Raw genomic sequence first — 69,654 nt, forward strand, 5'->3', positions numbered from 1 at the left:
AGTCCATGTTTGGATGAATCCGCTCACAGCCACACATCGGTTTAGTGTCGCAGTTAACGAGTCCCTGAAGGTCACACCGATGATTCTACGTCTGTTCTCACAACGCTCTCCTTCACGGTTCATCGTAACATCAGATCATAGGAGGAAAACGAGACCTCCTGATTGGTCATGCAAAAATCTGTCTCAGCGTACAGGTTACATACACACTCATAATAATGTAGTTATGACCACCACCAGTAACCACGACAGCTGTCCTGGTCTGAACTGGTGTTGGCTCTCTCTTTCTTTGTTGCATTGATGAAGTGATTTTAATGGTTTCTGTTTGTTTTTGAAGACTTGAGACGGTTTTATTGAAGCTGACAGGTAAATAAAGAAAGTTAAAGGATATTAAACGTTTTATAGTTATGTTCCTCATTTCCATCAGTGAGAGCAAGAATAAGTCTGGAGGGACTGTAAGGAGGTGGAAGCAGCAGCATGTCAGTCAGTAAACTAAGATTTATCTGAACAACAGTCTTTATTTCTTCCTCGAAATAACTTGTTCTGATGGGTTTGTTGCTGATCCTGGTTCTGACCTCTCACTCGTTTTTAACAGTTGTCACAGCTTGGAGAGATTGTACTCTGCACAATATTGTAGAGTTCTGCTGAAAGGACTTTAATGTGTTAAGTGCCATGAAATAACCCGTGTTGTGATTTGGCGCTATAAAAATAAAATTGAATTGAATTGAACCAGATGTTTTAAAAACCCAATGATAACCAGATGTTTTAAAAACCTGATGATAACCAGATGTTATAAAAATCCGATGATAACCAGTTGTTATAAAAAACCAGATGATAACCAGATGTTATAAAAACCCGATAACCAGATGTTTTAAAGACCCGATAATAAAAACCAGGTGATAACCAGGTATTTTAAAAACCCAATGATAAGCAGATGTTTTAAAAACCCAATGATAAGCAGATGTTTTAAAAACCCAATGATAACCAGATGTTTTAAAAACCCGATGATAACCAGTTGTTATAAAAACCAGATGATAACCAGATGTTATAAAATCCAGACGATAACCAGATGTTTTAAAAACCCGATAATAAAAACCCGATGATAACCAAGTGTTTCAAAAACCCGATGATAACCAGATGTTTTAAAAACCCGATGATAACCAGATGTTTTAAAAACCCGATAACCAGATGTTTTAAAAACCTGATGATAACCAGATGTTATAAAAACCCGATGATAACCAAGTGTTTTAAAAACCCGATGATAACTAGATGTTTTAAAAACCGATGATAACCAAGTGTTTTAAAAACCCGATGATAACCAGGTATTTAAAAACCCGATGATAAGCAGATGTTTTAAAAACCCGATAACCAGATGTTTTAAAAACCCAATGATAACCAGATGTTTTAAAAACCAGATGATAACCAGATGTTATAAAATCCGGATGATAACCAAATGTTATAAAAACCCGACGATAACCAGATGTTTTAAAACCCGACGATAACCAGTTGTTATAAAAACCCGATGATAACCAGATGTTTTAAAAACCCGATGATAACAAGGTGTTTTAAAAACCTGATGATAACCAGATGTTTTAAAAACCGGATGATAACCAGTTGTTTTAAAAACCGGATGATAACCAGTTGTTTTAAAAACCCGATAACCAGATGTTTTAAAAACCTGATGGTAACCAGATGTTATAAAAACCCGATGATAACCAAGTGTTTTAAAAACCCGATGATAACTAGATGTTTTAAAAACCCGATAATAGAAACCGGATGATAACCAGATGTTTTAAAAACCCGATGATAACCGATTGTTATAAAAACTCAATGATAACCAGATGTTTTAAAAACCCGATGATAGCCAGGTGTTTTAAAAACCTGATGATAACCAGATGTTTTAAAAACCCGATAATAGAAACCGGATGATAACCAGGTGTTATAAAAACCGGATGATAACCAGGTGTTTTAAAAACCCGATGATAACCAGATGTTGGTGTGAAGGTGAACATAAACTGTGTTATCATCACTGATCGTCACATGTTGGTCAAACCGTGTTGAGTTGAACCGAAACAAAAGATCTAAACTGGAGGTTTCATCCTCCATCAGACAGGAATAGATCCATTCAGGACACGGAGACAGACAGAAACAGAAAGAGAAACAGACAGACAGACAGACAGACAGACAGACAGAGAGAGAGAGAGAGAGAGAGAGAGAGAGAGAGAGAGAGAGAGAGAGAGAGAGAGAGAGAGAGACAGACAGACTGAGACAGTGCACGTCTTTATTTCAGAGGAAACGTTGAACATCATCTGAATGTTCCTGAATCAACACCACATATGATCACATGACTGCAGGCCACAGGGACAGAGACACTTCAGTCTCTCTTATTTACACATTTCAGCTTCACTTCCTCTCTGCATGTGCTGTTCATTGTTAGGCTCCTCCCCCAAAGTCCAACTGGATGTCCCAGGACGCCTGGTGAGGACGGACACAAAGCCTTGTTTCTTCTTTGTAGTCTGCTGTAGGAAGGGTTCATGTTGGTCAGCAGGAAACAGCAGCTGGACAGGAACACGGAGGACAGACCAGGGTCTGTGAGGACACAATAGAGTCTGTGAGGACAGAACAAGGTCTGTGAGGACAGAACAGAGTCTGTGAGGATTGTGTCCTTGTGGCAGCGTCTCTTGTGTCTCCTGGTGTGCAGAGCGTGTCCCACATGTCCTGGAATGAGAATTTATTATAAGACAGGAAGTGCGCTGGCGACATCTCCTGGTGTCTCTGAGCTGTCTTTGTGTCAGGGGTCCAGGAGGAGGACAAAGGTGGGAGGACGAAGACTGAGGGACACAGCAGGAAATGAAGGGGTCTAGACTGTCCTCTGACACGCATCTTCCTCTCTGAAGGACGTCTCCGTGGCGTCCTCATCACTGTCCCAGCCGCTGCTGACAGGCACCGTACCGCTGCAGGGCCCCCAAAAAGGCCTCATAGGACACATCTCTGTGGGACGGCAGGGAGCTGAGGACGCACAGCGGGATAAACACAAGACATGTCAAACTGTGCACAACACATCCAGAGACAAAAACACAATCAACAGTGCCCTCTGCTGGTCAACCTGAACTCTAAGACAGACAGATGTGAGACATCTCAGAGACAGACAGACAGACAGACAGACAGACAGACAGACAGACGTGAGACATGCCGGAGACAGACAGCAACTTACATAAACTCGGTGAGTCGGATGTGCCAGGGGAGGAAGCCCAGCGTGCTGTTCACCGGACCGAACTTCACCACCAGCTCAGGGTCCGGGACGTTCTTCGACTCTGAACGCAGCACAAAGACACGCACGTCTTCATGTGTCCAAACTGGGACACGCACGCTTTCACTGGGACACACACATGATGAAACATGTCTCCCGCTCAGACAGACATGGATGAGGACATACCTCTCAGGAGGACATCCAGCATGGACACACTGATGTCTTTGGAGCTCCTCTCCTTGTTCTCCACAGAGCGACACAGCTGCTGAGCGGCCTGGACGATGCTCTGCTTCCCGTCCTCTGGACACAATACCTTCAGGGTCGGTCTGCAGGACACAACTGACAGAGACACAGAGACAGACAGACAGACAGACAGAGAGAAAGAGAGTTGATTTATGTATCCTACATTTCTTACAACAACAACAACAAAAGCAGCAGCAGCAGCAGAGAGACGTGATGACATTACAGCCGGTCCAGCTGCAGGTGATAAAGATGATGTCATCTTCACAGTAAAAGCTGTGGGCGGGGCCAGGGCAGGAAGGACACCGAACAGCTGAGGTTTGCGTTGTCACAGGTGGAATACTGAAACCACTCAGCTGTCTCCATGGCACCCGCCGCTGTGTGAGCAGGTACGGGTGTGTCCCTTGGCATCACCGCTACCCCCTTTTGGGTCCTAACAACGATGACATGTAGGAGGTCCAACCTTCTGTTCATGAATGTCTAACTCTGTCAGTCGTGAATGTTGGAGATGGGGCTCCATGGATGGAGCTGGAGGATTCAGGTTCCTCCTTCACAGGACATTCAGCAGATGAGTTGACCAGAGAGCGTCGGCTGTTCCACTCATTGAAAACAATCAGAGAGAAGGCGGCGGTCTCACCGTTGTGCTGCTGGTTGCCGGTGCCGTTGCTCAGGACCTCCACCCTGTACGTGGACCCGTCTCCACCCAGCAGGTCCTGCTGCTGCCTCACGATCTCCTCCAGCAGGCGAGAGTTATTCTTACGGAAAATACCTGCAGAGGAGGAGCACACAGTTCAGAGGGAATCAATACAAATAGACAGACCGTCTTTGTTGATTGCACAGAAAAGATGGTGGAAAGTTAGTGGAAGCTGAGACAGCTGTTACCTGGATGGAGAACATATATGTTACATATGTTGTAACAGAGAACATGTATGTTACATATGTTGTAACAGTTCCCTTTCATGTATGTAGGTGCTGATTAAAATGCTCAGCTGTCCTCAACCATCAACCATCAGTGACATCATTGTTGGTTTGTAAACGTTATGAAGCCTCCAGTTCAGATTCTGTCCGTCACCATCTTGCTAGTTCCAGTTTGGCGCAGGAAGTGACCATATTTGGACGAGGTGGGGGGAGGAGCCAGCGGTGGATCCGACTGATCTGATTGGAAACCTGAGCCAGTAATACAATCAGTAACTCCGTCAGTCCGTAACAAAGTCAGTCCGTAACTTAGTCAGTCCGTAACTCAGTCAGTCCGTAACAGTCAGTAACTCCGTCAGCCAGTAACTCAGTCAGTCCGTAAATCCGTCAGCCAATAACTCAGTCAGTCCGTAACAGTCAGTAACTCAGTCAGTCCGTAACTCCATCAGCCAGTAACTCTGTCAGTCCATAACACAGTCCGTCAGTAACAGTCAGTCCGTAACTCCGTCAGCCAGTAACTCCGTCAGTCCGTGTCAGCCAGTAACTCCGTCAGTCCATAACTTCGTCCGTCAGTAACTCCGTCAGTCCGTAACTCCGTCCGTCAGTAACAGTCAGTCCATAACTCAGTCAGTCCGTAACACAGTCAATAACTCAGTCAGTCCGTAACACAGTCAGTAACTCAGTCAGCCAGTAACTCCGTCAGCCAGTAACTCCATCAGTCCGTAACTCCGTCAGCCAGTAACTGTCAGCCAGTAACAGTCAGTAACTCAGTCAGTCTGTAACTGAGTCTGTCACTAAGTCTGTAACCGACATCCTCTCATCATGCTGTGGAACAAATTGCTTGAACCCATCATCACAGTCACATGACTGAGAGGCTCAGAGGAGGAACTCTAATCATACCGAGTCTGACCGGGGAGGGAGAGTCCGGTGACCGGGGAGAGAGAGAGAGCCCGGTGACCGGTGAAAGAGAGCCCGGTGACCAGAGAGAGAGAGAGAGAGAGAGAGAGAGAGAGAGAGAGAGAGCCCGGTGACCGAGACCGACAGCAGCCATGATTACCGTGATTATCGTAGACGCTGACGTAGGATATCCCCACAGCCATGCACCAAACCACCAGGTTTGCAATGTCCGTGTAACTCGGCTCTTCCTCGGCCACCAGCAGGCCGATGTGCACCGGCAGCTTTTCCAGAGACTTGCCGTCAGACAGCCACCGGGACCGGCGATTGTTGGTGCGGCTTCCGGCTGCAGGGTTAGCGTTAGCATCGGGGTTCTGATTTAACTTCTTCTGGTGGTCGGGGAAGCCGGCCAGGGCCACCGGCAGCAGCAGGGCGGCCACTGCCCGCTCCCACAGCCGGCCCTTCCAGCCGCGGACACGGACACGGAGCCAGGACAGCAGCGCTCTGTTGACGTGGACCAGCAGCAGTAAGAGCCGCCATAACAAGCCGTAGAGCAGCGCCATGAGTTCGGTTGTTCTTCGGAACAGAGTCGAAGGACCGCGGTCAGGAGGGGCCGGACAGCCGCTTCTTTCCAGAGTTTATCTGCCGCCAAGTCCGCCTCAGCGCCGACGTGAGCTCCGTCCGCCTGCCGCCATCTTCCCTTTTCCTGGCAACCCCTGACCTCTGAACCCCGGCCTCATACACGGAGCTCTCCGATTGGACAAAATGTGTGACGTAACACTACTAGTCTGACTGACTGAACAGGTGTCACAGATGATCACAGCAGCGGATTATCATCATCATCATCATCATCATCATCTTCTTCTTCTTCTTCGATTTGATTGGCAGATCGCAACCACCTTGAACAAGTGTATACCGCCACCTACCGTGCAGGAGTTTGAAGTTTCAGGTTGATCCTTTCATAACTTTAAATTATGATGATAAAAAATATATATTTTTTAAATAAAGAAATATATAAATATTTTTTTAAATAAAAAACCCTTAAATACACTACTCAAAAAAAATAAATAAAGGGAACACTTCAACACATCCTAGATCTCAATGAATGAAATATTCCAGTTGAAAATCTTTATTCATTACATAGTGGAATGTGTTGAGAACAAAATAACATAAGAATGATCAATGGAAATCAAAATCATTATCCCATGGAGGTCTGGATTCAGAATCATACTCAAAATAAAAGTGGAAAAATCAGATCACAGGCTGATCCAACTTCTGTGGAAATTTCTCAAGACAAGTCCAAATGAGGCTCAGTAGTGTGTGTGGCCTCCACATGCCTGTATGCACTCCCTACAATGCCTGGGCATGCTCCTGATGAGACGACGGATATTCTCCTGAGGGATCTCCTCCCAGACTCCTGGACAGTCTGTGGTGGACGGAATGAGACACGATGTCCCAGATGTGCTGGATTGGATTCAGGTCTGGGGAACGGGCAGGCCGGTCCATAGCATCAATGCCTTCATCATGCAGGAACTGCTGACACACTCCAGCCACATGAGGCCTAGCATTGTCATGCATCAGAAGGAACCCAGGGCCCACTGCACCAGCATCTGGTCTTACAATGGGTCTGAGGATCTCATCCCGGGACCTAATGGCAGTCAGGGTACCTCTGGCTAGCACATGGAGGGCTGTGCGGCCCTCCAAAAAAATGCCTCCCCAGACCATCGCTGACCCACCGCCAAACCGGTCACGCTGGAGGATGTTGCAGGCAGCAGAACGTTCTCCATGGCATCTCCAGACTCTGTCACGTCTGTCACATGTGCTCAGTGTGAACCTGCTCTCATCCGTGAAGACCACAGGGCGCCGATGGAGAAGCTGCCGATCTTGGTGTTCTCCGGCAAATGCCGGTCGCCCTGCATGGTGTTGGGCTGTAAGCACAGACCCCACTTGTGGACGTCAGGCCCTTGTACCACCCTCATGGATGGCAAAATGCAAAAGTGACCTAAAATCAGCCAGAAAGGATGAGGACAGAGAAATGGTCTGTGGTCACCACCTGCAGAACCGTTCCTTTATAGGGGTTGTCTTGCTAATTGCCTCATTTCCACCTGTTGTCTGTTCCATTTGCACAACAGCAGGTGAAATTGGTTCACAATCAGTGTTGCTTCCTAACTGGACAGGTTGATTTCCCAGAAGTATGATTGACTTGGAGTTACATTGTGTTGTTTAAGTGTTCCCTTTTTTTTTTTAGCAGTGTATATCTATATACATACACTATGTGTATACATATATGCACATATTAACAATCAACCTATATGTATAATTAATAACAATCCCTGATAATCATCTCTAACAGACACCTGATACTTTATGATGTTTCCTTGAGGTCAGTGGACATTTTCAGCCCCGTTTTGTCTGCAGGCTTCCCCACAAAAAGAGCTCCACCCCCATTCGCATCTCAAAGTCTCCACATCAAAGGTTAAAGACTAGAGGTTGTTTTACAAAACATCAAACTGATGTTAATACTTTGTTGCGGTCTTGTTCAGTCAGCTGAATAAGAACATGTGATTTCACCACGAGACCTGAAACATCAGATTTTGGGGCTCAGGACTAATTTCAGCGTGTGGTCAGTTTCAAGTCCGTCCTTGGTGCCGTGACCGCTGAACGTTCTCCAGCGGCTCTGGGCTCTATCACAACACTCACACGCTCAGTATAAATAATCTTTTATTGGTTTTAATGCGTCATTACAAAAGAGGCCATGAAGCCCGTCATGGTGTAGTGTTACATCCAATGGGTGCTGCTTGTGCGTCCATCCTGTTAAACAACCTACAGGAAGAGATTTAAGGCTTCATCTTATCAAAAATATCAACGCACTACCTGGAATGTCGTTACAGGCACTTCTTCAGAAAAACAAAAAACACATCATCATCATGACTAAAAGTGCTGGTACGTCTGTGTATGATGCCGTGCAACAGGCATGATTTACCCTTTCAAAATAAGAGTATAGGATACTTTGACACGGTAAAACTGATGGGAGCGAGACTTGATCCCAGTGAAAGACAGACAGGACTGCACACTGCAGCAGAGGCACTGGGAGGATGTCAGGGTGGAGAAGGTGGAGGTGAGATGGGCTTCCTACAAACTACAAATTCTCAGGATTTAGATGTTCTGCTGTCATCAGTGTCCGAGGAGGACCAAATCTGAGAGCACCGAACGATCTGCTCTCTTCGTCTGGAACTACCGACCGACCGTCTGTAGCTCCTCCGACCGACCGTAGCTCCTCCAACCAACCGACCGTAGCTCCTCCAACCGACCGACCGACCGTAGCTCCTCCAACCAACCGACCGACCAACCGTAGCTCCTCCAACCAACCGACCGACCGTCCGTAGCTCCTCCAACCAACCAACCGACCGACCATAGCTCCTCCAACCAACCGACCGACCATAGCTCCTCCAACCAACCGACCGACCGACCGTAGCTCCTCCAACCAACCGACCGACCGACCGTAGCTCCTCCAACCAACCGACCGACCGTAGCTCCTCCAACCAACCGACCGACCGTAGCTCCTCCAACCAACCGACCGACCGTAGCTCCTCCAACCAACCGACCGACCGTAGCTCCTCCAACCAACCGACCGTCTGTAGCTCCTTCAACCAACCGACCGTCTGTAGCTCCTCCAACCAACTGTCTGTAGCTCCTCCAACCAACTAACCAATCAATCGATCGATCAACCAACCAACCGTCCGTAGTCCTGACGGAGCTCCTGCTGTGTGCTGCGAGTCGTGAGGAGCCGTTAATCAGCCCCACCTGCACCCTGACTGTATTTCTAATCAGTCCATCAGACGATTCACCTGTCTGACACCTGGTCAGTCTGTCAGTACTGAGAGCATCATGTGACCTGGACTGAGGGACACTGATGTCCTCAGACTGAGAGAGAGCAGCCTGCAGTCCACATGAGGGACGAGCAAATAAATACAAACACTAAACCTTTGAGTTTTAAATTAACTTTCATAATAAATCACTGTTACAAAACAGTCTCTGGACTATAATATATTAACTGTGAAAAAAACAAGAACAGGTCATCCTGTGATTAATACGGAAGATCATAATTTAACAAAAGAAAATATATCATTCCATTCAGGAGATAAATAGAAAATAAAATGTTTAAGATTAGCAATAAATACATTTAGATAAAAAGCAGTGAGTGCCAAAGCTCTTATTGTGAAGGCTTCGGGAAATAAACTGGACAACATAAGAAAATGAATCATAATGAACTCGGTGGAATGAACAGCAGACACACACTGACCCACTGCTACTATATTAAAGTGATCTGGAGCTACTGGAGAGTTCATCTGGGAGCCATGTTGGACTTCACCCACTGAACACACCTGGTGTGGGGGCAGGGCCCTGAGATGTTAGACTCCTCCCACTGAGCACACCTGATACAGGGGAGGGGCCCTGAGCTGTTGGATTCCTCCCACTGAAGACACCTGATATGGGGAGGGGCCCTGAACTGTTGGACTCCTCCCACTGAACACACCCGATGTGGGGGAGGGGCCCTAAGCTGATAGACTTATCCCACTGAACACACCTGGTGTGGGGCAGGGCCCTGAGATGTTGGACTCCTCCCACTAAACACACCTGGTGTGGGGGCAAGGCCCTAAAGGTGAAACACAATCCTCAAAGTAAAGAAGGCATCTGGTGTTCTGATGAGTCGCCCCCCCCCCCCACATAAACTTTAATCATCAGAGATTGAGAGCGTGCTGAAGATGGGGAGGCGGTGGGAGGCGTCCAGAGGGGGCGACTCAGAGCCGCTCTGACTGCCAAGGCTGCTCTCCTGGTCAGAATCAGAACCTGGTGGGCTGGGGGGGCCCTCTGATGTCATGGGGGGAGGAGCCAGACCCTGAGGCTCAGGTACAGGTGGGGGGCCCGGGCTGGGGCTGAATGGGCCGGCCAGCTCTTGACTCTGACAGGTGGAGGTGTTCTGCAGCTGCATCAGGTCCTCCACAGAAAACATGGGTGGCGGTGTGACAGAGGAGGGGCTGTCCCGCGGACCACCCCGGCTGGGGAATCCGGCGAAGCTGAAGCTGTGCTGCAGCCGAGGACGCTCCTTGTTGAAGGCCGAGAGGGGTGGGGGCCCGCGGCGCTCCTCTGCGTTGTGAATGAAGTGGCAGCGCGGGCCGTACGGACAGAACCCGACGCTGTGGAAGGTCCGGCACAGCTCCGTCTTGTACTTCGGGTGGCGGCTCAGGCTGCGCAGCTCCACCACACCGTGTGCGAACTGGCACTTATCTCCGTACTTACAGGATCCGCTCTCCTTGAAGGGCCGGCACAGCTCCGTCTTATAGCGGCTCGAGTTCACCTGGATGCTTCCTCCCACACACACCTGGCTGCAGGGGCGGAGCTGGTCGCCCAGCTCCGAGTAGGAGCGCTTACGGAAGCGGTTCTCCTTGTCGCTGCCCCCCACTACCCCCGATGACTCCGCTTTAAGGCTGAGGATGAACTTATCGGTGGGGAGGCTGACCGAGTAGCTCCGCTGGAACAGGCCTGCAGCAGAGGGCCCCCCCCCCACCTTCCTGTCCAGCAGGGCTCCAGTGGGGGTGCAGGAGGAGCAGGGGACAGATGTCAGCTGGTGTCCACCAGGACCGCTGCTGTCCAACATCTTGGTGTCCTGTGAAGAGAAACACTGACAGTTAGTTTAAGAATCAAGATCAGTTTACAGTCACAGTTCACCCAGCTGGACTCTGATCAGCACACAGATCGCTGTCCACCCCCTCACTCCCTTCCTCCCAGAGTGATTTAAAGTGAACTTCAGAGGCTAAAGTTCCTCCAACTGAAGTGATTTACTCCAATCAAACAACAATCTATTCGGGTGAGGTCAGGAAATGTTTTAAATGATCACTTGGGGGTTGGACCAGTCGACCACAGGGACTTTTCAGAGGGAACACTGTCCCTGTTCATCAGCTTGTTGTCCACTAGTCAGGGAACAATCTAATTCCAGCTGGTGTTCCTACAGGCCACAGTGTGTACTGAGATAATGATGAATGACTCTGGGGAAAAAAGTTCAAACTGAACATCTTTACGGATCCTGTTGTCTTGATCTTAAGCTGTGTCCTGCGCACACGGTTAGAACCGGGCTCCCTGGGATCCAAGCAGACCTGTGGGACAGCAGGGACGCCTGCAGCTCTCTGGATCCTCACATTCAAACGGATCTGCTGGCTTCATTAAACTGCAGCAGCCGAAATTTTACTGCTTTATAACTTCTGACCTACTTCACATAATAAAGTTTTCACTGAGCCCGCAGAAGAGTGGACAGACCGCCGTCCACAGGAACATTATGAAGCGGCACATGGAGCTCCTCATTTCGGTGTGAAGTTAACCATAACACCGGGGAGTGTGAGGTTAACCATAACAATGTAGCTCATTTCACCCGGTTTACCGCCGAGTCAGAGAGACATGCGCAGTGGCGAGTCAACAGGTGTGTGAGTATGCAGGTGATTCACCTTAAAACTTGACATCAAACTGCAGTAAGAAAAGTTAGTTGAAAGCTAGGCTAATGTTAGCATGTTTTCTCCAGAGGCGTCTTCCCGCGCTTCACTGGGTCACTTACCGCGGCAGAGACGGCTCTGTATTCCAAGAAAGGAGAAAAGGCAGAGGCAGTCATGTTAGTTGTTAAGAATGACTGCCGGTTCTGTCGGTCTTTCAGCCCGGCGGAGAACCCCTCTGCCTCGCTGCGGAGCTTCGCACTTCCCTTTCAGCAGGCAACGGCCATGGACAGGAGATGGGCGGGGCTTCCGGCTGACACGCTGCGGTCCGCTGACTCAGCGAGCAGCGCCTCTGCAGGACAACACGCAAGGCGCGCACACGGGCAACCGTCAGAGTGCCCACGGGGGCGCGCGGCCGCCCACAGGCAAACACAACACGTAGTGACGCAGGAGTTTCCCAGCATTCAGTGGGGCATCATGGCGGACACGAGAGAAAAAGCGCTACAGGACTACAGGAAAAAATTACTGGAACACAAAGAAGTGGACGGACGATTAAAAGAATGTAAGGGACGCTTCAACTTTTACATTTCATAAGTTCCGCTGTAGCGGAAGTACGTCATGTTTGATGTGATCAGTTACAGATTATTGGATAACCACCGTCAGCTAGCAGCTAGCTAGTGCTTTGTCATGCAGTTAGCACCCTGCTAGAAATGAATGGGAGTTGATCGGCGGCCGCTAGCAGTGCTGAGTTAGCTTCCGCGGAGCCAACAGACCTCCGGGAGTCGGTGAAAGGGAGCCTGTGATCGGTGCTCCGGTGGTGTCCCGATGTACGGAGGGTTCGGTCCGGCTGACGGTAACCTGCCGGTCCGCCGTGACTCATCGAAAAGTGAACAATATCCGTGTTGTTTGTGTTCCAGTGAGAGAGCAGCTGAGAGAGCAGACCAAACAGTACGAGAAGTCTGAGAACGACCTGAAGGCGCTGCAGAGCGTCGGACAGGTGAGACCGGGGTCATAGATCACAGGGAGGGGGGGGGGGGTACACAACAGACACACATCTCACCACAACAAACACAACACACAGTCACAACACTAACAGACACACAATACAGACAGGAGGATCACCCTCACCTGCACCAACACGTCTCCTGTGGAGCCACAAACACCACGTGACCTGATCAGTTTAACAAACTGAGCCTCCTGTTACAGGCTGGACATTTAAAAGAGTAGTAATGACCTGCTGTCCCTGATTAACAGCCTTCCTGCTGCCTTGTTGAATCAGTGGTTTCCTTTCTGACAGAGTGTCGGTGTGAGAAGTGTGTTGGTGAGCGGCTGATTTCTTCTGTTTTCTCTGCAGATTGTAGGAGAAGTTCTCAAACAGCTGACTGAGGAGAAATGTAAGTCATCAACACCTCTCCTGGTTTACTTCACCTGATGTAGCTGCTGCTAACAGACTGTCCACACACAGACTGACACCACCAGCAGCAGCAGCAGGAGGAAGAGGAGGTCCTGATGATCTGCTCCTCTTCTTCTATCCTCCAGCTATCTGCTGTAGCTGAGACATGTGATGTTAACGTTGTTCTCTGTGTGTGCAGTCATCGTGAAGGCCACCAATGGCCCCCGCTATGTGGTCGGCTGTCGCAGACAGGTGAGTCACATCAAAATACTTCAAATATTCAGTGTTGCAGCAGCTTTTTATTAAAAGCTGTGACTCAGTTTGAAAGGGTTTTTTTTGAGAATTGCAAGTTGAGAAAAAAAAAAACATTTTAAAATAAATAAATAAAAACAAAAACTCTCAAAAAATGTCAGTTTAAAAAAAAAAAAAAAAAAAAAAAAAAAAAAAAAAAAACGACTGTGGAAGAACTACTGTGAATACAGAACATGAGTTCAGGATCAGTGATGACTGACACATGAGCGGTCGAGATGACCCCATTTGTCTCTTCTGTTGTAAATTAAGCCAGCTCCGTCCAGACGGTGTTACTCTGGGCTCAGCAGAACTTCTGCTGCAGACACACCACAGGACTGTGACAGTACAGCAGCCTGCTGGTCCAATCCCGATCAATTGTTGTGGTTGACGGATGTGATCTACTGGAGGGACTGGATATTACATTCATGGCTTGCAGTCTGTCTATTAGTCTGTCTGTATACTATGAGGCTGACAGCACATTGAATATGTGTGGAAGACATCCACATACTCATGATGGAGTCAGTGACTGCTGAGTGACCTGGATGTGAGCAGTAATCTGTGATGTTTCATCCCAGTTGGATAAATCCCAGCTGAAGCCTGGAACCAGAGTGGCCCTGGACATGACCACGCTCACTATCATGAGGTAGGCTGGATGTGTTGCAACATGTCCCACAGCACTGGGTCCCCACCTGTCTTTCTGTCTCTGCCCACCTATGTCTGTGTCCGCCCACCTATGTCTGTCTCCACCCACCTATGTCTGTCTCCGCCCACATCTATACACATGTACCTGTTTCTGGAGACAGACAGGTGGGTGTGGATAAATGTGGGTGGAGTCAGACAGAGGTGGGTGTAAATACAGGTGATGATCTGCAGATGACAGTCTGATCCTTGAAGACGAGTAGTTTTGTGTGTTTGTCATCATGTGATGAGTGTCAGAGGTTTGATGGATCACAGCTGCGGTCATCCTGTCTGTGTGAAGTGTGTGTACCTTCAGTGTCATATTACAGTGTGTGTGTGTCCTCTCTGTGACAGGTACCTGCCCCGCGAGGTGGACCCCCTGGTGTACAACATGTCCCATGAGGACCCCGGCAGCGTGTCCTACTCTGAGATCGGAGGCCTGTCTGAACAGATCCGTGAGCTCAGAGAGGTACATCAGTGTGTGTGTGTGTGTGCCTGTGTGAGTGAGAGTGAGTGAGTGTGTGTGTGTGTGTGTGTGTGTGTGTGTGTGTGTGTGTGTGTGTGTGTGTGTGTGTGCGCGCGTGCGCGCGTTCTGCAGAGTGTGTGCACCGGTTGTATTTCATGGTGTTGTGTGTCTGCAGGTGATCGAGCTGCCTCTGACCAACCCAGAACTCTTCCAGAGGGTCGGGATCATTCCCCCCAAAGGCTGCCTGCTGTACGGACCTCCGGGTCAGTACCACACTTCTGTTAGTTCTGTTAGTCCTGCAGTCTGGTTCTGATGTGTTCCCCTCTGATGTGTAAACAGGAACTGGGAAGACTCTTCTTGCCAGAGCAGTAGCGAGCCAGTTGGACTGTAACTTCCTGAAGGTGAGTGTCAGCGCTTCCTGCTGGACATACGGCCACACTGCAGTCAGTCAGTCAGCTGATGGGAGTGTGTGTGCGTGCGTGCGTGTGCATGCTCCAGGTGGTGTCCAGCTCCATCGTAGATAAGTACATCGGTGAGAGCGCCCGTCTGATCAGAGAGATGTTCAACTACGCTCGAGACCACCAGCCCTGCATCATCTTTATGGATGAGATCGACGCCATCGGTGAGTCTGGTGGTTCATCACAGCTGGTTCAGGTGTAAAGTACAGGTCTCGCACACAACCAGAACATGGAGAACATTTAGAACCTTCAGAACATGTAGAAAATTAGAACATGTGGCCCCACATTGAGTTCCTCTGATGAACCTCAGTACAGTTTTAGTTTGTAAACAGATCATCTTCAGTTCCAGTAGATCTGTTTGTTTACACTGTTGTAACAGTTCAGTCTGAATCCATCAACAGTCCACTCACGCTGTGTGTATGTGTGTGTGTCTGTTTTGTGTGTATGTGTGTTCTTCCCTGCAGGCGGCCGTCGTTTCTCTGAGGGTACGTCTGCAGACAGAGAGATCCAGAGGACTCTGATGGAGGTCAGTGAATCAATGTAGTTTCCCAGCTGTCCCTGAACGCACCAGAGCAGTCCGTCAGTTGTTTCCTGTCGAACACATCATTTTACTGATGTAACATGTGAGAGTAATCTCAAGAGTACTGTGATATTCAGCATCATCAACCATCACTGATTGGTGAACATGAAGCTCTCTTTCTGACCTGTTAAGGGGGCGGGGCTACAGGAAGGTCCTGTTAGTTCAGGCTCTGTTTTGCCCCGGTACCAGTTTGTTCCCCAGCTGTCAGTCAGACCGCTCCGCTGGAGCTGTCAGTCATCAGACTTTGGACAGATGCTGTTGGTCTGTTGTCATCATGTTCTCCCAGCACAGTGTGGAGGCCATAGTGACACAGCCTCACTACTAAAGGTGCTGTTTGTAACACATGCTGTAGTACCACTGTTTACATTAGGGGGTGGTGGAGAGTCACTGCAGTGTTCAGACTCGGCTCACTGTTCCTCTGACATCTGTGAGTGACAGTGTTGTTCAGGTTTCAGTCACGAGGAGTGAAAACAACTAGGCAGGTCAGAGGTCATAGAGTGTGATGGAGGACAGGTTTCAGTGTAACACCGGCTCTCAGACTTCCTGCAAGTCAAGTCCTCTTCTGGACATGAAAGGTGGGACTGATTGTCAATCCCTGAACACCACTCATGTCCATGTGTCTCTGTGTCCCAGAGCAGCTGGTAGAGTGAGCTGCAGAGTTTAAATGATTGATGAAGGGTCCAGGTCCAGGACCAGATTCCTGTATTTGTCCCTGTAGGTAGATCTGTTCCGTCCTCCATCAGTGGACGGACACTAATGGTTGGATGTGTCCCCTATCCTGCAGCTGTTGAACCAGATGGACGGCTTTGACACACTGCACAGAGTCAAGATGATCATGGCCACCAACAGACCCGACACCCTGGACCCTGCCCTGCTGAGGCCCGGCCGGCTGGACCGCAAGATCCGTAAGAGTTCCTGTCCTCACGTGTCTGTTTGTCTGCTCCGTGTCCACGCAGCTCAAACCGTGTCCTCTCTGTCCCACAGACATCGAACTGCCCAACGAACAGGCTCGGCTGGACATCATGAAGATCCACTCCAGTCCCATCACCAAGCACGGCGAGATCGGTCAGTTGTGTGTGTGTGTGTGGGGGGGGGTTCTGGTTCTGTAGAGTGTCATGTGATCGTCACCTCTGCTGCTCCACTCACAGAACCGTATAGTCTAGAGATCTGCTGACTCAGCAGTCAGTCAGCTGTTAACAGATTAATTAATGACAACATCATCATTAGCAGCAGCAGCTTTATTAATAATGAATACTGCAGGAGGCTCCTCCCTCTGAGGCGGAGGTTCTCAGCAGTCTGTCACTGACTTCGATCAGTTAATACCCTCAGGTAGAGAGGTCACTGTCTGTGGGCGGGGCCTGATGCTGCTATAGCTCTGATCTGATCAGTGATGACATCACTTCCTTCCTGTTTCATGTTTCAGACTATGAGGCCATCGTAAAGCTGTCGGACGGTTTCAACGGAGCGGACCTGAGGAACGTGTGCACAGAAGCAGGTAGGACTCTCATCATCATCATCATCATCATCATCATCATTAGTGTCACTCCTCTCACGTGGATCTGTGTTTGTCTACAGGGCTGTTCGCCATCCGCGCCGACCGCGAGTACGTCACCCAGGAAGACTTCATGAAGGCTGTGAGGAAGGTGGCTGACTCCAAGAAGCTGGAGTCCAAGCTGGACTACAAGCCTGTATAAAGCTGTGTGCCTCATCCTCATTACATCATCATCATCATCGCATCCTCGTCACATCCTTAATGGATCTGCTGTGTTCTATAAGTTGCTTTATGTTTGTGTGCAGTGATGTTAGAGAGAGTCCAGTGTTCCAGTCATTAGTCTGAATTCATACCAGACAGAACCAGATCTAACCAGGCTCCTCCTCCTTCACCACTTTAAAAACCTGTTTAAATAAAACACGAAATATACTCTCATACCTGAACTCTGTGATGTACACTCATTACACACACACACACACACCCTCTCACGTCCTTTGTAAAAGTTCTACATAATTGCTGAGTCATGCTCCATTCACCTGGTTTCTGACTGACAGGTCAGTGATGTGCTGACTCAGTGAAACCAGAGAGTGAGAAGAACACAGCTGATGATGTCAGTTACCATGACGACCAACCTGCAGCACCACTTTAATGATGTCACTACTGTCTCATCATCTAGTGTGTGTGGTCCAGTCCACACACACACACACACACACACACACACACACACACACACACTTGAAGGAGTCCTTCACAGTTTAACTCTACACATCACTTTCACTAAATGTCTTCTGAGCAGAACAATGAGTGTTGGACTGATGATGTCTCTGTCCCTCTGGACCCTAAAGGTGTCCAGATGCTCGTCCTCCAGTCTGTCCCATCCATGTCCATCAATCAGGCAGCACTGAACCCTTCATATTCAGAGAACAGTGAAAAGAAATGAAACCTGACAGTCGGTCCTCACGTCCTCTGCAGACAGACGTCCCTGTGTCCATGTTGAACACTCTGTTAGCTTCAGACAGTTTGTACCACTCAGTCCACTTCACTGGGAACTCAGGAGGGGCTGCACTGTAACCATAGCAACAGACCTGTTCGCTCACTGAGCTCCTGCTGATGCAGCGGGGACAGTTGGACACGTTTCAGACGAAGCGTCTCTGCAGTGGACACAAGTGAATAAAGGAGCGGCTGCAGGTGAGACATCATCACACTAACAGCTGGGAGACAGAGGACACTGCTGCAGCTGCTGGAACAGTGAGACGTCCCCCTGTAAGGGGACCTGTGGGACACCTCACTGCCAGTCTGCTGAGTCATGATTCTGCTGCTGAGTCATGGTTCTGTTGCTGAGTCAGGGTTCTGCTGCTGAGTCAGGGCTGCGCTGCGGAGTCGTGGTTCTGTTGTCATAATTCTGCTTCTGAGTCATGGTTCTGTTGCTGAGTCATGGTTCTGTTGCTGAGTCAGGGTTCTGTTGTCATGATTCTGCTGCTGAGTCATGGTTTTGTTGCTGAGTCATGGTTCTGCCACTGAGTCAGGGTTCTGCCGCCGAGTCAGGGCTCTGCCGCTGAGTCAGGGTGAAGGACTCGAGAATGAAGGCCCTACAGATGGGGCAGTGCTGGAAGTGGTCCACACAGCTGTCACACACACAGGCGTGTCTGCAGGGCAGCAGCACTCGGTTCACAACTGCATTCTGACACACCACACAGTCTCTGTCCGTCCCCTCGGACCAGTCCTCATCCAGGTCCAGTCTCTGCTCGTCTAGTCCCGGTCTCTGCTCGTCCAGTCCCGGTCTCTGCTCCGAGCTGCTGTCCTCTCTGGACAGGAAACCCTGCTGTGAGTCAGGAGGTCCAGATGTCCCCCCGCCGTCCGCTGACATGAAGAGGGGCTGCAGGACACAGGAGGCGGGACTTATAGCAGAGGAAAACATCAGGTGATGTCACAGTGATGTCATCAGGCTGGCTGCAGTACTACATACCTTTTGACATCACATCACAGCAGGACGTACCTTTAACTCGTACATGCTCCCCTCGGAGGTGAGGAGGTACTGGAAGAGGACACGAGCAGACAGCCTGTATCTGTCATCGGGGACGTGGAGGACGGACACACTGGCCACCTGGAGGAGGACAGACAGTCTCTGAGTCTCCTATCTGCAGGACACACGCCACATGCTGCAGCACGAGTCGGACTCACGATGTTGAACATGTTTGTGGCCTCGGCTGCCGTCAGCACCGCCACCAGAGGGTACCGTTCCCGTGGTAACGGCCCGAAATCAGTGACGCCCCGGGCAGCAGGAATCTGTGTGAGGCGCTCCTCTCTGTCGTCACCGCTGATTCTGAGGGGGCGGAGTCAAAGAGCCTCCATTCTGCTGCTCAGTGTTTCATTATTGGCACGGTAAACTGACCCAACACATACATGACACATACATGACCTCATTACGTGATTCCGTGTGCCTCTGTGTGGTCTGAGTGAACCGAGCCTTTCTGACTGAAGGAGGATCAACAATAGGTATGAAGCGTGTCTTCAATGAGCCTCCCACCTGGGTCCAGGTAAAGGATACTGGAAGCTCTGCTGGTGCAGGTGGTGCAGGTGCAGGGCCTCCAGGAAGTGTTGGGCGGTGCTGAGCCTCGGGCCGTGCTGGTGGGCCTGCAGCGCCCCCTGCAGGGCTCCGACCTCACAGCCCCAGAAGCAGCTGAGGACGCAGGGCTCCAGACAGCAGGTCCTCAGAGAGACGCCGTCTGTCAGAGAAAGGGGGATGCACGGCTCAGAGGTCAAACATATATGTTTACATACAACACAACCACATGTTTCCTGTCCAACTCAGAGGAACCACCTCAGGATGTCGGGACTGTCCTCCTTCAGATACCTCCATCCACAGCAGGATGTTCCCTCTGGAACACTTATTCTACGACACAGCATCACCTCCTCACACCTCCACCTGTCCCCGTGGCGACGGATGGTCTCACCTGTGACACCTGCCGGCCTGGCGCCGAGCTCCAGGGAGAAAGGATTGGTCACCTGGACCATCATCTTCTCAGGGGTTGGGGTGACGGACTCCGCTTCGTCAGAGCTGCGAAGGATCACCGGCACATCGAAGCCGAACCTACGAGACGATGCCGAGGGAGCAGAGCATACAGTGTTTACACCTGAGAACACCTGGACACACACCTGGAGGGGGTTCACCTGTCCGTATCAGAACAAACTGAAGAACTACATTCATCTACAGCTGCTGCTGCCACGCCCACTTCACACTCTCATCCTCCTGTCATGATGACCACCTCCTCCTCTACACAAGTCCTGCTCTCATCATCAGTTATTTACACACAAACACACACACACACACACACAGTCACACACAAAACACAAAAAAGATTAAACTTGGACCACCTCCTCATCTGGGTCCTACTTTCCTCCTTCTCTGTGCACGTCACGCTGCTGCGCACCGTTCGCGCGCAACAGCAGCAGTCTGAATTTATTGATCCAACGTCTTTCAAACGGTCTACTGCGCATGTGCGATATATAGACTGTACATGTTGAACGGGTCCTTACAGGGCGAATGTTTTTAAGTTGGATCAATAAAGTGACAGCCTTTGATTGCACGTGATTATGACGTCAACATGTCGCGTGATACCACGTCATTTTGATAAAAGGATGAATAAAAGCAGCCGGGGGATGGCAGATGAGTGAGGTGTAGCAGCAGGACGGGCTAAGCTAGCTGAGATGACGGACTTACCAGCCGAGCACCATGGCGGCGGTTACAACGAAACACAGAGACACCACCGTGATGTAGAACAGCGGGGAGTACTCATACAGGGTGACCAGGAACACTGCGGCCATCTCATATCCTAGATGTGTCACATGCAGCCACTTTATGCAGAAGCACACAGGTAAACACTCTCCGCGGCCGCCATGACAGGAGCTCCTCAGCAACAACTACGGTGGCCTACACGGTACAGAAAGCGTTAACTAAAGATTAGACGTATCCCAAATGTATTAGGTTTTTAATATCAACAGCAATCAACATGATAATCCCTGAGTATGACCATCCTGAAACATTTTAGTAATATCCAGAGATGACGTCCAGAGACACGGAAAAGCAAGACCTTCAAAATAAAAGGACGTAAACATAACGAGAGCAAGCTGTTTTAAAATCAGGTTGATGTACCACTTTAAACTACTGCAGCAGTTGTATATTCAGTTCATATGATTCTGTTTTACAGACCATCATTCCTTATTATTGGACGTTTAAATTGAGCTCATTGTCGTTCATGCATCCAGACTTTATTTTGAAAGTGTAAACCGGAAGTTCAGTGTGTCCTCTCTAACTTGGCATCATGGGGACACCGTCCTGGCCCGTTCTTTAATTATTCCAGCAGTTATCTAGGCAGCGGGATGTAACGGGAGAGCCTACTTTCGGCGGCGCGCGCGGTTTATGTCGTTGGTGCAGCTGTGATGTTTGAGATGCCGTTGGTTGGTTGGATCAGCGAGGCGGACAGATGTTAGCAGCTGGCCAGAGAGACGCCGTTAGTGTGGAGTGCGAGTGACGGGGGAGCGCGGTGATTTGTTTCGGTGCACCGGGGCGGATCATCTGCGGCCGCACCATGAGCAGCATGAAGGACGCGGCGACCATCCGCCAGCAGAGCTCGGAGAACAATTCGGTGAGCAGCAGCGAGTGGGACATGGCCAATGATGTGTTTGTGTCCGGATACGACGACAATCCGCTGGGAGAGAGCGGAGCCGGGGACCGGACCCCGGACCGACACCTGCCGCTGCTGTCCCAGGAGGGCATGATGCTGGGCCTGCCCGTGGAGGACTACTCCGGCTCCGCGTATCTGGACATCGACCAAGACTACACCGAGAGCGACGGCAACGTCACGACGAAGAAGCGCATCCGGTCCAACAGCTCCAGGCACCGCGGGGAGATCGTCACGGAGCTGGGACCGGAGGAGGTCCGCTGGTTCTATAAAGAGGACAAGCGGACCTGGAAGCCGTTCGTCGGACACGACTCTTTAAAAATCGAGGTTGTCTACCGGAGAGTGTGCGAGCAGAGCCCCGGCAAAGTCACGGCCGAGGCCGACGGGAAAGAGTTAGTCCGGTCCGGCGAGATCCCGCCGGAGAGCGAGGCCGGGGACGGTGGAGGGGTCCGGGCGGAGCCGGCGGTGCAGCCCGGCGGAGGGCAGCGGCGCTCGGTGTCAGAGGAGATGAAGGAGCGGGGAAACAGGAGCATCAGCGTGGAGGCAGTGTGTGTCCGAGGGGGGCTGTACGAAGTGGACATCCGGGAGAAGGAGTGCTACCCGGTCTACTGGAACCGTGAGCATGTCCCCGTTTCTGTCCCTCATGGTAGAGCTGCTTTATTGGGTGGTGCTGCCTGTACGTTCCCATCAGCACCACCCTGATGCTGCCACCTGCCACCACCCCCACTGTCTGTGAAGTACCTGCACCACCTCCTTTGTCTGTAAAGTACCTGACCCCACCTACTTTATCTGTAAAGTATGTGACCCCACCCCCTCTGTCTGTAAAGTACTTGACTCCACCCCCTCTGTCTGTAAAGTACCTGACCCCACCCCCTCTGCAAAGTACCTGACCCCACCTACTTTGTCTGTAAAATATGTGACCCCACCCCCTCTGTCTGTAAATCACCTGTCCCCACCCCCTCCATGTGGTGTCCTCAGAACAAGACCGGATCCCCGTGATGAGGGGACAGTGGTTCACTGATGGGACGTGGCTCCCCCTGGAGGAGGATGAGAGTGACCTCATTGAGCTGGAGCACTTGGCTCGTTTCCGGGGGCAACAGATGAAGGACACTTACGAGATGGAGGCGGTGACCACCACGGTGGACAGCAAGGATGGTAAGGGACGGAGGACACAGGTGAAGACGCATGTATGTGTGTCAGACAAAGAAGATGAGGGTTTGTGTGTGTGACAGACAGAGAAGAGGAAGGTGTGTGTGACAGACAGAGAAGATGAAGGTGTGTGTGTGTGACAGACAGAGAAGATGAAGGTGTGTGTGTGTGACAGACAGAGAAGAGGAAGGTGTGTGTGTGTGTGTGTGTGTGTCAGACAGAGAAGATGAATGTGTGTGTGTGTGTGTGTGTGTGTGTGTGTGTGACAGACAGAGAAGAGGAATGTGTGTGTGTGTGTGTGTGAGTGCTCAGAAACACGTAACCATGTGCACAAGCACATGTGTGGTGGGAAGAACCACCTGTTCAGAACACGTACACAAAACAGGGCAGTGATGTTATCTACAGGGAGTTCACCTGAGAGGTGAGCACACACACACACACACACACACACACACACACACACACACACACACACACACACACACACACACACACACACACACACACACACACACACACACCGTCTCTCCTGAGAATGATGACTTAACTGTACTGGATGAAGTCTGTCAGCAGCTCTTAATCACAGTCTCTGTCTGTGTCTCTGTCTCTTTGTCTCTCTGTCTGTCTCTCGCTTTGTCTCTGTCTCTGTCTGTATCTGTCTGTCTCTGTTTCTCAGCCATCCACAGTCTGAAGCTGAGCAGGAGTCATGTGGACTGGCACAGTGTGGATGAAGTGTATCTGTACAGCGACGCCACCACGTCCAAGATCGCTCGGACCGTCACTCAGAAACTGGGTTTCTCCAAAGGTCCGATTCTACGGAACCATCCTTAAATCCACTGAAGCATGTTAGAGACGTCCAGCGTGTGACATCCACATATTGTTAATGTTTGTGTCCCTGTACGTTTGTTCCTGTAAGTTTGTCCGTGTCCATGTCCATGATGTCCACTATGTCCACAATGTCCATGTTTGTGTACATCTGTTTGTTCATGCACGTGTCCGTGTCCGTCTCCATGTACCTGTCCATGTCTTCGAGGTGTCTCAGAGAACAAACCTTCCTCGCTGCTGTCAAAAAAAGCTTTAATCTGTCCAGCAGGGATTGTCCGTCCCTCTGCTGTGGAAGACGTTTCATGCTCTGTGTCTTGTCCTCAGCCTCCAGCAGTGGGACGCGTCTCCATCGGGGGTACGTGGAGGAGGCGGCGCCAGAGGACACCCCTCCTGAGACCACGCACATTGTGTTCGTGGTGCACGGCATCGGGCAGAAGATGGACCAGGGTCGGATCATCAGGAACACCAGCATGTGAGTCACTGAGCCAGCAGAGTGGACGAAAGACGTGAGACACGCTGATGATGTAACTGTTGTGTCTCTGCTGGACAGGATGAGAGACGCTGCCAGGAAGATGGAGGAGAAGCACTTCTCTGACCGCACCACTGAGCATGTGGAGTTCCTCCCTGTGGAGTGGAGATCCAAGCTGTGCCTGGATGGAGGTATGCTGTACACTGACCCCCTCCACCTGTAGACCGCCATCACAGCTGGGACACATGGTAACCATGGTTACATGTGGGAGAGGTCAGAGGGTCAGCAGAAACCTCTGAACATCTGACCTCCTCTGTGTTCGGTACCTGGTCCTGGATCTCTATCCCTGAGAGACAGGCCCCGGTTTAATGTCCACCACCTTCAACATGCAGAGTGTTGAGTGGAGCAGTGTGTCCTACTGGTCCCTGTCCAGCATGGACCTGTGTGTGTCCGTCTGGTCCCCGTCCAACATGGACCTGTGTGTGTCCTTCTGGTCCCTGTCCAACATGGACCTGGGTGTGTCCATCTGGTCCCCGTCCAACATGGACCTGGGTGTGTCCTACTGGTCTCTGTCCAACATGGACCTCTGTGTGTCCTTCAGGTCCCCATCCAACATGGACTTGTGTGTGTCCTTCTGGTCTCCTTCCAACATGGACCTGTGTGTGTCCTTCTGGTTCCCGTCCAACATGGACCTGTGTGTGTGTGCTACTGTGTGTGTTCTACTGTGTGTGAGGGTGTTGCAGGTCAGAGTCCCTGGTCCTGGTCCTGGTCCTGGTCCTGCAGGGTCTCTGACAGATCCGTGTCCTCCCTGCAGACACGGTGGACTCCATCACTCCAGACAAAGTCCGAGGTCTCCGAGACATGCTGAACAGCAGCGCCATGGACATTATGTACTACACCAGTCCTCTGTACCGGGACGAGGTGAGTCAGACCGGCAGCGTAGCACAGCCTCACTCAGAACCATATCTTGATCAGAACCACATCTGTTTCAGAACCACATCTGTTTCAGATGCACATCTTTTTCAGAACCACATCTGTTTCAATGTTTCAGATCCACATCTGTTTTAGAACCACATCTGTTTCAGATCAACATCTGTTTCAGAACCACATCCGTTTCAATCTTTCAGATCCACATCTGTTTCAGAACCACATCTGTTTCAATCTGTTTCAGATCCACATCTGTTTCAATCCGTTTCAGATCCACATCTGTTTCAGATTCACATCTTTTTCAGAACCACATTTGTTTCAATATTTCAGATCCACATCTGTTTCAGATCCACATCTGTTTCAATCTGTTTCAGACCATCTGTTTCAGAACCACATCTGTTTCAGATCCACATCTAAAACTATATTTCAAAACTATAAATATTTTTGTCTTTTGGATATTTAAACCAAAACCAAAGCAAATAACTCACATGTGTGTCTGTATTGTGTGTATCTCTCTGTGTTGTGTATTATGTGTTGTGTATATCTCTGTACTGTGTGTATTATTATACATTGTGTTGTGTGTGTACATCATATATTGTGTTATAATGTGTGTGTGTATATTATATATATTGTGTATTGTATGTATATCATATATTGTGTTATGTATTGTGTGTATATCATATATTGTGTTGTAATGTGTGTGTATATTATATATATTGTGTTGTGTATTGTATGTATATCATATATTGTGTTATGTATTGTGTGTATATCATATATTGTGGTGTGTATTGTGTGTATATCATATATTGTGTTGTATTGTGTGTGTGTGTATATCATATATTGTGTTGTGTGTGTGTGTGTATATCATATACTGTGTTGTGTGTGTGTGTGTATATCATATTCTGTGTTGTGTTGTGTAGATCACGCGGGGCCTGACTCTGGAGCTGAACCGTCTCTACTCGCTGTTCTGCTCAAGGAATCCAGACTTTGAGACGAGTGGGAAGGTGTCCATTGTATCTCACTCTCTGGGCTGCGTCATCACCTTCGACATCATGACGGGCTGGGACCCGGTCCGCTTCCATCATCAGGAGGCGCCAGACCCAGAGGAGACAAAGTCCCGCTGGCCCAGTGATGAGGAGCGCCACCTTCAGGAGCAGCTGAGACTAACACACCTCAGGTACTGATCAAATGGTTCTGGGACAGTTTTCCACCATGCAGGCAGAGATGGAGGAATATTTACCTGTAAATACATTTACCTGTAAATACCTGCAAATGTTTACATGTAAATATTTACCTTTTAAATACCTAGAAATATTTAACTGCAAATATTTACCTGCAAATATTTACCTGTAAATACCCGTAAATATTTCTGTAAATACGTGTAAATACCTATAAACATTTACCTGTAAATGCCTGTAAATATTTACCTGTAAACATTTACCTATAGGTATTGACCTGTAAATATTCAGTTTTAAACCTGGAGAGGAAGACCAGGCGGTTCTGAGACAGTTTGACACCATCCAGACAGTACAGTCACGCTGCAGCTGACTCACAGTCCTGCTCAGTGTGTATGTGTGTCTATCAGTGTGTGTCTGTGTGTATCTGTATATATCTGTGTGTGTCGGTGTATACCTGTGTGTATTGGTGTGTGTCTGTGTGTGTCTGTGTATCTGTATATATCTGTGTGTGTCGGTGTATATCTGTGTGTGTCGGTGTGTATCTGTGTGTGTCGGTGTATATCTGTGTGTGTCGGTGTGTATCAGTGTGTGTCGGTGTATCTGTGTCTGTCTGTGTTTCTGTGTTCGTCTGTGTGTGTCTGTGTGTTTCTGTGTTCGTCTGTGTGTTTCTGTGTGTGTCTGTGTATCGGTATGTATCTGTGTGTATCGGTGTGTGTGTGTGTGTCTGTGTGTATCAGTGTGTATCAGTGTGTGTCTGTGTGTATCAGTGTGTGTTTGTGTGTGTCTGTGTGTATCTGTGTGTTTCTGTGTGTGTGCTCTGTAAGAGTTAACGTGTCCATTCTCCTGTCCAGGCTCAGAGACCTGGAGGACCAGTTCCAGGGTCTGCAGACCTCGTCCTGTGTTGCGGTGCCGGCCCTGAAGTTCAAGGTAAAGTTCAGCATGTGTGACATGATGGTTGTGTGGTTCCTCACACCTCAGTATGATGTCACAGCATATAGAAGGACCACCCACTTTAGTCTGGGTTTGTTGCTGATCAGGAACAGCATTGTAGGAACAGCTGTGCAGGAACAGCTGATCAGGAACAGCCCTGTAGGAACAACTTATCAGGAACAGCTGTGCTCTGACAGGGACTGAGTCTGCTGCTGTCTGTGCTGCAGGTAGAGAACTTCTTCTGCATGGGTTCACCACTAGCCGTGTTTTTGGCGCTGCGTGGGATCCGACCCGGAAACAACAGTGTGCAGGACCACATCCTCCCCACGTCCATCTGCAGACGCCTCTTCAATATCTTTCACCCCACAGACCCCGTGGTGAGCTCCACCTGACAGCCAGGGATGATTCTTTAACACACTGCTGTGTCTCACATGTCTGAAACACATCTGTGTTTGTGTGTGTGTTTGTGTGCGTGTCTGTTTCAGGCCTACAGACTGGAGCCTCTCATCTTAAAGCACTACAGTAACGTGGCCCCTGTTCAGATCCACTGGTAAGTCCTTGATTGTTAGTGAGAGCGAATCAGAGCAGGGGCCTCTGTGATGACATGTGAATGTGACATTCAGGTACAACACCAGCAGCCCGACTCCGTATGATCACATCCGACCCACCCTGATCAACCCAAAGGAGACCGCCTCCGTCTCCGACTCGGAGAGCATCCCCAGCCCCTGCACTTCCCCCCCCCAGGCCCGACGGCACTACGGAGAGTCCATCACTAGCCTGGGCAAGGCCAGCATCATGGGTGAGTGGGGGGTGGGAGGTGGGGCGTTTATTTATAAGGAATACAAAACCACCAGCAGTAAAAGTCAAGCAAATGCCTGTCAGTCTGATCTGAGCAGAAAGACTGCTGCAGTTTATAATGCAGCAGGGTCAGCAGTGGGCAGAGCTCCAGGTCTTAGCTTATCAATACAAGCACAAGCTCAGAAAATGCCCTGATCAGACATCTGACAGTGATAACACTGTACTGTTACCATGATGACCAAATATGTCCTCTTCATTCATCTCCCACTGCAGGAGAAGTCTCTGAAAAATAAATAAAGTTAAAACAGATGATTCCAGGGAGAGTAGAACTATGATGACCTGAGGGGGTGCTGTTCCTCTGGTTCAGAGCTGACACTCAGAAACAGGTCCGGACCAGGAAGTACTGAGAGCTGATCAGTTTCCAGTTCACTGAGGGGCACCTGTCTCACTGGGTGGGACCTGTCTCACTGAGGTCTCACTGAGGGGAACCAGAGGCAGCACTTACAGGAGAAACACAATGGACCCAGAATGGACCCCTGAGGGGCGCCACAGGTCCAACGGCCCGAGAGACAGAGAGACAGTGTGATGGATGGATGGATGGATGCATCATATACAGGGCAAAGCAATAAAAATGACAATAAAAAATAGAGGTAGTAAAAATATCAGTTTTTAAAATGCACATTCTATACAATAAAAATTGAATAATATTAAATAAACTAAACTAAACAGTGCAATGAATTAAAACAAAACAAACAGCAGTACAATGGTGTTATTGTTGTGTGATGGATTTGGCGAGGGGTGAGTTATTGTACAGTCTGATAGCGGTGGGCAGGAATGATCTCCTGTGTCAGGAATGAGCTCCTGTATCTGGAATGATCTCCTGTATCTGGAATGATCTCCTGTATCTGTCCTTGTGACAGAGGAGCTGGAGGAGTCTATTGGAGAACGTGCTCCGCTGTCCCTGCAGCACGTGGTGGAGAGGGTGGTCAGGATTATCCAATATGGATAATAGTTTCCTCAGTGTCCTCCTCTCCACCACCTTTTCCAGACTGTCCAGTTTGCAGCCAATCATGGAGCCGGCCTTCTTAACCAGTTTGTTAAGTCTGTTGGTGTCGCCGGCTCCAATGCTGCTCCCCCCCTTTACCTCTCCCCCCCAGCAGACTACAGTGACGTACAGTTCACTGGCCACAACAGACTGGTAGAACATCTGGCTGGTAGAACATCTGGCTGCACACATTGAAGCATCGAAGTTTCCTCAAGAAAAAGAGTCGACTCATCCCCGTCTTGTAGACAGCGTTGATGTTGGTCTTCCAGTTCAGTCTGTTGTCGATGGAGACACCAGGAACTTGTACTCCTCAACCATGTCCACCTCCTCTCCCAGAACTCTCAGCGGTTGTGGAGCCATCGTCTTCCTCCTGAAGTCGACCACCATTTCTCTGGTCTTGGCCACGTTCAGAAGCAGCTGAAGCCCTCCACTACTGCCCTGTACTCATCCTCCCGTCCATCCCTTATACACCCAACCACTACAGAGTCATCAGAGAACTTCTGCAGATGTCTTGACTCCGAGTTGTACTGGAAGTCAGTGGTGTATAAGGTGAACAGGAAGGGAGACAGAACAGTTCCCTGTGGAGCTCCAGTACCACTGACCACCGTATCAGACAACACTGCCCAGTCGGACAAACTGTAGCCTGCCTGTCAGGTAGTCAGTGATCCAGGAGACGGTGGACGCGTCCACCCCCACCACCCGCAGCTTCTCACTCAGCAGCAGTGGTTGGATGGTGTTAAATGCACTGGAGAAATCAAAGAAAGTGATTCTCACAGAGTCACCGGTTCCATCCAGGTGAGACTGAGCTCGTTGCAGCAGGTAGATGATGGCATCGTCCACTCCCACATGAGGCTGATACGCAAATTGCAGAGGGTCCAGTGAAGATTTCAAGAGTGGCCTGAGGTGTGCCAAGACCAGCCTCTTCAGCACCTTCATCACATGAGATGTGAGGGCAACCGGTCGGTAGTCTTTAAGGCTGGATGGAGTTCGGTACAGGAGCCAGGCACGACATCTTCCACAGCACCAGGACTTCCACCAGCTTCAGGCTCAGGTTGCAGGACCTCAGACAGTTGGATGCCGTCAGGTCCTCAGGACCCCGGGGCCGATGCCGTCAGGTCTTTAGGACCGATGCCGATGCCGTCAGTTCCTGCAGCCTTGCACTGGTGGAGTCTCTCCAGCTGTCACAGAGGGGGGGGGGGGGTGGTGGTTAAGGCGTCAGTGGTGGAAGAGCCCTTTGATGTTGAGGGCTCTGTGTCGATGCAGCTCACCAGGGGGGACAGAGGAGGGGAGGGGAGAGGCATCGGAGGTGTTTTTTGTTTGGGAGGTGTGGTGTGTGGAGGAGACAGATGAGGGCTGTGAACTAAACCTCTTAAAGAAACAGTTTAGCTGATTGTTCCTCTCCAGGTTCCCCCTGGTTGTCTCCCTCCAACCTTAAAGCCAGTTTTCTCCTTTATCCCAGTCCACACCTCCCTCATGTTGTTCTGCTGGAGTTTGGCCTCCAGCTTCCTCCTGTAGGAGTCCTTGACCTCTCTCAGCTTCTCCTTCAGGTCGCACTGAACTCTCCTGAGCTCCTCCCTGTCCCCAGACCTGAAGGCTGCTTTCTTCTTATTAAGAAGAACTTTCAGGTCACTGATGATCCACGGCTTGTTGTGGGGGAAGCAGTGTCCAGTCTGGGATGGTACGGTGGAGTGTTCACAGAATTTGATGTATCAAATCAGAACAGGACGAATCAGACAGACCAGGTTTAAACCAGTTTTAACCAGCAGGGGACAAAGACACACTGCAGCTCAGGACGACTGGACAGAGACACTGTGGACACTTCTATTCGTGGACAGGTCCTCTCTGTGCTGCTGGAAGGTGTCCAGGAACCTGACATGATGACGGGCGCTGTGATTGGACGCTGTGATTTATTGGACGCTGTGATTGGACGCTGAGATTGGTCTGTGATAATAAACCTGACTTGAACTGACTTAAAAGAATTCAGTTGGACGTTATGATAATATACATCTTCTGTGATAACAGGTGTCTTTGTCCCTCCATTTGTGGTGTCCCTTTGTCCCTCAGGTGCTGCGAGTATTGGAAAAGGAATCGGAGGAATCCTCTTTTCCCGCTTTTCCCGGTCCAGTGGTCAGGTGGGCGGAGTGGAGGAGGAGCCGTTGGACTCCGAGGGCGGAGCCTCTGAAGTGGAAAACGTGGCAGCAGGAGAGGACGGACGGCCGGAGGCAGAGAGCGAAGACAAGGACAAACGACTGGAAGAGGGGAGGACGGAGGTGGAGCCTGCTATGTCCCAGTCCACCTCAGCCGTCATGGACAGCAGCTCGTGTAAGTGCTGCGAGACACGCAGAGAAATGTCCCTGCAGCTAGATGTCATGGCAACGAGCCAATCACAGCACTGCATTTATTGTGTCATAACACTGTCCTGTCCCTGTGTCCCCCGACAGATCTGATCTGTCCCAGTGTCCCCTTACAGATCTGATCTGTCCTGTACCAATGTCCCCCTTCAGATCTGTCCTTTCCCCCTACGGATCTGATCTGTCCTGTCCCAGTGTCCCCTTACAGATCTGATCTGTCCTGTACCAATGTCCCCCTTCAGATCTGTCCTTTCCCCCTACGGATCTGATCTGTCCTGTCTCAGTGTCCCCCTACAGATCTGATCTGTCCTGTCCCTGTGTCCCCTGACAGATCTGTCTGGCCCCAGTGTCCCCCTACAGATCTGTCCTGTCCCCCTGCAGACTTATCCTGTCCCTGTGTCCTCCGACAGATCTGTCTGGCCCCAGTATCCCCCTACAGATCTCCTGTCCCTGTGTCCCCCTACAGATCTTTCCTGTCCCTGTGTCCCCCTACAGATCTTTCCTGTCACAGAGATGTGATTGGACAGTGAACCAGTGACTGTTATTGGACCCGTCTTGTGTCCCCCTACAGATATGTCCTGTCCCCCTACAGATCTGTCCAGTCCTTGACCATGTTCTTGTGTCTGTCCCAGGTGAGCTGGAGAGACGTATTGACTTCGAGCTGCGAGAGGGGCTAGTGGAGAGCCGTTACTGGTCAGCGGTGACGTCCCACACGGCGTACTGGTGCTCATATGACGTGGCTCTGTTCCTGCTCACCTTCATGTACCGTCCTCAGGAGATGGCCGAGCCTGCAGAGGACAACCCGGACAGCTCGTAACGTCAGAGAGAGGACGGAGCCAGTCTGCTCTCTCCTGCCCCGCCCCTAAACCCTCCCCCCCTCCCCTGGAGGATGAGCCAGCTGACCTCACCCTCCTCTCATTGGTCCAAATACTTCTCGGTTCACACAGCTTCTGAAAGGTGAAATATAAATAACACAAGATGAAATGAACATTTTATAATGAGAGCTATCGGACGACTGATTCTTATTTACATTATGTTTCCATGATGATTGATCAACTTCACTTTATCAGTTTTTTAAATATTTCAGGTTATTTGATATGAATGATGATCACACTTGATGCTGCTTGTATTATTTCTTATTAATTGTTGATTTGATTGGAAGAAGGGGTGAAAACTAAAGCAGTGGACCATCAGTGGACCTGCATGTCCTTCACTGCAGCCATCTTGTTGCAGAAGTGTGAGACAGCTGTCTCTGTGTCTCCGTGTCTCTGTCCAGACTGATGTAGAGATGGATGAGAAGCTCCTCCTCCATCAACATCTCAGAGAGCCGATCAGTTCCAGCTGGCAGACACTCAGAGACTGAACATCTTCATGGAGCTTCACATGTCACAGACTGGCATGTTTCAGATGTTTACAGGGATGATCAGTGACAGTCCAACACGCGTGTAAAACTGGAAGCAGATAGAAATGATGATGACACTTCATGATGACATCATCACACATCTGTACCAACACTCACTGGGCAGCTCTGTCTGTCTGTGACGCAGCAGGACGACAACATCCTCTACCAGTGACGCCATATTAAACTGTCCTCTGTCCCGAGACGCCTGCTGAGTCAGCGCCTCCCTCGGACCGGAGCCCACAGACAGAACCGTGACCCGGTCCGCTTCTTCTTCTTCACTGTCAAACACTGAACTCTCACTCACAAAGCATGATGCGGTGATATGTATGTGTGTGTGTGTGTGTGTGTGTGTGTGTGTGTGTGTGTGTGTGTGTGTGTGTGTGTGTGTGTGTGTGTGTGTGTGTGCGTGCGTGCGTGCGTGCGTGGGACCTGAGCATGCAGAGCTGCTGCTTCTACACGTGATGATGAAAGACAAACCTGCCATAAATTAAGTGGTATGTTTACACTGGTTATTTTGTTGTTTTGTTTTGTTTTGTACCTCTCTAGGTGTGTGTACCTTTCAGATGTGTCTACCTCTCAGATGTGTGTACATCTGATGTGTGTACCTCTGATGTTTGTACCTCTCCAGGTGTGTGTACCTCTCCAGGTGTGTGTCTGTTGGAGGTCAGTTGAACCCCGTCAGGTTCTCAGTGGCTCCACCTGCTGTGTGTCTTGATTTAAAACCAACTTCCTGTATTTAAATCAGTATGTTTATGTTCTGTAACCTTCATCATCATCATCTTTAAATATGTAAACAGTGGATCACTCAGTGTAGAAACATGATTCATCACAGCAGGAGGGGGCAGAGTCACTGAGACTCACTGCTGGGGTTCGGTTGGAGGGACCTCCCCTCTGCTCCGCCCCCAACAGCTCCACACCTCCACCTGTGTTCCTTCATCATGAATGAAGCACCTGTCCATCACCTGTGCCATAGAAGTGCACGAGGCCACTCTGTACGGTTGTTCAGGAGGTGGGTGTGGCCTCTGCTGCCATGCCCCCTCTCCACATCTCTTCACTGCTGGAAATTAAAATGAAAACGTTCTGTTCATCAATATTCTTTTTTTTTTTTTCTTTTTTTTTTGTCTATTCAGCACCACAGAGATGTGATTGGACAGTGAACCAGTGACTGTTATTGGACTGTGAATCTGTGACTGATTGGACAGACATTGAACCAGTGACTGTGATTGGATTGTGAATCTGTGACTGTGATTGGACAGACATTGAACCAGTGACTGTGATTGGACTGTAAATCGTTGACTGTGCTTGGACAGACAGTGAACCAGCAACTGTGATTGGACAGTGAACCAGTGACTGATTGGACAGACAGGATGATGTTTACATTTTATAGTGTATTTTTCCACTCCTCAGACGTCTCTGATCAGCTGACCGACAGGTTGTTTGGCTCGTCTATAGTTCAGTGAAGGACGTGAGGTGAGAGATGTCTTCACTCCAGGATGCTGTCTTTCTGTGGTCATGCTCTCCTGCTCCTGCTCCTCTTCCTCTTCCTGCTCCTCCTCCTCGCCTGATGTAATTCTTTACCTCCATAGATCTTTGATTTTTAAATAAAGGTGCCTCCACCTCCCTCTGCTCTCCCTCAGTCACTCTGTAACACATTTATTTCACGTCAGTCATTCAAAGAATGATCTGTGCTGTGATCCTCTCGTGAAACACTGGTTCAGTGTTTACATCACAGTGAGTGTCTCCTACCGTCATACATGGACTCATCACACCTGACGGGTACAGGAGCTGTAACGGGATGTACTGACTGATGCACCGCCCCACATACTGTTGAGCTGTGTCGGGCTACAGCTCCCTCTGCTGGTTGTGGCTCCAGTGTGCACCCACTGAGACTGCAGTTCATAAATAATGAAAACTAGAATCTTTGCTTGCAGCCTTTTGATTCAGTGGATCATATAAAAATGAAGATGATCATTGAGGTGTCTGTGAACCAGACCATTGGCGTGTGTCATGATGAAGCTGACATGCATGTCTGGAGGTTCAGGCTCTGATCACTGAGTTCATGGTGCTGTGGTGAGAGACTGTGTCCAGCAGGGGAAGAAAGAGGCGGAGTGGGTTCACCTGTGTGAGTGAGGGAGGAGAGGGTTGAAGTCTGTCTCTGGGGGTGGGGGGGTGGGGAAGCTACAGATATTGAGTTGTTCAGAGGGACTGGTGTTATAAATCTGAGTGATGGATGTTGTGATGTCTTCATTGATAAAGTGTTGCGAGCTGCACACAGAGCTGTGTGTGTCTGTGACAGCTGCTGACTGTTCTCTCTGAGACCACGTGTCTCACCTCTTCAAATGGGACGGACTGGTGCTGATGTGTCCCTTCACGTTGGGGGAGGGAAAGGGGTGTTTATAAATCCCTGGCAGGACACGGGGACGTATCTAACCAGTTTAACAGGCTACTAATTCACAGGTTTACTAACAGCAGGCTCAGAGTCCAGCAGAGTCCAACAGAGTTCAACAGAGTCCAACAGAATCCAGCGTGTGGGAGGAGAGCAGGACAAGGACAGGTAGGTTCTACTTTGGACAAGAATGAGGATGGTTTATGAACAGATGAATACAACCAGGTTCATTTTACTGAGTGATGAAATGAAAAAAGTTGAACAGCAGCTGAAAATGTTAAATATTCCATCAAAGAGGAAACAGCTGAAAGAAAGTAGAGTAGATTTACTGCTGATTCTACTGGAGATGTCTATGGACATGTTTCTTTAAAGATGAACATGTGTCTTTAAAGATGAACATGCTTCTTTAAAGATGGACATGTTTCTTTAAAGATGGACATGTGTCTTTACAGATGGACATGTGTCTTTAAAGATGGACATGTGTCTTCACAGATGGACATGTTTCTTTAAAAATGGACACGTGTCTTCACAGATGGACATGCTTCTTTAAACATGTGTCTTTAAAGATTGACATGTTTCTTTAAAGATGGACATGTGTCTTTACAGATGGACATGTGTCTTTAAAGATGGACATGTGTCTTCACAGATGGACATGTTTCTTTAAAGATGGACATGTGTCTTCACAGATGGACATGTGTCTTTAAAGATGGACATGTTTCTTTAAAGATGGACATTCAGTTTAGTTTTGTCCTGAAACACAAGATGCAGTAAAGTAATTCTTTAAAAATGGACATGTGTCTTTAAAGATGGACATGTGTCTTCACAGATGGACATGTGTCTTTACAGATGAACATGTGTCTTTAAAGATGAACATGCTTCTTTAAAGATGGACATGTGTCTTCACAGATGGACATGCTTCTTTAAACATGTGTCTTTAAAGATTGACATGTTTCTTTAAAGATGGACATGTGTCTTTACAGATGGACATGCTTCTTTAAACATGTGTCTTTAAAGATTGACATGTTTCTTTAAAGATGGACATGTGTCTTTACAGATGGACATGCTTCTTTAAACATGTGTCTTTAAAGATGGACATGTTTCTTTAAAGATGGACATGTGTCTTCACAGATGGACATGTTTCTTTAAAGATGGACATGTGTCTTTAAAGATTGACATGTTTCTTTAAAGATGGACATGTGTCTTTACAGATGGACATGCTTCTTTAAACATGTGTCTTTAAAGATGGACATGTTTCTTTAAAGATGGACATGTGTCTTTAAAGATGGACATGCTTCTTTAAACATGTGTCTTTAAAGATGGACATGTTTCTTTAAAGGTGGACATTCAGATTAGTTTTGTCCTGAAACACATGATGCAGTAAAGTAATTCTTTAAAGTCTTTAAAAATGAACATGTGTCTTTAAAGATGGACATGTGTCTTTAAAGATGGACATGTTTCTTTAAAGATGGACATGTGTCTTTAAAGATGGACATGTTTCTTTAAAGATGGACAGTCAGTTTAGTTTTGTCCTGAAACACATGATGCAGTAAAGTAATTCAGGGACTGAGAGACCGACACACAGAAGCCCAGATCAGGCCCAACAGCACCACCATGTTTTTATTGTTTTTATTTAGATTTAATTAGTGCTGAATCAGCACTTATTTTGATCTGTTTCATGGATTTAATTGTTTTAATGTTCAGTCAGTGAAACAGTCAAGTTCATGTCCTGATGTCCTCATGTGTTCATGTCTTCATGTCTTCATGTCTTCATTTGTTCATGTGATCATGTCCTCATGTTTTCATGTCTTCATGTGTTCATGTGTTCATGTCCTCATGTCCTCATTTGTTCATGTGTTCATGTCTTCTTGTGTTTATGTCCTCATTTGTTCATGTGTTTGTCTTCATGTCTTCATGTTCTCATGGCCTAATGTTTTCATGTTCATGTGTTCATATGTTTATGTCTTCATGTCTTCATGAACACCATAAAGAGTTGTATGCAAATCACTGTATATAATGCGTATATATAATATAACATATAATGTTAATGAAGTCACCACATGCTGAATATCCTTCATCTTTACAGTCATTCAGTCCTGTTGTTGGTGGACATAAATGACCGGATGTGTCTGTTTGAGTCTTTCACCCGTCTCCACCGTGGGGACATTAGATTGATGATTAAATGTGTCCGTCCCGTGCAGGTCTCCGGACTACAATGAACATTCAGTCCTCCATCAACAAAGAGGTCTTCATCCCTCGTGATGAGCGACTGCTGGTGGCAGTGGAGGTGATGAGGAGGAAGAGGAAGAGGATGTCCTTCCTGCCCGTTGGAGCCAAAGGAGACTACACCACCTTCATCTGTGTCTCAGGTACAAACAGGCCTTCACACCTGCAGACAAACATTTACTGGAGCTTCTGGGTAACATATGAGAGAGACAGGTCCAACCTGAGGACGCATGTCCTCCATTTAAACAGAGCTGTCAGAGGGTGCGGACTAAAAGGAGGCAGAGACTTTAACCAGCACATGACTCATTACATCAAGTCCTGACTTTTCACGGGTAATAATACAACTCTTCAAGCAGGGCTGAATGCACAACCCTGTTTCCAAAATAGTTGTGTTGTGTAAAATGTAAATAAAACAGAATTGGATGATCATGTAAACTCATATTTAATTGAAAATAGATCAAAGACAACATATCAAATGTTGAAGCAGAAATTGTATTGTTTTCTGAAAAATATGTGCTTCTTTTGAATTTGATGGCAGCAACACGTCTCTAAAAAGTTGTGACAGTGTCAACAAAAGACTGGAAAAGTGTAAAGATAAAAAAAACAAAAAAAAAAAAACACCTGGTGGAACATCTGACAACTAATTAGGTTACCATGGCAACAGATCAGTAACATGATTGGGTATAAAAAGATAATTTCAGAGAGGCAGAGTTTGTAAGCAGTGAAGATGGGGAGAGGTTCACCACTCTGTGAAAGACTGTGTGGGAAAATAGTGCAACAATCTAAGAATAATGTTCCTCAACGTCAAACTACAAAGAATTAGTGGATTTCATCGTCTACGGTTGATAATATCATTAAAAGATTCAGAGAATCTGGAGAAATCTCTGAACACAAGGGACAAGGCTGGAAACCAATATTGGATGGTGGTGATCTTTGGGCCCTCAGGCAACACTGCATTAAAAACAGACAAAATTCTGGAGTGGAAATCATTGCATGGGCTCAGGAACACTTCTGAAAACCATCGTCTATGAACACAGTTCATCGCTGCGTCCACAAATGCAGGTTAAAACTCTACAAAGAAGAAACCAGATAGAAACATGATCCAGAAACACCACCACCTTCTCTGGACCCGAGATCATTGAAGATGGACTGAGGTGAAGTGGAAAACTGTCCTGTGGTCTGATGAATCACAATCTGAGATTCTTTTTGGAAATCATGGACGCTGCATCCTCCAGATTAAAGAGGAGAGGGACCATCCAGCTTGTTATGAGGGCTCAGTTCAAAAGCCAGCATCTGTGATGGTACAGGGATGCATTAGTGCACATGGCATAGGTAGCTTGTACATCTGGAAGGAAGCATTAATGCTGAATAATATATTCAGGTTTTGGAGCAACATATGCTGCCATCCAGACAACGTCTCTTTCAGGGGAGGTCTTGTTTATTTCAGCAGAACAACATCCAACCACATTCTGAACGTATTCCAGCAGCATGGCTCCGTAGTAGAATAGTCCGCTGATAAACTGGCCTCCTGCAGTCCAGACCTGTCAATCATTGAAAACATCTGGAGCATCATGACATGAAAAATACAACAAAGGAGACCCTGAACTGTTGAGCAGCTGAAATCCTTTATCAATGGGACCACATTTCACTTTCAAAACTCCAGAAAGTTCCCAAACATTTACAGAGTGTTGTTAAAAGAAGAGGTGATGCAGCACAGTGGTAAACATGACCCTGCCCCAACTTTACAGAAATGTGTTGCAGCCATCAAATTCAAAATGAGCAGATATTTTTTTTATAAAACAACAACGTTTCTCCGTTTCAACATTTGATATGTTGTCTTTGGTCTATTTTCATTTAAAAACAAGTTTACATGATTTGCAAATCATCACATTCAGTTTTTATTTGCATTTTACACAGCGTCCCTACTTGATAGGAAACGGGGTTCTACATATGCTACAAGAATCATAGTCAAATACAGTCGACACAACTTCTTTCAACAGTGATCCAAACAGGCGTCAGTTGTTGTTTCCTCTGAAACATCACTTACTGAAGAATACTCAGACATCAGTGGTCAAAACTGTTCTGACATTTAATGTCTTACTTATAGTTCTTATAGTTCCTATAGTTCCTACTGTTCTTATAGTTGCTATAGTTCTATAGTTCCTTTTGTTCTTATAGTTCCCATAGTTCCTATAGTTCTTATAGTTACTATAGTTCATATAGTTCTTATAGTTCCTATAGTTCCTATTGTTCTTATAGTTTTTAGAGTTCCTATAGTTCCTATAGTTCTTTTTGTTTTTTATAGTTGCTGTAGTTCTTATAGTTCCTATTGTTCTTATAGTTCCTATACAATTCCACTTAACTCCACCTTAACTGCACCTTAAGCTCAGGAACTAGCCAGATGATCCTGTTGTCAGAGCTGTTGAAGGCACTGAGTAACAAGTGGCGTTTAATCAGAAACCACAGTCAAAAATAGAAGCATTTATTTGGCGCCCGACAGCCAGGTAATGTTTCAAATTAAAAGCCTGCCAGCGTTTCTTACTCAGTAAATCTATATAGAAAGTTTAGAGGCTCAGTCGGAACTTCTGCTCCCATTTTTTAACAGCAGCAGATGAGGAAGAACCGTGTTTGTTCCATATGAACCATCCGTCGGTACATCCGCAGCTACACTCCAACCTGTTGGTTCGGTTTCTCAGCCTCGCTCTTGCTGACTCAGCATGTGTGTTGTGCCGGTTATTGTCTCTGAGAACACACACATTGTTAACAGAGCATGAGTGCAGCCATTGTTCAGGAGGACACAGGAGCAGAGCTGCAGGGGGACACGCAGATAATGTGACGTCATCTCGTCCATCAGAACCACAAACACAGTGGTTAGTAGTGGATCCAACAGAACCGCTGCTCTCCTGCATCCTCGGTCCAGAGAACAAACTGTTCCTGTAGCAGATGTGTCTCATGTTTAGGAACAATTTGTGTAAAACTGCAGCAACACAAAGTAAATAATCACAGTCATAATCATAAATAACAGAGATAAAAGCTGCAGTGATTTCATTTTGACTCTGTTAAAGGTTTCTGATTCAGTCTTTAACTACTGTTGATGTGAAAGTTCATGTGTTCACCCAGTGACCAACACCAGACCACATCAGCTCCTCATCACCAAGGTGAAGCAGTTCGCTGGCTCCACCTCCTTCACCAGGAGGTCCCAATGGACGGTGGAGCAGCTCCGACAGGTGAACGGTATCAACCCCAACAAGGTGAGCAGCGTTCAGACGGTCTGTTATACTAGCAGGATTCTGTTCCTCCCTCTGTGTTCCTCCCTCTGTGTTCCTCACTCTGTGTTCCTCCCTTTGTTCTCCTCCAGGACAGCCCTGAGTTCGACCTGGTGTTCGACAGCTCCGCGGACCAGTGGGTGGCCCGCTCCTCTGCAGAGAAGTGCATCTTAGTCCAGATCCTGTACCACGCCTGCCACACCTACTGGGAGGGGAGAGCAGGCGTCCTGGTGAAGCTGGGGAAGCGGAGCAGGTCGGAGCGACAGGGGAGAGCCGGTCAGCAGGAGGTGGAGGCTGGGCCCAGCGACCCCTCGCTGTCCAGAACCCTGCAGGCCCGACGCAAGAGCGTGGTTCCTCCCAGACAGACGGAGTTCATCAACTGCCAGTCCAAACTGACCGGAGGTGGTGTCACACGTCTCGGAGCTGTCGGAGGCTGTGGACAGCAGGCGGCTCACACGTGTCCTGTCTGTGTTTCAGATGCCTGCACCATGAACCTGGTCCTCTACCGCTGCAGAGCCTTCCTCACCCGCATGAAGAACCGCATGCTGGAACACCAACGGAGGCCTCCTGGTCCAGGTGAGGCAGGGCCAGGGGTCAGACAGGTGTCCTGGTTGGTACTGGTGTTATAATGGAAGGTACTGAGAAATGATGATACCATGATGATGTCATCAGACTGCTCTGAGCTCAGACACTGTGTGATAAACTGAGGTGTGATTAAAACATAGTGTCGGTTGCATTATGGAAAATGTAGTCTCCACACTGACGTTTCATGCTGCTTCATGTGGGCCGTTGTGACCTGCTCCCTCTAAAACCTTACAGAGCTGACTCATCAGTTAGAGATGTGTTCGTGGACAACATGGCTGCAGTAGAAACCTCGAGTCTGAATGCACTCATCATTATGAGGGGAAACACAGGTCATGTGATCTGCTTGCAGTTCGGCTCTTATTCCATTGGTTTACACAGTGACACAACATGTTGACTTCCTGTTGGTCACTGCACCGGGTCGGTCTGACCGAGCCGTCCCTGCTGGGAGACGTGAGGCAGACCAATCAGAACCCTGATGTTCAGACATGAGGTGGACCAATCAGAGCCCTGATGTTCAGACGTGAAGCGGACCAATCAGAGCTCTGATGTTCAGATGGTGTCGGTCTGACTGTATCACCTCTCATGAATCATGTTTAGAAGCATTTTTAAATCTGGTTAAACTGGAGCTGTTGGAGGTGAAGCTGGAGGTGTTGGAGGTGAAGCTGGAGGTGAAGCTGGAGGTTTTGTTGGAGGTGAAGCTGGAGGTGAAGCTGGAGGTGAAGTTGGAGATGTTGGTGGAGGTTAAGCTGGAGGTGAAGCTGGAGGTGAAGTTGGAGATGTTGGTGGAGGTTAAGTTGGAGGTGAAGTTGGCGGTGTTGGTGGAGGTATTGGTGGAGGTGAATCTGGAGGTGAAGCTGGAGGTGAAGCTGGAGGTGTTGGTGGTCTCTGGACGGAGACAACCCTCCGTGAACAGCACATACAGGATGATGTCACACTCCTTTTATTTTTCCTATCTTCGCTCTGTTTGCTACGAAGCTGACCGACCCACTGTGACCCTGACAGGTTTTAATCAGCAGGTGACCAACTCTGAAAACATCAGAGCCGAGTGAGGTCCAGGTTTCCTCCCTCCCTGCCCCTCCCCTGTGTCCCCCGCTCTGCTTGTCCATTGTCCTGCTGGTGCTGCACCTCTGTGCAGCAGCAGAAAGGCCTCTCTGTGATGGCGGTCAGATGACAGCACACTTTGTTCATTTGGGGAGGTCCATACAATAGGCGGTCTTTGGGAGCAGCTGACGGAGGACGTGTAATGAGGGAGACGTGCCAGGCTGCTGCAAGACACCACTTATAAACACTCTGCTTCAACTCAGCTGACCTCTGAGAGGACCTGTCAGAGGTCACAGCAGGGGAACACCTTTAATGTCAGCAGCATGCTAGAGACCTGTTTGAATGAAAGCTGCAGCAGGAATCAGGAGCTGTCGTCCCTCCGCTGCTCTTCAGTTTGGGGATCTAACAGTTTGAGTTGAAAACTTGAAGAGATCTGAGGCACTCAAGAGGGTGATTCATTAAAAAGCCTTTAATCAGTCATTTCTATTCAATCAGAGTAAAAACTCATGCCAAAGCGTTTCAGCCTCTCAGGCCTTCATCAGGGGAGCTACACATCAGTGTATATATATTACGTGTTGGTCAGTGGTCACATGACCAGTGTGGACCAATTAACTGTCACCGAGTACACGGGAGCAGGTAAAGACTCATGATAGGAAACATGATGTCCGGAATAGAAACCAAATACAGATATTAATCAAAAATCTTAAAATCTCTTCATCGTTTTAAATACATTTAAACATTAAATGGAAAGTAATATTTAAAATGATCCAGTTTCCAAAGAGAAACAAAACACAAAGGCTCAGTGACAAAAAAGGAGACAAATCCAGTTCTCCATTCAAACATATTCTGTAGTTTTTAATGTGTAGATCCAAAATGATATAGACTGTCTCCTGAGTGGATGTGATGTCTCCCTGTGAATATGGACTGTCTCCTGAGGGGATGTGATGTCTCCCTGTGAATATGGACTGTATCCTGAGGGGAGGTGATGTCTCCTTGTGAATACGGACTGTCTCCTGAGGGGACGTGATGTCTCCCTGTGAATACGGACTGTCTCCTGAGGGGACGTGATGTCTCCTCTGGTGCCTCCCACAGGACAGAGGAGTAAGCTGGATCTTTACTCCCGTCGGTCTGCTGAGTGTCCAAATGAATTTTGTTGACATGCTTCGTGTGTTTGTGTGTTAACAGGTCAGACTGGGCACCGAGTCACAGGAAGAACTCTGGGTAATGTAGTCCATAGGGTGAACGTGGCTCTGGGGGAGCGCGGAGAGCGGCTGACTCGTGCTGAGGACAAAACGGTGGAGCTGATGCACAAAGCCCAGCAGTTCGCTGACACGGCTCATAAGGTAATAAACACACTGTAATAAACACACTGTAATCATCACTGTACATCATATCTGCACTGCTTCTTATTACTCACTCTTATACTGGATGTTTTCCAGCTGTCCCTGAAGTATTCAAAGTAGAGTCATCTGGACGAAGACGTCTCCAGGAGTCCTGTGACGTGGACACTAACAGCAGCTCCTCCTCTCACTAACACCCCGTCCCTGTCCCTGTCCTTTCATGTTTCACTTCCTGTAAGAGACTCTGAGGACACTGAGGACGTCTGCACCGGTTCAGGTTGAAGAGTTTTCTGTGGTCACAGAAATGTGCTGCTCTTTACAGGAAGCTGGTTAATGTGTGGTTTTCAATAATATCTTTTAAACAGGCCTGACATTTATTTTGAAGGTCCTGCAGAGCTTCCTGTGACAGTCACTGAAGCGTTTTACTGTGAAAAGGCAGCAGAGTACAGATATGAGGGAGGAGAGGACGCTGTGTATAGTGTGCTAACTGTTTCATTTCATATCAGTCTGCAGTGTGTGTTCTGTGTGTGTGTGTGTGTGTGTGTGTGTGTGTGTGTGTGTGTGTGTGTGTGTGTGTGTGTGTGTGTGTGTGTCTGTGTGTGTACAGTTTACTGTTATCTCTGTTGTCCTCTGGGTTCATATGTGTGTCTTGTTTCCATTGTGTTATGTCTTCTGTTTTGTGTATGTCTCCGTGTTGTCTTGGAGAGCTGAGTGGAGCTGCAGCAGGTGCAGCAGGTGCTGCAGGTGCAGCAGGTTCAGCAGGTGCAGCGGTTGCAGCAGGTGCAGCAGAGATAGTGCTACATGCCTGTCTGTGTTCATCAGTGTGGGACTTCTAAAGGTTGAAATGCTGACTTCAGTTCAAGTTCTTCATGTTTGCATCGTGTCTGTCAGCAACTTGGTAGAAGACTTTGATATATTACATAAATGAAGGAATAAATGAACCAAACTGCTGTGTAACATTTCGTTCACTGCTTGCTGCCAGTTTGTTGTAAAGTTGTAATGTGCTGCTGACCATGTTCCCTTCTGCTCTTTGACTGATTAAATAAAAGGATGCTGATCAGTATGTCTCTTCCTCTCATCCAGGAGATCAGCTGTTCACTGTGTGACCACTGGATGGTGGTCTAACATCAGATACGCTGTGGTGTATCTGAATCAAACCCTTCAGGTCCACTGTGCTCTGTGATGGACATCACTTATAGCCATGAATGTTGGACAGGGGGTCAGACTGGAGCAGCTGCTTATTGGATAAATGTGAGGTCATATTCGGTTCAAAGCTGATGTTTATAAAAATTCAAACAGGAAGTAGGACATGGAGGACTTGTCACTGTTCCTGGTAACTGTCCTCTAAGGACAAAGATTATAAAGGTCTGAGTGAATTAGTTCATAAGGACAAAGCATCATGACGTCCAGTCTCTTCTGTGGTTCTCTTTCCTCTGGAGACCGTTTAAGGAGTGTCTCGTGGGCGGGGCTCCAAAATATAATTTATTCATTCACTGAAAGTCTGGATAAATACGACGGCATTGATAGTGTTACTGTGACACCTGAAAATAATACAAGACTCTCGAAGAGCAAAGGAAGCAGAGCAACAACATACCGAGAGGGGACAAAATGACTCGTTATAATAAATCGTCTGAAGGAATTATTTGACATGAATCACAAAGAAAAATGACAAAAAGAAAACACGTCTTCAACTAGGAATCAAAGAGAACTGAAAGCCTGAACGATGAGCGGCAGCTGAAGAGAGCAGCCTCATCACTTTTCATTTCATTCTTGTTTCTTCTCCCACTGTGCGGAATAAAGGTTAAATAACAAATAATAACAGTATTAGTCCTAAATATTAACCTGGGAAAACCTTTTGTCTTTTGATAATTAAAAACTTCTATCGGTCAAATACATGTAGGAGTTAGTGAGCTGTTACAACACTGTCAGACAGCCAGCTGTGCACAGTAGAGCATGAACAATAATTAGGTCTCAATCCAAAAAGTTCCATGTCCCATGAATACCGACATGTTTGGTCCAAACGATGATCAAATCCGACAAACACCACCAGGACCCAACACAGACTCCGCCCACAACGTTTGACTGACAGCTGGTGTGTTGCCGTGCTCAGTGATGTATGGCGGATTTCTCGCTGCTCTTTGTGACAGCTTGAGAACATTCAGAGTTTCATACTGACGGACGAGCTGCAGTTATTCATCAGCAGGAGTTACGGAGATTCAGGAAAGACAGGTGGGTGGAGAGATACTGAGGTTCAGGACAGACACGTTGATGGAGAGTTACTGAGATTCAGGACAGACATGTTGGTGGAGTTACTGAGGATCAGGACAGACATGTTGGTGGAGAGTTACTGAGGTTCAGGACAGACATGTTGGTGGATAGATACTGAGGTTCAGAACAGACATGTTGAAGGAGAGATACTGAGGTTCAGGACAGACATGTTGATGGAGAGTTACTGAGGTTCAGGATAGACATGTTGGTGGAGATACTGAGGTTCAGGACAGACATGTTGGTGGAGCTACTGAGGTTCAGGACACATGTTGGTGGAGAGTTACTGAGATTCAGGACAGACATGTTGGTGGAGATACTGAGATTCAGGACAGACATGTTGGTGGAGAGTTACTGAGGTTCAGGACAGACATGTTGATGGACAGTTACTGAGGTTCAAGACCGACATGTTGGTGGAGAGTTACTGAGGTTCAGGACAGACATGTTGGTGGAGTTACTGAGGTTCAGGACAGACATATTGGTGGAGTTACTGAGGTTCAGGACAGACATATTGGTGGATAGATACTGAGGTTCAGGACAGACATGTTGGTGGAGGGTTACTGAGGTTCAGGACAGACACGTTGGTGGAGATACTGAGGTTCAGGACAGACATGTTGGTGGAGAGTTACTGAGGTTCAGGACAGACATGTTGGTGGAGATATTGAGGTTCAGGACAGGCATGTTGGTGGAGAATTACTGAGGTTCAGGACAGACATGTTGATGGAGAATTACTGAGGTTCAGGACAGACACGTTGATGGAGAATTACTGAGGTTCAGGACAGACATGTTGATGGACAGTTACTGAGGTTCAAGACAGACATGTTGGTGGAGTTACTGAAGTTCAGGACAGATATGTTGACAGAGAGATACTGAGGTTCAGGACAGACATGTTGGTGGAGTTACTGAGGTTCAGGACAGACATGTTGGTGGAGTTACTGAGGATTAGGACAGATATGTTGACAGAGAGATACTGAGGTTCAGGACAGACATGTTGGTGGAGTTACTGAGGTTCAGGACAGACATGTTGATGGACAGTTACTGAGGTTCAAGACCGACATGTTGGTGGATAGATACTGAGGTTCAGGACAGACATATTGGTGGAGTTACTGAGGATTAGGACAGATATGTTGACAGAGAGATACTGAGATTCAGGACAGACATGTTGGTGGAGTTACTGAGGTTCAGGACAAACATGTTGGTGGATAGATACTGAAGTTCAGGACAGACATGTTGATGGAGAGATACTGAGGTTCAGGACAGACATGTTGATGGAGAGATACTGAGGTTCAGGACAGACATGTTGATGGAGAGTTACTGAGGTTCAGGATAGACATGTTAGTGGAGATACTGAGGTTCAGGACAGACATGTTGGTGAAGATATTGAGGTTCAGGACAGACATGTTGGTGGAGAATTACTGAGGTTCAGGACAGACATGTTGATGGAGATATTGAGGTTCAGGACAGACATGTTGATGGAGATATTGAGGTTCAGGACAGACACGTTGATGGAGAATTACTGAGGTTCAGGACAGACATGTTGATGGACAGTTACTGAGGTTCAAGACTGACATGTTGGTGGAGAGTTACTGAGGTTCAGGACAGATATGTTGGTGGAGTTACTGAGGTTCAGGACAGATATGTTGACAGAGAGATACTGAGGTTCAGGACAGACATGTTGGTGGAGTGACTGAAGATTAGGACAGATATGTTAACAGAGAGATACTGAGGTTTAGGACAGACATGTTGGTGGAGTTACTGAGGTTCAGGACAGACATGTTGGTGGAGTTACTGAGGTTCAGGACAGACATGTTGGTGGAGATATTGAGGTTCAGGACAGACATGTTAGTGGAGAATTACTGAGGTTCAGGATAGACATGTTGGTGGAGATATTGAGGTTCAGGACAGACATGTTGATGGAGAATTACTGAGGTTCAGGACAGACACGTTGATGGAGAATTACTGAGGTTCAGGACAGACATGTTGATGGACAGTTACTGAGGTTCAAGACAGACATGTTGGTGGAGTTACTGAGATTCAGGACAGATATGTTGACAGAGAGATACTGAGGTTCAGGACAGACATGTTGGTGGAGTTACTGAGGTTCAGGACAGACATGTTGATGGACAGTTACTGAGGTTCAAGACCGACATGTTGGTGGATAGATACTGAGGTTCAGGACAGACATATTGGTGGAGTAACTGAGGATTAGGACAGATATGTTGACAGAGAGATACTGAGATTCAGGACAGACATGTTGGTGGAGTTACTGAGGTTCAGGACAAACATGTTGGTGGATAGATACTGAAGTTCAGGACAGACATGTTGATGGAGAGATACTGAGGTTCAGGACAGACATGTTGATGGAGAGATACTGAGGTTCAGGACAGGCATGTTGATGGAGAGTTACTGAGGTTCAGGATAGACATGCTGGTGGAGATACTGAGGTTCAGGACAGACATGTTGGTGAAGATATTGAGGTTCAGGACAGACATGTTGGTGGAGAATTACTGAGGTTCAGGACAGACATGTTGATGGAGATATTGAGGTTCAGGACAGACATGTTGATGGAGATATTGAGGTTCAGGACAGACACGTTGATGGAGAATTACTGAGGTTCAGGACAGACATGTTGATGGACAGTTACTGAGGTTCAAGACTGACATGTTGGTGGAGAGTTACTGAGGTTCAGGACAGATATGTTGGTGGAGTTACTGAGGTTCAGGACAGATATGTTGACAGAGAGATACTGAGGTTCAGGACAGACATGTTGGTGGAGTGACTGAAGATTAGGACAGATATGTTGACAGAGAGATACTGAGGTTTAGGACAGACATGTTGGTGGAGTTACTGAGGTTCAGGACAGACATGTTGGTGGAGATATTGAGGTTCAGGACAGACATGTTAGTGGAGAATTACTGAGGTTCAGGATAGACATGTTGGTGGAGATATTGAGGTTCAGGACAGACATGTTGATGGAGAATTACTGAGGTTCAGGACAGACACGTTGATGGAGAATTACTGAGGTTCAGGACAGACATGTTGATGGACAGTTACTGAGGTTCAAGACAGACATGTTGGTGGAGTTACTGAGATTCAGGACAGATATGTTGACAGAGAGATACTGAGGTTCAGGACAGACATGTTGGTGGAGTTACTGAGGTTCAGGACAGATATGTTGACAGAGAGATACTAAGGTTCAGGACAGACATGTTGGTGGAGTTACTGATGATTAGGACAGATATGTTGACAGAGAGATACTGAGGTTCAGGACAGACATGTTGGTGGAGTTACTGAGGTTCAGGACAGACATGTTGATGGACAGTTACTGAGGTTCAAGACCGACATGTTGGTGGATAGATACTGAGGTTCAGGACAGACATATTGGTGGAGTTACTGAGGATTAGGACAGACATGTTGGTGGATAGATACTGAGGTTCAGGACAGACATTTTGATGGAGAGATACTGAGGTTCAGGACAGACATGTTGATGGAGAGATACTGAGGTTCAGGACAGACATGTTGATAGAGAGTTACTGAGGTTCAGGATAGACATGTTGGTGGAGATACTGAGGTTCAGGACAGACATGTTGGTGAAGATATTGAGGTTCAGGACAGACACGTTGATGGAGAATTACTGAGGTTCAGGACAGACATGTTGATGGAGTTACTGAGGTTCAGGACAGACATGTTGGTGGAGATACTGAGGTTCAGGATAGACATGTTGGTGGAGTTACTGAGGTTCAGGATAGACATGTTGGTGGAGAGTTACTGAGGTTCAGGACAGACATGTTGATGGAGATATTGAGGTTCAGGACAGACACGTTGATGGAGAATTACTGAGGTTCAGGACAGACATGTTGATGGACAGTTACTGAGGTTCAAGACCGACATGTTGGTGGAGAGTTACTGAGGTTCAGGACAGATATGTTGGTAGAGTTACTGAGGTTCAGGACAGATATGTTGACAGAGAGATACTGAGGTTCAGGACAGACATGTTGGTGGAGTTACTGAGGTTCCGGACAGACATGTTGGTGGATATACTGAGGTTCAGGATAGACATGTTGGTGGAGTTACTGAGGTTCAGGACAGACATGTTAGTGGAGAATTACTGAGGTTCAGGATAGACATGTTGGTGGAGATATTGAGGTTCAGGACAGACATGTTGGTGGAGATATTGAGGTTCAGGACAGACATGTTGGTGGAGAATTACTGAGGTTCAGGACAGATATGTTGATGGAGATATTGAGGTTCAGGACAGACATGTTGATGGAGAGTTACTGAGGTTCAGGACAGATATGTTGGTGGAGTTACTGAAGTTCAGGACAGATATGTTGACAGAGAGATACTGAGGTTCAGGACAGAATTGTTGGTGGAGTTACTGAGGTTCAGGACAGACATGTTGGTGGAGTTACTGAGGATTAGGACAGATATGTTGACAGAGAGATACTGAGGTTCAGGACAGACATGTTGGTGGAGTTACTGAGGTTCAGGACAGACATGTTGATGGACAGTTACTGAGGTTCAAGACCGACATGTTGGTGGATAGATACTGAGGATCAGGACAGACATATTGGTGGAGTTACTGAGGATTAGGACAGATATGTTGACAGAGAGATACTGAGATTCAGGACAGACATGTTGGTGGAGTTACTGAGGTTCCGGACAGACATGTTGGTGGATATACTGAGGTTCAGGATAGACATGTTGGTGGAGTTACTGAGGTTCAGGACAGACATGTTGGTGGAGTTACTGAGGTTCAGGACAGACATGTTAGTGGAGAATTACTGAGGTTCAGGATAGACATGTTGGTGGAGATATTGAGGTTCAGGACAGACATGTTGGTGGAGATATTGAGGTTCAGGACAGACATGTTGGTGGAGAATTACTGAGGTTCAGGACAGATATGTTGATGGAGATATTGAGGTTCAGGACAGACATGTTGATGGAGAGTTACTGAGGTTCAGGACAGATATGTTGGTGGAGTTACTGAAGTTCAGGACAGATATGTTGACAGAGAGATACTGAGGTTCAGGACAGACATGTTGGTGGAGTTACTGAGGTTCAGGACAGACATGTTGGTGGAGTTACTGAGGATTAGGACAGATATGTTGACAGAGAGATACTGAGGTTCAGGACAGACATGTTGGTGGAGTTACTGAGGTTCAGGACAGACATGTTGATGGACAGTTACTGAGGTTCAAGACCGACATGTTGGTGGATAGATACTGAGGTTCAGGACAGACATATTGGTGGAGTTACTGAGGATTAGGACAGATATGTTGACAGAGAGATACTGAGATTCAGGACAGACATGTTGGTGGAGTTACTGAGGTTCAGGACAAACATGTTGGTGGATAGATACTGAAGTTCAGGACAGACATGTTGATGGAGAGATACTGAGGTTCAGGACAGACATGTTGATGGAGAGATACTGAGGTTCAGGACAGACATGTTGATGGAGAGTTACTGAGGTTCAGGACAGACATGTTGGTGGAGCTACTGAGGTTCAGGACACATGTTGGTGGAGAGTTACTGAGATTCAGGACAGACATGTTGGTGGAGATACTGAGATTCAGGACAGACATGTTGGTGGAGAGTTACTGAGGTTCAGGACAGACATGTTGGTGGAGTTACTGAGGTTCAGGACAGACATATTGGTGGAGTTACTGAGGTTCAGGACAGACATATTGGTGGATAGATACTGAGGTTCAGGACAGACATGTTGGTGGAGGGTTACTGAGGTTCAGGACAGACACGTTGGTGGAGATACTGAGGTTCAGGACAGACATGTTGGTGGAGAGTTACTGAGGTTCAGGACAGACATGTTGGTGGAGATATTGAGGTTCAGGACAGGCATGTTGGTGGAGAATTACTGAGGTTCAGGACAGACATGTTGATGGAGAATTACTGAGGTTCAGGACAGACACGTTGATGGAGAATTACTGAGGTTCAGGACAGACATGTTGATGGACAGTTACTGAGGTTCAAGACAGACATGTTGGTGGAGTTACTGAAGTTCAGGACAGATATGTTGACAGAGAGATACTGAGGTTCAGGACAGACATGTTGGTGGAGTTACTGAGGTTCAGGACAGACATGTTGGTGGAGTTACTGAGGATTAGGACAGATATGTTGACAGAGAGATACTGAGGTTCAGGACAGACATGTTGGTGGAGTTACTGAGGTTCAGGACAGACATGTTGATGGACAGTTACTGAGGTTCAAGACCGACATGTTGGTGGATAGATACTGAGGTTCAGGACAGACATATTGGTGGAGTTACTGAGGATTAGGACAGATATGTTGACAGAGAGATACTGAGATTCAGGACAGACATGTTGGTGGAGTTACTGAGGTTCAGGACAAACATGTTGGTGGATAGATACTGAAGTTCAGGACAGACATGTTGATGGAGAGATACTGAGGTTCAGGACAGACATGTTGATGGAGAGATACTGAGGTTCAGGACAGACATGTTGATGGAGAGTTACTGAGGTTCAGGATAGACATGTTAGTGGAGATACTGAGGTTCAGGACAGACATGTTGGTGAAGATATTGAGGTTCAGGACAGACATGTTGGTGGAGAATTACTGAGGTTCAGGACAGACATGTTGATGGAGATATTGAGGTTCAGGACAGACATGTTGATGGAGATATTGAGGTTCAGGACAGACACGTTGATGGAGAATTACTGAGGTTCAGGACAGACATGTTGATGGACAGTTACTGAGGTTCAAGACTGACATGTTGGTGGAGAGTTACTGAGGTTCAGGACAGATATGTTGGTGGAGTTACTGAGGTTCAGGACAGATATGTTGACAGAGAGATACTGAGGTTCAGGACAGACATGTTGGTGGAGTGACTGAAGATTAGGACAGATATGTTAACAGAGAGATACTGAGGTTTAGGACAGACATGTTGGTGGAGTTACTGAGGTTCAGGACAGACATGTTGGTGGAGTTACTGAGGTTCATGACAGACATGTTGGTGGAGATATTGAGGTTCAGGACAGACATGTTAGTGGAGAATTACTGAGGTTCAGGATAGACATGTTGGTGGAGATATTGAGGTTCAGGACAGACATGTTGATGGAGAATTACTGAGGTTCAGGACAGACACGTTGATGGAGAATTACTGAGGTTCAGGACAGACATGTTGATGGACAGTTACTGAGGTTCAAGACAGACATGTTGGTGGAGTTACTGAGATTCAGGACAGATATGTTGACAGAGAGATACTGAGGTTCAGGACAGACATGTTGGTGGAGTTACTGAGGTTCAGGACAGACATGTTGATGGACAGTTACTGAGGTTCAAGACCGACATGTTGGTGGATAGATACTGAGGTTCAGGACAGACATATTGGTGGAGTAACTGAGGATTAGGACAGATATGTTGACAGAGAGATACTGAGATTCAGGACAGACATGTTGGTGGAGTTACTGAGGTTCAGGACAAACATGTTGGTGGATAGATACTGAAGTTCAGGACAGACATGTTGATGGAGAGATACTGAGGTTCAGGACAGACATGTTGATGGAGAGATACTGAGGTTCAGGACAGGCATGTTGATGGAGAGTTACTGAGGTTCAGGATAGACATGTTAGTGGAGATACTGAGGTTCAGGACAGACATGTTGGTGAAGATATTGAGGTTCAGGACAGACATGTTGGTGGAGAATTACTGAGGTTCAGGACAGACATGTTGATGGAGATATTGAGGTTCAGGACAGACATGTTGATGGAGATATTGAGGTTCAGGACAGACACGTTGATGGAGAATTACTGAGGTTCAGGACAGACATGTTGATGGACAGTTACTGAGGTTCAAGACTGACATGTTGGTGGAGAGTTACTGAGGTTCAGGACAGATATGTTGGTGGAGTTACTGAGGTTCAGGACAGATATGTTGACAGAGAGATACTGAGGTTCAGGACAGACATGTTGGTGGAGTGACTGAAGATTAGGACAGATATGTTGACAGAGAGATACTGAGGTTTAGGACAGACATGTTGGTGGAGTTACTGAGGTTCAGGACAGACATGTTGGTGGAGATATTGAGGTTCAGGACAGACATGTTAGTGGAGAATTACTGAGGTTCAGGATAGACATGTTGGTGGAGATATTGAGGTTCAGGACAGACATGTTGATGGAGAATTACTGAGGTTCAGGACAGACACGTTGATGGAGAATTACTGAGGTTCAGGACAGACATGTTGATGGACAGTTACTGAGGTTCAAGACAGACATGTTGGTGGAGTTACTGAGATTCAGGACAGATATGTTGACAGAGAGATACTGAGGTTCAGGACAGACATGTTGGTGGAGTTACTGAGGTTCAGGACAGATATGTTGACAGAGAGATACTGAGGTTCAGGACAGACATGTTGGTGGAGTTACTGATGATTAGGACAGATATGTTGACAGAGAGATACTGAGGTTCAGGACAGACATGTTGGTGGAGTTACTGAGGTTCAGGACAGACATGTTGATGGACAGTTACTGAGGTTCAAGACCGACATGTTGGTGGATAGATACTGAGGTTCAGGACAGACATATTGGTGGAGTTACTGAGGATTAGGACAGACATGTTGGTGGATAGATACTGAGGTTCAGGACAGACATTTTGATGGAGAGATACTGAGGTTCAGGACAGACATGTTGATGGAGAGATACTGAGGTTCAGGACAGACATGTTGATAGAGAGTTACTGAGGTTCAGGATAGACATGTTGGTGGAGATACTGAGGTTCAGGACAGACATGTTGGTGAAGATATTGAGGTTCAGGACAGACACGTTGATGGAGAATTACTGAGGTTCAGGACAGACATGTTGATGGAGTTACTGAGGTTCAGGACAGACATGTTGGTGGAGATACTGAGGTTCAGGATAGACATGTTGGTGGAGTTACTGAGGTTCAGGATAGACATGTTGGTGGAGAGTTACTGAGGTTCAGGACAGACATGTTGATGGAGATATTGAGGTTCAGGACAGACACGTTGATGGAGAATTACTGAGGTTCAGGACAGACATGTTGATGGACAGTTACTGAGGTTCAAGACCGACATGTTGGTGGAGAGTTACTGAGGTTCAGGACAGATATGTTGGTAGAGTTACTGAGGTTCAGGACAGATATGTTGACAGAGAGATACTGAGGTTCAGGACAGACATGTTGGTGGAGTTACTGAGGTTCCGGACAGACATGTTGGTGGATATACTGAGGTTCAGGATAGACATGTTGGTGGAGTTACTGAGGTTCAGGACAGACATGTTGGTGGAGTTACTGAGGTTCAGGACAGACATGTTAGTGGAGAATTACTGAGGTTCAGGATAGACATGTTGGTGGAGATATTGAGGTTCAGGACAGACATGTTGGTGGAGATATTGAGGTTCAGGACAGACATGTTGGTGGAGAATTACTGAGGTTCAGGACAGATATGTTGATGGAGATATTGAGGTTCAGGACAGACATGTTGATGGAGAGTTACTGAGGTTCAGGACAGATATGTTGGTGGAGTTACTGAAGTTCAGGACAGATATGTTGACAGAGAGATACTGAGGTTCAGGACAGAATTGTTGGTGGAGTTACTGAGGTTCAGGACAGACATGTTGGTGGAGTTACTGAGGATTAGGACAGATATGTTGACAGAGAGATACTGAGGTTCAGGACAGACATGTTGGTGGAGTTACTGAGGTTCAGGACAGACATGTTGATGGACAGTTACTGAGGTTCAAGACCGACATGTTGGTGGATAGATACTGAGGATCAGGACAGACATATTGGTGGAGTTACTGAGGATTAGGACAGATATGTTGACAGAGAGATACTGAGATTCAGGACAGACATGTTGGTGGAGTTACTGAGGTTCCGGACAGACATGTTGGTGGATATACTGAGGTTCAGGATAGACATGTTGGTGGAGTTACTGAGGTTCAGGACAGACATGTTGGTGGAGTTACTGAGGTTCAGGACAGACATGTTAGTGGAGAATTACTGAGGTTCAGGATAGACATGTTGGTGGAGATATTGAGGTTCAGGACAGACATGTTGGTGGAGATATTGAGGTTCAGGACAGACATGTTGGTGGAGAATTACTGAGGTTCAGGACAGATATGTTGATGGAGATATTGAGGTTCAGGACAGACATGTTGATGGAGAGTTACTGAGGTTCAGGACAGATATGTTGGTGGAGTTACTGAAGTTCAGGACAGATATGTTGACAGAGAGATACTGAGGTTCAGGACAGACATGTTGGTGGAGTTACTGAGGTTCAGGACAGACATGTTGGTGGAGTTACTGAGGATTAGGACAGATATGTTGACAGAGAGATACTGAGGTTCAGGACAGACATGTTGGTGGAGTTACTGAGGTTCAGGACAGACATGTTGATGGACAGTTACTGAGGTTCAAGAACGACATGTTGGTGGATAGATACTGAGGTTCAGGACAGACATATTGGTGGAGTTACTGAGGATTAGGACAGATATGTTGACAGAGAGATACTGAGATTCAGGACAGACATGTTGGTGGAGTTACTGAGGTTCAGGACAAACATGTTGGTGGATAGATACTGAAGTTCAGGACAGACATGTTGATGGAGAGATACTGAGGTTCAGGACAGACATGTTGATGGAGAGATACTGAGGTTCAGGACAGACATGTTGATGGAGAGTTACTGAGGTTCAGGATAGACATGTTAGTGGAGATACTGAGGTTCAGGACAGACATGTTGGTGAAGATATTGAGGTTCAGGAAAGACATGTTGGTGGAGAATTACTGAGGTTCAGGACAGACATGTTGATGGAGATATTGAGGTTCAGGACAGACACGTTGATGGAGAATTACTGAGGTTCAGGACAGACATGTTGATGGACAGTTACTGAGGTTCAAGACTGACATGTTGGTGGAGAGTTACTGAGGTTCAGGACAGATATGTTGGTGGAGTTACTGAGGTTCAGGACAGATATGTTGACAGAGAGATACTGAGGTTCAGGACAGACATGTTGGTGGAGTGACTGAAGATTAGGACAGATATGTTGACAGAGAGATACTGAGGTTTAGGACAGACATGTTGGTGGAGTTACTGAGGTTCAGGACAGACATGTTGGTGGAGTTACTGAGGTTCAGGACAGACATGTTGGTGGAGATATTGAGGTTCAGGACAGACATGTTAGTGGAGAATTACTGAGGTTCAGGATAGACATGTTGGTGGAGATATTGAGGTTCAGGACAGACATGTTGATGGAGAATTACTGAGGTTCAGGACAGACACGTTGATGGAGAATTACAGAGGTTCAGGACAGACATGCTGATGGACAGTTACTGAGGTTCAAGACAGACATGTTGGTGGATAGATACTGAGGTTCAGGACAGACATATTGGTGGAGTTACTGAGGATTAGGACAGATATGTTGACAGAGAGATACTGAGATTCAGGACAGACATGTTGGTGGAGTTACTGAGGTTCAGGACAAACATGTTGGTGGATAGATACTGAAGTTCAGGACAGACATGTTGATGGAGAGATACTGAGGTTCAGGACAGACATGTTGATGGAGAGATACTGAGGTTCAGGACAGACATGTTGATGGAGAGTTACTGAGGTTCAGGATAGACATGTTAGTGGAGATACTGAGGTTCAGGACAGACATGTTGGTGAAGATATTGAGGTTCAGGACAGACATGTTGGTGGAGTTACTGAGGATTAGGACAGATATGTTGACAGAGAGATACTGAGGTTCAGGACAGACATATTGGTGGAGTTACTGAGGATTAGGACAGACATGTTGGTGGATAGATACTGAGGTTCAGGACAGACATGTTGATGGAGAGATACTGAGGTTCAGGACAGACATGTTGATGGAGAGATACTGAGGTTCAGGACAGACATGTTGATAGAGAGTTACTGAGGTTCAGGATAGACATGTTGGTGGAGTTACTGAGGTTCCGGACAGACATGTTGGTGGATATACTGAGGTTCAGGATAGACATGTTGGTGGAGTTACTGAGGTTCAGGACAGACATGTTGGTGGAGAGATACTGAGGTTCAGGACAGACATGTTGATGGAGAGATACTGAGGTTCAGGACAGACATGTTGATAGAGAGTTACTGAGGTTCAGGATAGACATGTTGGTGGAGATACTGAGGTTCAGGACAGACATGTTGGTGAAGATATTGAGGTTCAGGACAGACACGTTGATGGAGAATTACTGAGGTTCAGGACAGACATGTTGATGGACAGTTACTGAGGTTCAAGACCGACATGTTGGTGGAGAGTTACTGAGGTTCAGGACAGATATGTTGGTGGAGTTACTGAGGTTCAGGACAGATATGTTGACAGAGAGATACTGAGGTTCAGGACAGACATGTTGGTGGAGTTACTGAAGATTAGGACAGATATGTTGACAGAGAAAGACTGAGGTTCAGGACAGACATGTTGGTGGAGTTACTGAGGTTCAGGACAGACATGTTGGTGGAGTTACTGAGGTTCCGGACAGACATGTTGGTGGATATACTGAGGTTCAGGATAGACATGTTGGTGGAGTTACTGAGGTTCAGGACAGACATGTTGGTGGAGTTACTGAGGTTCAGGACAGACATGTTAGTGGAGAATTACTGAGGTTCAGGATAGACATGTTGGTGGAGATATTGAGGTTCAGGACAGACATGTTGGTGGAGATATTGAGGTTCAGGACAGACATGTTGGTGGAGAATTACTGAGGTTCAGGACAGATATGTTGATGGAGATATTGAGGTTCAGGACAGACATGTTGATGGAGAGTTACTGAGGTTCAGGACAGATATGTTGGTGGAGTTACTGAGGTTCAGGACAGATATGTTGACAGAGAGATACTGAGGTTCAGGACAGACATGTTGGTGGAGTTACTGAAGATTAGGACAGGTATGTTGACAGAGAGATACTGAGGTTCAGGACAGACATGTTGGTGGAGTTACTGAGGTTCAGGACAGACATGTTGGTGGAGTTACTGAGGTTCCGGACAGACATGTTGGTGGATATACTGAGGTTCAGGATAGACATGTTGGTGGAGTTACTGAGGTTCAGGACAGACATGTTGGTGGAGTTACTGAGGTTCAGGACAGACATGTTAGTGGAGAATTACTGAGGATCAGGATAGACATGTTGGTGGAGATATTGAGGTTCAGGACAGACATGTTGATGGACAGTTACTGAGGTTCAAGACCGACATGTTGGTGGAGAGTTACTGAGGTTCAGGACAGATATGTTGACAGAGAGATACTGAGGTTCAGGACAGACATGTTGGTGGAGTTACTGAAGATTAGGACAGATATGTTGACAGAGAAATACTGAGGTTCAGGACAGACATGTTGGTGGAGTTACTGTGGTTCAGGTCAGACATGTTGGTGGAGTTACTGAGGTTCCGGACAGACATGTTGGTGGATATACTGAGGTTCAGGATAGACATGTTGGTGGAGTTACTGAGGTTCAGGACAGACATGTTGGTGGAGTTACTGAGGTTCAGGACAGAAATGTTAGTGGAGAATTACTGAGGTTCAGGATAGACATGTAGGTGGAGATATTGAGGTTCAGGACAGACATGTTGGTGGAGATATTGAGGTTCAGGACAGACATGTTGGTGGAGAATTACTGAGGTTCAGGACAGATATGTTGATGGAGATATTGAGGTTCAGGACAGACATGTTGATGGAGAGTTACTGAGGTTCAGGACAGATATGTTGGTGGAGTTACTGAGGTTCAGGACAGATATGTTGACAGAGAGATACTGAGGTTCAGGACAGACATGTTGGTGGAGTTACTGAAGATTAGGACAGATATGTTGACAGAGAGATACTGAGGTTCAGGACAGACATGTTGGTGGAGTTACTGAGGTTCAGGACAGACATGTTGGTGGAGTTACTGAGGTTCCGGACAGACATGTTGGTGGATATACTGAGGTTCAGGATAGACATGTTGGTGGAGTTACTGAGGTTCAGGACAGACATGTTGGTGGAGTTACTGAGGTTCAGGACAGACATGTTAGTGGAGAATTACTGAGGTTCAGGATAGACATGTTGGTGGAGATATTGAGGTTCAGGACAGACATGTTGGTGGAGACATTGAGGTTCAGGACAGACATGTTGGTGGAGAATTACTGAGGTTCAGGACAGATATGTTGATGGAGATATTGAGGTTCAGGACAGATATGTTGACAGAGAGATACTGAGGTTCAGGACCGACATGTTGGTGGAGAGTTACTGAGGTTCAGGATAGACATGTTAGTGGAGATACTGAGGTTCAGGACAGACATGTTGGTGAAGATATTGAGGTTCAGGACAGACATGTTGGTGGAGAATTACTGAGGTTCAGGACAGACATGTTGATGGAGATATTGAGGTTCAGGACAGACATGTTGATGGAGATATTGAGGTTCAGGACAGACACGTTGATGGAGAATTACTGAGGTTCAGGACAGACATGTTGATGGACAGTTACTGAGGTTCAAGACTGACATGTTGGTGGAGAGTTACTGAGGTTCAGGACAGATATGTTGGTGGAGTTACTGAGGTTCAGGACAGATATGTTGACAGAGAGATACTGAGGTTCAGGACAGACATGTTGGTGGAGTGACTGAAGATTAGGACAGATATGTTAACAGAGAGATACTGAGGTTTAGGACAGACATGTTGGTGGAGTTACTGAGGTTCAGGACAGACATGTTGGTGGAGTTACTGAGGTTCAGGACAGACATGTTGGTGGAGATATTGAGGTTCAGGACAGACATGTTAGTGGAGAATTACTGAGGTTCAGGATAGACATGTTGGTGGAGATATTGAGGTTCAGGACAGACATGTTGATGGAGAATTACTGAGGTTCAGGACAGACACGTTGATGGAGAATTACTGAGGTTCAGGACAGACATGTTGATGGACAGTTACTGAGGTTCAAGACAGACATGTTGGTGGAGTTACTGAGATTCAGGACAGATATGTTGACAGAGAGATACTGAGGTTCAGGACAGACATGTTGGTGGAGTTACTGAGGTTCAGGACAGACATGTTGATGGACAGTTACTGAGGTTCAAGACCGACATGTTGGTGGATAGATACTGAGGTTCAGGACAGACATATTGGTGGAGTAACTGAGGATTAGGACAGATATGTTGACAGAGAGATACTGAGATTCAGGACAGACATGTTGGTGGAGTTACTGAGGTTCAGGACAAACATGTTGGTGGATAGATACTGAAGTTCAGGACAGACATGTTGATGGAGAGATACTGAGGTTCAGGACAGACATGTTGATGGAGAGATACTGAGGTTCAGGACAGGCATGTTGATGGAGAGTTACTGAGGTTCAGGATAGACATGCTGGTGGAGATACTGAGGTTCAGGACAGACATGTTGGTGAAGATATTGAGGTTCAGGACAGACATGTTGGTGGAGAATTACTGAGGTTCAGGACAGACATGTTGATGGAGATATTGAGGTTCAGGACAGACATGTTGATGGAGATATTGAGGTTCAGGACAGACACGTTGATGGAGAATTACTGAGGTTCAGGACAGACATGTTGATGGACAGTTACTGAGGTTCAAGACTGACATGTTGGTGGAGAGTTACTGAGGTTCAGGACAGATATGTTGGTGGAGTTACTGAGGTTCAGGACAGATATGTTGACAGAGAGATACTGAGGTTCAGGACAGACATGTTGGTGGAGTGACTGAAGATTAGGACAGATATGTTGACAGAGAGATACTGAGGTTTAGGACAGACATGTTGGTGGAGTTACTGAGGTTCAGGACAGACATGTTGGTGGAGATATTGAGGTTCAGGACAGACATGTTAGTGGAGAATTACTGAGGTTCAGGATAGACATGTTGGTGGAGATATTGAGGTTCAGGACAGACATGTTGATGGAGAATTACTGAGGTTCAGGACAGACACGTTGATGGAGAATTACTGAGGTTCAGGACAGACATGTTGATGGACAGTTACTGAGGTTCAAGACAGACATGTTGGTGGAGTTACTGAGATTCAGGACAGATATGTTGACAGAGAGATACTGAGGTTCAGGACAGACATGTTGGTGGAGTTACTGAGGTTCAGGACAGATATGTTGACAGAGAGATACTGAGGTTCAGGACAGACATGTTGGTGGAGTTACTGATGATTAGGACAGATATGTTGACAGAGAGATACTGAGGTTCAGGACAGACATGTTGGTGGAGTTACTGAGGTTCAGGACAGACATGTTGATGGACAGTTACTGAGGTTCAAGACCGACATGTTGGTGGATAGATACTGAGGTTCAGGACAGACATATTGGTGGAGTTACTGAGGATTAGGACAGACATGTTGGTGGATAGATACTGAGGTTCAGGACAGACATTTTGATGGAGAGATACTGAGGTTCAGGACAGACATGTTGATGGAGAGATACTGAGGTTCAGGACAGACATGTTGATAGAGAGTTACTGAGGTTCAGGATAGACATGTTGGTGGAGATACTGAGGTTCAGGACAGACATGTTGGTGAAGATATTGAGGTTCAGGACAGACACGTTGATGGAGAATTACTGAGGTTCAGGACAGACATGTTGATGGAGTTACTGAGGTTCAGGACAGACATGTTGGTGGAGATACTGAGGTTCAGGATAGACATGTTGGTGGAGTTACTGAGGTTCAGGATAGACATGTTGGTGGAGAGTTACTGAGGTTCAGGACAGACATGTTGATGGAGATATTGAGGTTCAGGACAGACACGTTGATGGAGAATTACTGAGGTTCAGGACAGACATGTTGATGGACAGTTACTGAGGTTCAAGACCGACATGTTGGTGGAGAGTTACTGAGGTTCAGGACAGATATGTTGGTAGAGTTACTGAGGTTCAGGACAGATATGTTGACAGAGAGATACTGAGGTTCAGGACAGACATGTTGGTGGAGTTACTGAGGTTCCGGACAGACATGTTGGTGGATATACTGAGGTTCAGGATAGACATGTTGGTGGAGTTACTGAGGTTCAGGACAGACATGTTGGTGGAGTTACTGAGGTTCAGGACAGACATGTTAGTGGAGAATTACTGAGGTTCAGGATAGACATGTTGGTGGAGATATTGAGGTTCAGGACAGACATGTTGGTGGAGATATTGAGGTTCAGGACAGACATGTTGGTGGAGAATTACTGAGGTTCAGGACAGATATGTTGATGGAGATATTGAGGTTCAGGACAGACATGTTGATGGAGAGTTACTGAGGTTCAGGACAGATATGTTGGTGGAGTTACTGAAGTTCAGGACAGATATGTTGACAGAGAGATACTGAGGTTCAGGACAGAATTGTTGGTGGAGTTACTGAGGTTCAGGACAGACATGTTGGTGGAGTTACTGAGGATTAGGACAGATATGTTGACAGAGAGATACTGAGGTTCAGGACAGACATGTTGGTGGAGTTACTGAGGTTCAGGACAGACATGTTGATGGACAGTTACTGAGGTTCAAGACCGACATGTTGGTGGATAGATACTGAGGATCAGGACAGACATATTGGTGGAGTTACTGAGGATTAGGACAGATATGTTGACAGAGAGATACTGAGATTCAGGACAGACATGTTGGTGGAGTTACTGAGGTTCCGGACAGACATGTTGGTGGATATACTGAGGTTCAGGATAGACATGTTGGTGGAGTTACTGAGGTTCAGGACAGACATGTTGGTGGAGTTACTGAGGTTCAGGACAGACATGTTAGTGGAGAATTACTGAGGTTCAGGATAGACATGTTGGTGGAGATATTGAGGTTCAGGACAGACATGTTGGTGGAGATATTGAGGTTCAGGACAGACATGTTGGTGGAGAATTACTGAGGTTCAGGACAGATATGTTGATGGAGATATTGAGGTTCAGGACAGACATGTTGATGGAGAGTTACTGAGGTTCAGGACAGATATGTTGGTGGAGTTACTGAAGTTCAGGACAGATATGTTGACAGAGAGATACTGAGGTTCAGGACAGACATGTTGGTGGAGTTACTGAGGTTCAGGACAGACATGTTGGTGGAGTTACTGAGGATTAGGACAGATATGTTGACAGAGAGATACTGAGGTTCAGGACAGACATGTTGGTGGAGTTACTGAGGTTCAGGACAGACATGTTGATGGACAGTTACTGAGGTTCAAGACCGACATGTTGGTGGATAGATACTGAGGTTCAGGACAGACATATTGGTGGAGTTACTGAGGATTAGGACAGATATGTTGACAGAGAGATACTGAGATTCAGGACAGACATGTTGGTGGAGTTACTGAGGTTCAGGACAAACATGTTGGTGGATAGATACTGAAGTTCAGGACAGACATGTTGATGGAGAGATACTGAGGTTCAGGACAGACATGTTGATGGAGAGATACTGAGGTTCAGGACAGACATGTTGATGGAGAGTTACTGAGGTTCAGGACAGACATGTTGGTGGAGCTACTGAGGTTCAGGACACATGTTGGTGGAGATACTGAGATTCAGGACAGACATGTTGGTGGAGAGTTACTGAGGTTCAGGACAGACATGTTGATGGACAGTTACTGAGGTTCAAGACCGACATGTTGGTGGAGAGTTACTGAGGTTCAGGACAGACATGTTGGTGGAGTTACTGAGGTTCAGGACAGACATATTGGTGGAGTTACTGAGGTTCAGGACAGACATATTGGTGGATAGATACTGAGGTTCAGGACAGACATGTTGGTGGAGGGTTACTGAGGTTCAGGACAGACACGTTGGTGGAGATACTGAGGTTCAGGACAGACATGTTGGTGGAGAGTTACTGAGGTTCAGGACAGACATGTTGGTGGAGATATTGAGGTTCAGGACAGGCATGTTGGTGGAGAATTACTGAGGTTCAGGACAGACATGTTGATGGAGAATTACTGAGGTTCAGGACAGACACGTTGATGGAGAATTACTGAGGTTCAGGACAGACATGTTGATGGACAGTTACTGAGGTTCAAGACAGACATGTTGGTGGAGTTACTGAAGTTCAGGACAGATATGTTGACAGAGAGATACTGAGGTTCAGGACAGACATGTTGGTGGAGTTACTGAGGTTCAGGACAGACATGTTGGTGGAGTTACTGAGGATTAGGACAGATATGTTGACAGAGAGATACTGAGGTTCAGGACAGACATGTTGGTGGAGTTACTGAGGTTCAGGACAGACATGTTGATGGACAGTTACTGAGGTTCAAGACCGACATGTTGGTGGATAGATACTGAGGTTCAGGACAGACATATTGGTGGAGTTACTGAGGATTAGGACAGATATGTTGACAGAGAGATACTGAGATTCAGGACAGACATGTTGGTGGAGTTACTGAGGTTCAGGACAAACATGTTGGTGGATAGATACTGAAGTTCAGGACAGACATGTTGATGGAGAGATACTGAGGTTCAGGACAGACATGTTGATGGAGAGATACTGAGGTTCAGGACAGACATGTTGATGGAGAGTTACTGAGGTTCAGGATAGACATGTTAGTGGAGATACTGAGGTTCAGGACAGACATGTTGGTGAAGATATTGAGGTTCAGGACAGACATGTTGGTGGAGAATTACTGAGGTTCAGGACAGACATGTTGATGGAGATATTGAGGTTCAGGACAGACATGTTGATGGAGATATTGAGGTTCAGGACAGACACGTTGATGGAGAATTACTGAGGTTCAGGACAGACATGTTGATGGACAGTTACTGAGGTTCAAGACTGACATGTTGGTGGAGAGTTACTGAGGTTCAGGACAGATATGTTGGTGGAGTTACTGAGGTTCAGGACAGATATGTTGACAGAGAGATACTGAGGTTCAGGACAGACATGTTGGTGGAGTGACTGAAGATTAGGACAGATATGTTAACAGAGAGATACTGAGGTTTAGGACAGACATGTTGGTGGAGTTACTGAGGTTCAGGACAGACATGTTGGTGGAGTTACTGAGGTTCATGACAGACATGTTGGTGGAGATATTGAGGTTCAGGACAGACATGTTAGTGGAGAATTACTGAGGTTCAGGATAGACATGTTGGTGGAGATATTGAGGTTCAGGACAGACATGTTGATGGAGAATTACTGAGGTTCAGGACAGACACGTTGATGGAGAATTACTGAGGTTCAGGACAGACATGTTGATGGACAGTTACTGAGGTTCAAGACAGACATGTTGGTGGAGTTACTGAGATTCAGGACAGATATGTTGACAGAGAGATACTGAGGTTCAGGACAGACATGTTGGTGGAGTTACTGAGGTTCAGGACAGACATGTTGATGGACAGTTACTGAGGTTCAAGACCGACATGTTGGTGGATAGATACTGAGGTTCAGGACAGACATATTGGTGGAGTAACTGAGGATTAGGACAGATATGTTGACAGAGAGATACTGAGATTCAGGACAGACATGTTGGTGGAGTTACTGAGGTTCAGGACAAACATGTTGGTGGATAGATACTGAAGTTCAGGACAGACATGTTGATGGAGAGATACTGAGGTTCAGGACAGACATGTTGATGGAGAGATACTGAGGTTCAGGACAGGCATGTTGATGGAGAGTTACTGAGGTTCAGGATAGACATGTTAGTGGAGATACTGAGGTTCAGGACAGACATGTTGGTGAAGATATTGAGGTTCAGGACAGACATGTTGGTGGAGAATTACTGAGGTTCAGGACAGACATGTTGATGGAGATATTGAGGTTCAGGACAGACATGTTGATGGAGATATTGAGGTTCAGGACAGACACGTTGATGGAGAATTACTGAGGTTCAGGACAGACATGTTGATGGACAGTTACTGAGGTTCAAGACTGACATGTTGGTGGAGAGTTACTGAGGTTCAGGACAGATATGTTGGTGGAGTTACTGAGGTTCAGGACAGATATGTTGACAGAGAGATACTGAGGTTCAGGACAGACATGTTGGTGGAGTGACTGAAGATTAGGACAGATATGTTGACAGAGAGATACTGAGGTTTAGGACAGACATGTTGGTGGAGTTACTGAGGTTCAGGACAGACATGTTGGTGGAGATATTGAGGTTCAGGACAGACATGTTAGTGGAGAATTACTGAGGTTCAGGATAGACATGTTGGTGGAGATATTGAGGTTCAGGACAGACATGTTGATGGAGAATTACTGAGGTTCAGGACAGACACGTTGATGGAGAATTACTGAGGTTCAGGACAGACATGTTGATGGACAGTTACTGAGGTTCAAGACAGACATGTTGGTGGAGTTACTGAGATTCAGGACAGATATGTTGACAGAGAGATACTGAGGTTCAGGACAGACATGTTGGTGGAGTTACTGAGGTTCAGGACAGATATGTTGACAGAGAGATACTGAGGTTCAGGACAGACATGTTGGTGGAGTTACTGATGATTAGGACAGATATGTTGACAGAGAGATACTGAGGTTCAGGACAGACATGTTGGTGGAGTTACTGAGGTTCAGGACAGACATGTTGATGGACAGTTACTGAGGTTCAAGACCGACATGTTGGTGGATAGATACTGAGGTTCAGGACAGACATATTGGTGGAGTTACTGAGGATTAGGACAGACATGTTGGTGGATAGATACTGAGGTTCAGGACAGACATGTTGATGGAGAGATACTGAGGTTCAGGACAGACATGTTGATGGAGAGATACTGAGGTTCCGGACAGACATGTTGGTGGATATACTGAGGTTCAGGATAGACATGTTGGTGGAGTTACTGAGGTTCAGGACAGACATGTTGGTGGAATTACTGAGGTTCAGGACAGACATGTTAGTGGAGAATTACTGAGGTTCAGGATAGACATGTTGGTGGAGATATTGAGGTTCAGGACAGACATGTTGGTGGAGATATTGAGGTTCAGGACAGACATGTTGGTGGAGAATTACTGAGGTTCAGGACAGATATGTTGATGGAGATATTGAGGTTCAGGACAGACATGTTGATGGAGAGTTACTGAGGTTCAGGACAGATATGTTGGTGGAGTTACTGAAGTTCAGGACAGATATGTTGACAGAGAGATACTGAGGTTCAGGACAGACATGTTGGTGGAGTTACTGAGGTTCAGGACAGACATGTTGGTGGAGTTACTGAGGATTAGGACAGATATGTTGACAGAGAGATACTGAGGTTCAGGACAGACATGTTGGTGGAGTTACTGAGGTTCAGGACAGACATGTTGATGGACAGTTACTGAGGTTCAAGACCGACATGTTGGTGGATAGATACTGAGGTTCAGGACAGACATATTGGTGGAGTTACTGAGGATTAGGACAGATATGTTGACAGAGAGATACTGAGATTCAGGACAGACATGTTGGTGGAGTTACTGAGGTTCAGGACAAACATGTTGGTGGATAGATACTGAAGTTCAGGACAGACATGTTGATGGAGAGATACTGAGGTTCAGGACAGACATGTTGATGGAGAGATACTGAGGTTCAGGACAGACATGTTGATGGAGAGTTACTGAGGTTCAGGATAGACATGTTAGTGGAGATACTGAGGTTCAGGACAGACATGTTGGTGAAGATATTGAGGTTCAGGACAGACATGTTGGTGGAGAATTACTGAGGTTCAGGACAGACATGTTGATGGAGATATTGAGGTTCAGGACAGACACGTTGATGGAGAATTACTGAGGTTCAGGACAGACATGTTGATGGACAGTTACTGAGGTTCAAGACTGACATGTTGGTGGAGAGTTACTGAGGTTCAGGACAGATATGTTGGTGGAGTTACTGAGGTTCAGGACAGATATGTTGACAGAGAGATACTGAGGTTCAGGACAGACATGTTGGTGGAGTGACTGAAGATTAGGACAGATATGTTGACAGAGAGATACTGAGGTTTAGGACAGACATGTTGGTGGAGTTACTGAGGTTCAGGACAGACATGTTGGTGGAGTTACTGAGGTTCAGGACAGACATGTTGGTGGAGATATTGAGGTTCAGGACAGACATGTTAGTGGAGAATTACTGAGGTTCAGGATAGACATGTTGGTGGAGATATTGAGGTTCAGGACAGACATGTTGATGGAGAATTACTGAGGTTCAGGACAGACACGTTGATGGAGAATTACAGAGGTTCAGGACAGACATGCTGATGGACAGTTACTGAGGTTCAAGACAGACATGTTGGTGGATAGATACTGAGGTTCAGGACAGACATATTGGTGGAGTTACTGAGGATTAGGACAGATATGTTGACAGAGAGATACTGAGATTCAGGACAGACATGTTGGTGGAGTTACTGAGGTTCAGGACAAACATGTTGGTGGATAGATACTGAAGTTCAGGACAGACATGTTGATGGAGAGATACTGAGGTTCAGGACAGACATGTTGATGGAGAGATACTGAGGTTCAGGACAGACATGTTGATGGAGAGTTACTGAGGTTCAGGATAGACATGTTAGTGGAGATACTGAGGTTCAGGACAGACATGTTGGTGAAGATATTGAGGTTCAGGACAGACATGTTGGTGGAGTTACTGAGGATTAGGACAGATATGTTGACAGAGAGATACTGAGGTTCAGGACAGACATATTGGTGGAGTTACTGAGGATTAGGACAGACATGTTGGTGGATAGATACTGAGGTTCAGGACAGACATGTTGATGGAGAGATACTGAGGTTCAGGACAG

General features: G+C 47.1%; 6 protein-coding genes across 9 annotated transcripts; 3 read left to right on the forward strand and 3 right to left on the reverse strand.

Annotated features, from left to right (window-relative positions):
* Positions 1 to 2,264: 2,264 nt before the first annotated feature.
* Positions 2,265 to 6,114, reverse strand: nus1 (NUS1 dehydrodolichyl diphosphate synthase subunit). The gene is made up of 5 exons (XM_069161589.1): positions 5,460 to 6,114; positions 4,125 to 4,256; positions 3,434 to 3,586; positions 3,212 to 3,311; positions 2,265 to 3,006 (listed from the first exon to the last, which is right to left on the reverse strand). The coding sequence occupies exons 1-5, from the start codon at positions 5,857 to 5,859 to the stop codon at positions 2,916 to 2,918; spliced, it is 876 nt and encodes a 291-aa protein (XP_069017690.1). The 5' UTR covers positions 5,860 to 6,114; the 3' UTR covers positions 2,265 to 2,915.
* A 1,886-nt stretch (positions 6,115 to 8,000) lies between these two features.
* LOC138205552 (mRNA decay activator protein ZFP36L1-like) lies at positions 8,001 to 12,170 on the reverse strand. Its single transcript, XM_069161588.1, has 2 exons — positions 11,904 to 12,170; positions 8,001 to 10,964 (listed from the first exon to the last, which is right to left on the reverse strand). The coding sequence occupies exons 1-2, from the start codon at positions 11,955 to 11,957 to the stop codon at positions 10,032 to 10,034; spliced, it is 987 nt and encodes a 328-aa protein (XP_069017689.1). The 5' UTR covers positions 11,958 to 12,170; the 3' UTR covers positions 8,001 to 10,031.
* Positions 12,171 to 12,217: 47 nt separating this feature from the next.
* Positions 12,218 to 17,571, forward strand: psmc6 (proteasome 26S subunit, ATPase 6). Its single transcript, XM_069161579.1, has 14 exons — positions 12,218 to 12,340; positions 12,696 to 12,775; positions 13,133 to 13,172; positions 13,371 to 13,423; positions 14,038 to 14,105; positions 14,495 to 14,609; positions 14,782 to 14,869; positions 14,946 to 15,007; positions 15,105 to 15,228; positions 15,529 to 15,590; positions 16,429 to 16,549; positions 16,629 to 16,709; positions 17,068 to 17,139; positions 17,220 to 17,571. The coding sequence occupies exons 1-14, from the start codon at positions 12,256 to 12,258 to the stop codon at positions 17,336 to 17,338; spliced, it is 1,170 nt and encodes a 389-aa protein (XP_069017680.1). The 5' UTR covers positions 12,218 to 12,255; the 3' UTR covers positions 17,339 to 17,571.
* On the reverse strand, positions 16,865 to 21,158 carry cgrrf1 (cell growth regulator with ring finger domain 1). The gene is made up of 6 exons (XM_069161587.1): positions 20,858 to 21,158; positions 20,091 to 20,227; positions 19,685 to 19,862; positions 19,318 to 19,459; positions 19,133 to 19,240; positions 16,865 to 19,012 (listed from the first exon to the last, which is right to left on the reverse strand). Exons 1-6 carry the CDS (start codon positions 20,959 to 20,961, stop codon positions 18,659 to 18,661), a joined length of 1,023 nt encoding a protein of 340 aa, XP_069017688.1. The 5' UTR covers positions 20,962 to 21,158; the 3' UTR covers positions 16,865 to 18,658.
* Positions 21,159 to 21,448: 290 nt separating this feature from the next.
* Positions 21,449 to 34,514, forward strand: ddhd1b (DDHD domain containing 1b). 4 transcript variants are annotated; one of them, XR_011178885.1, is made up of 14 exons: positions 21,452 to 22,434; positions 22,797 to 22,973; positions 23,644 to 23,772; positions 24,117 to 24,264; positions 24,343 to 24,452; positions 25,076 to 25,182; positions 26,109 to 26,365; positions 27,218 to 27,293; positions 27,524 to 27,673; positions 27,782 to 27,846; positions 27,920 to 28,095; positions 31,204 to 31,461; positions 32,123 to 32,447; positions 32,767 to 34,514. XR_011178885.1 is itself a non-coding variant. In XM_069161572.1 (13 exons), the coding sequence occupies exons 1-13, from the start codon at positions 21,726 to 21,728 to the stop codon at positions 32,305 to 32,307; spliced, it is 2,547 nt and encodes an 848-aa protein (XP_069017673.1). In that variant the 5' UTR covers positions 21,452 to 21,725; the 3' UTR covers positions 32,308 to 34,514. The 4 variants fall into 4 exon arrangements, 2 of the variants coding, with proteins under 2 accessions (XP_069017674.1, XP_069017673.1); XR_011178886.1 differs by having other exon boundaries at positions 34,300 to 34,514; XM_069161572.1 differs by having other exon boundaries at positions 32,123 to 34,514.
* A 753-nt stretch (positions 34,515 to 35,267) lies between these two features.
* Positions 35,268 to 44,793, forward strand: stxbp6l (syntaxin binding protein 6 (amisyn), like). Its single transcript, XM_069161660.1, has 7 exons — positions 35,268 to 35,446; positions 37,477 to 37,644; positions 40,622 to 40,752; positions 40,860 to 41,169; positions 41,245 to 41,343; positions 43,579 to 43,736; positions 43,833 to 44,793. The coding sequence occupies exons 2-7, from the start codon at positions 37,491 to 37,493 to the stop codon at positions 43,854 to 43,856; spliced, it is 876 nt and encodes a 291-aa protein (XP_069017761.1). The 5' UTR covers positions 35,268 to 35,446; positions 37,477 to 37,490; the 3' UTR covers positions 43,857 to 44,793.
* Positions 44,794 to 69,654: the final 24,861 nt, after the last annotated feature.

The sequence above is a fragment of the Embiotoca jacksoni genome, unplaced genomic scaffold (genome assembly GCF_022577435.1).
Source record: "Embiotoca jacksoni isolate LCO1_2020_lvr unplaced genomic scaffold, fEmbJac1.0.p SCAF_29, whole genome shotgun sequence".
Taxonomy (NCBI): domain Eukaryota; kingdom Metazoa; phylum Chordata; class Actinopteri; family Embiotocidae; genus Embiotoca; species Embiotoca jacksoni.

What these genes read in the sequence shown, in the direction of transcription:
- nus1 (XM_069161589.1), bottom strand. Translation starts at nt 5,859, where the DNA reads ATGGCGCTGCTCTACGGCTTGTTATGGCGGCTCTTACTGCTGCTGGTC. An exon ending in CGGCAACCAGCAGCACAACG is followed by an intron (nt 3,587 to 4,124) that starts GTGAGACCGCCG and finishes TGTCTCTGTCAG; the next exon opens with TTGTGTCCTGCAGACCGACC. An exon ending in GCTGGATGTCCTCCTGAGAG is followed by an intron (nt 3,312 to 3,433) that starts GTATGTCCTCAT and finishes TGCTGCGTTCAG; the next exon opens with AGTCGAAGAACGTCCCGGAC.
- LOC138205552 (XM_069161588.1), bottom strand. Translation starts at nt 11,957, where the DNA reads ATGACTGCCTCTGCCTTTTCTCCTTTCTTGGAATACAGAGCCGTCTCT. An exon ending in ACAGAGCCGTCTCTGCCGCG is followed by an intron (nt 10,965 to 11,903) that starts GTAAGTGACCCA and finishes TTCTCTTCACAG; the next exon opens with GACACCAAGATGTTGGACAG.
- psmc6 (XM_069161579.1), top strand. Translation starts at nt 12,256, where the DNA reads ATGGCGGACACGAGAGAAAAAGCGCTACAGGACTACAGGAAAAAATTA. An exon ending in ACCACGCTCACTATCATGAG is followed by an intron (nt 14,106 to 14,494) that starts GTAGGCTGGATG and finishes TCTCTGTGACAG; the next exon opens with GTACCTGCCCCGCGAGGTGG. An exon ending in CCTGCTGTACGGACCTCCGG is followed by an intron (nt 14,870 to 14,945) that starts GTCAGTACCACA and finishes ATGTGTAAACAG; the next exon opens with GAACTGGGAAGACTCTTCTT.
- cgrrf1 (XM_069161587.1), bottom strand. Translation starts at nt 20,961, where the DNA reads ATGGCCGCAGTGTTCCTGGTCACCCTGTATGAGTACTCCCCGCTGTTC. An exon ending in CAGGCCGGCAGGTGTCACAG is followed by an intron (nt 19,863 to 20,090) that starts GTGAGACCATCC and finishes TTTCTCTGACAG; the next exon opens with ACGGCGTCTCTCTGAGGACC. An exon ending in GGAGCATGTACGAGTTAAAG is followed by an intron (nt 19,013 to 19,132) that starts GTACGTCCTGCT and finishes TGTGTCCTGCAG; the next exon opens with CCCCTCTTCATGTCAGCGGA.
- ddhd1b (XM_069161572.1), top strand. Translation starts at nt 21,726, where the DNA reads ATGAGCAGCATGAAGGACGCGGCGACCATCCGCCAGCAGAGCTCGGAG. An exon ending in CTACCCGGTCTACTGGAACC is followed by an intron (nt 22,435 to 22,796) that starts GTGAGCATGTCC and finishes TGGTGTCCTCAG; the next exon opens with AACAAGACCGGATCCCCGTG. An exon ending in CTGAGACTAACACACCTCAG is followed by an intron (nt 26,366 to 27,217) that starts GTACTGATCAAA and finishes TCTCCTGTCCAG; the next exon opens with GCTCAGAGACCTGGAGGACC.
- stxbp6l (XM_069161660.1), top strand. Translation starts at nt 37,491, where the DNA reads ATGAACATTCAGTCCTCCATCAACAAAGAGGTCTTCATCCCTCGTGAT. An exon ending in ACGGTATCAACCCCAACAAG is followed by an intron (nt 40,753 to 40,859) that starts GTGAGCAGCGTT and finishes GTTCTCCTCCAG; the next exon opens with GACAGCCCTGAGTTCGACCT. An exon ending in TCGCTGACACGGCTCATAAG is followed by an intron (nt 43,737 to 43,832) that starts GTAATAAACACA and finishes GATGTTTTCCAG; the next exon opens with CTGTCCCTGAAGTATTCAAA.